The sequence below is a fragment of the Beta vulgaris genome, chromosome 2 (assembly GCF_026745355.1).
Source record: "Beta vulgaris subsp. vulgaris cultivar EL10 chromosome 2, EL10.2, whole genome shotgun sequence".
Lineage (NCBI taxonomy): Eukaryota > Viridiplantae > Streptophyta > Magnoliopsida > Caryophyllales > Amaranthaceae > Beta > Beta vulgaris.
Window position 1 is genome coordinate 23,356,943 of NC_079203.1, and position 72,089 is coordinate 23,429,031.

Here is a 72,089-nt window from a genome sequence, read left to right on the forward strand (position 1 = left end):
AAATGATTTCAGAAACGACAAAGTCACATATTTATAGTGGGGTGAAAGTGACCCCCTCATCCGGTAAAAGTAACCGTTGCTCTTGAGGGTTGACCTGTGGAGACCGGCAAAATGGCACCTCTTTTTTAAAAAAGAGAAGGGCAGTTACAGGTCGGTTAAAAGAAGAAATCAACCGTCTTGGCGCCTAAATGGTAACTTCCTCTTTTAAGGGGTAAATGTTGTAGCCTAAAAATCAAGGGCTACCAAGATGACACGTGGCTTCATCCTAGCCTTACATGTGGTGCAAGCTTATGAAGGTAAAGTACATGGGTCAGAAGATTATGTGGGCTAAAGTACACTATTATGAGGAAAAAGATGTACTAAAACCACTCTTATGGCCCAAACCTGTACTTAGGCCCAGCTAAAGCATCTTATATTACTGCATAAAGGTGAGGTGTGCTGGCCAATCAACACCTGCCACGTGTCACCATTTTATTGCTTAGCCAATCAAATGCTCTCAAATTAGGGTGACATCAAGGTACAACAGTCATTTCAAATAGTATAGATAGTCCTTGAAATTAGGGGAAAGGTACGTTTTTCAGAGCATAGTACTGTTATTCTGCCATAAATTCTCTCTCTCTCTACTTTCTCTCTGTAAAAGTGTCTTCATATCCCTGATATCTGATTTAAGTATCGGAGGGGGAAATACCACCCAAACCTCCAAGGGGTCCCTTTTTTGCAGGTGGCTAGTCGGAGCTCAGTATCGGGATTCGAGTCCAATCATTGTTGCACGAGTTTCCAAATTAAGAACCTGAAGTTGGGAGTTGTGGTATTAAATTACTAGTTTCATACTACGTAACAAGCCCGCATTGCCCAACCTTGATTTATAAATCATGTAAAGTGTCGCGATCCATTTGACTAGGGCCTTATTGATTATTTATGCCATGAGAAACGGGTTCAGGCCTTGATGCTGAAGTGGCGTGTTCTGGGCTTGAGGTTGGCCTAGTTCGCGGATTAGCACTTAATCCAAGGGCTGTACAAATTGAGCTATGGGCCCATTCTGATAACCCTAGGGTTTTAAAACACCCCCTTGTCCTCACTTGCCTTGTTTCATTTGTAACATCATTATTTGTTCGGTCTACGTGGGTTATTTGTCCCAAAGAGTTGGTCTGGTCCGGTGGTTGATTTAGGTCTAGTGTTTGAGTGGGCTAAGGTCTGGATATAGGAAGGAAGTAATGGTAGGAGTAGGGTCAACTGGTACTCCAAAATGATGACCAAGGAATGGGGGGTTGTGTACCTATCTCTGAATCTTTCTCTCAGTTGAGATGGAGTTAGGTGGCATATTGAATCATTTGAAAAGTTAGGGGGTGGGTTAGTATGATTTTTCATATGAGTACTATTGGTCATATAGGTCATGAGGGTTATGGAACTCTTCATCAGATTCGAAGAAATCCACATGGGAAGACTTGGTAAATTGACAAATGTTCGGGCGGAAAAGACGATAGTTTTTAGACGCAAATTGCATTATTTTTCAAGCGTAATACATATCAACATGTTAATAAAATATGAGTAGGCAACAATTGCAATCACACATAAATGCCAGATAACATAGTGTAGTATCCGATATTCTATTATCTTACTTAACGGTCTGAATTCCACAAAAGTCTTTCATTGGACTATGAGTTTCAGAAAACTTTGAAGTCGCCATCCTATTAATATCTGAATAGGGATAAATTTATTTAATAAATCATTTTAAAATCAATTTCAAGAATTATCATCTAAATCGATGATTACTTCATATGGATACGACTTTTTTGAAAAAAAAAATGGACTTTTATACCATGAGATAGGGTTCGGGGTTTAGGTTAAGAGGTGCGAACATGTGGAACTCGTCTCCTCTTCCGTTCTAAAGAACGAGCTCTTAATAAATGTGTTATTTTCCATTTTGAAGTAATCATGGTTATCCAAAAGAAAGAAAATCACATTGTTTGCACATATACACATCAACCATTTTCATTTTAGGACCAATATATTATTTCTACATGGTAGGTTTGAGCACCAAAGTTGCACTACGTACCAATCATTGCGAGGTTGGAATCCACTCATGGATCAAAACCATCATTGTTCGATCTGTCTTATCCTAAATGGCCAATTCCATTAGGGAAGAGAAGGAAATAAATTATGAATAACTCACCTTTAGAATTAAGCAAATCTATTGGAAAATGAGGTAATCACTCCAATTAGTGATTGAAATGAGATATAAATAATCACCTTAGTTAGTGATTAAAATGAAAGATGAAGATAATCACCTTAATTAGTGATTAAAGAAAGGAAAGATAATCACCTCAATTAGTGATCAAAAGGAAGGTTAGGAAATAATCAACCTAATTAGTGATTATTCAATATTTAAGATAATCACCATAATTAGTGATTAAACAAAGGAAAGATAATCACCTCCATTAGTTATCAAAACAAAGGTTATGAAATAATCACCCTAATTAGTGATTATTCAAGGTTTAAGATAATCACCCTAATTAGTGATTAAATAAATAAATATTAAGGTAATCACCCTAATTAGTGATTGAATGTTAGTATAAATAATCACCTTGATTAGTGATTAAACTTAGGATCATTTAAGAGAGGTCTTAAATAATAAGATTTGCTTCCTAATTGAAGGCTTGTAGATGGATGAAAAATAATCTCAAGTGATGATTATTAAGTCATTTTTAGAAAGATGATCAGTTCCAGATGAAATTTGAAGATTGTGTTTGGCTAATCGAAATTTATCCATTTAAAGCGAGACAAGTGAAACGGCCTAAAATCAATATGTTGATGTTGGTAGTGCTTCTCAAACTGTCGAGGACAGAGATTGTGGGGACCAACCCCGCCGGGCCTTATAAATATTCTATGTTGGAACTGTCGGGGTATGGGTAACCCTTGGACAGTTTGTCAACTCAGAAGATGGAATTCTTCTAATACCCCCGGATATGTTATTTGTTTCGGAAACAATGATTAAAAAAGAGATTGCTGAACAGGGTAAAGATCGGATTGATTTTTCCATATTTACCTCTCCACAACATAAAACCATTTACACACATAAACTTACCAAAAAAATTCAATCAAATCTCTATCAAACCCAATCAACTCATATAATTGTCAATCACATAAACTTGCCAATAAAAAATATTCAATCAAATTAAATTTATATCCAATCAACTAAAATAATTCGTAATCAACATCTTACCAAAAATTAATAACACAGACAATAAAAAAAATATGACATTCTCATTACAAAGACAATTCATATACAAAATTAATCACAAGTACATACTCCAAAAAGAATTCAGTTTCTTGATTACTTGGATACGCAATTTAATCTCTTATAGTTTCTTTCAAATGTTTTTAGATACTATTTGTAAGTGTTCAAATACTTCTTACTCACCAAATGAAGAAATATGTATATACGTACTTTATAATTTTATTTTTCAATTCTTTTAATACCGAGCAATAATTATGCCTAAAATGTCACCGCATGCATAGCTCACTACTACATAAATGAGTTATTGCAACCCTTAAAAACCGTTGCAATAGAGCCAAAAACCGTTGCAATAGAGCTATTGCAACGGTCAAACAACCGTTGCTGTTGCTGCCATTGCATTAGACCTAATGCAACGATATTTATGACTATTGCAACCGCTACCACAGAGCCGTTGCAATAGGTATAAATAGTTGTTGCATCAGCTAGATAACCTATTGCAACACCTATATATCTATTGCAACAACATAGGATAGCTATTGCAATGCCCCTAGCACTCATATTGTGTCCCATTTTGATATCTATTGCAACACCTCCATATACATTGCAACACAATTGTATATCTATTGCGACGCCTCTATTACTAATATCATGCTTCATTTTAGCACCTATTACTACGCCTTACGCCTCTAGCTAATGCAACTCTCTAATTTCATCATAGTCTAGTGGTAGTAATAGTAGATCAATGTATTAAAAAAACATGAAATTTTATAATTGATTCAAAAATTATGCATACAATATTCATGCCCATGGGCAAATTTACAAAGTAAATAATTACAAATCTATTAACTAATAAACTAAACAAAATCCATGAATTTTCAATTCTCTTCGAGCGAACGTCGACATTTAAAATGTTGCAATAAATCACTCTTACAATAGAGCATGCTATATAGTCACTACATATATATAAAATGCTCCAAAAGTCCTGCATCACTTGAGCATATATTGAATAGAGCACAATACGAGTCACTGTAGTTGCACATCATTATGAGCACCACCATGATGAAGATAAGACCTGCACATGTATGAAACGCTCATTATATACTTTAACATGATGGAAAGACTTCATCCTTTCCTGTGTAACCATTAAACTCAACAGACAGCATAAAGCTTTCCTAAAGAGAATGTACAGGCAATACTAAGTTCAGGATCATAAATTATACACCCAAATTATGTTTGAGTCATTCCACAAAAGTGTTACCATATCGACCATAAGCCATTTGGTGTAAACACAATGCTATCAAATAATGTAAAAGACTTAAATAAAAAAAAACTTGGAAGAACTATCAAATAATAATGCACAAGCAATAGTAAGTTAACAACCATAAATTATACACCCAAATTATGTTTGAGCCATTTCACAAAAGTATTACTATATCAAACATAAGGCATTTGGCCCAAGAGAACATATTTGATCAGATGGCAGCAAATCAATAAAAGAGAACATATTTGAAAGTAAAACTAAGGAGAGAATAAGTGAACATAAAAGGGAGCAAAACACAACAGAGAGCTTGTTTGCATCCAAGGCATGAGTTTAACTCATGGCATTTTTTCTATTTGATCTGTTTTATTTCCTTCAAGTTATTGCTTCCCTTAATTTGTTCAGATATGTGATTCAAGCTGTGTTTGGCGTGCGATTTAAGCAGCTTACAGCTAACCGACCACAGTTAAATGGACTTGACTGTCTAAACAACAATTGACTACATATATTCTCTTTTGGTAATAAATCTACAAATATGTGATCACATCCCATCAAGCATAATTTTAGTGTAGACAAAAGTTCCGTACACAATAGCTTCCTTAGCAAAGAAAATGTTGTAATGAGGTTGCTAACAACTTTGCTTTCCCTCCTATTATATCCAATTCAACAATATTCATCAAAGATGGACAAATCCTCATCAAGTCAAATTGATAACAGAAGATCATAAGTATATTAAACCAGAGAAGTGAAGAACACTCAAATCCTATGTAAGCCAACTTAAACAAATTATCAACTAGTTAAATTAAGTCTTTCACATAAGAAAGATTCAATTAGCCTGTCTTACCTAGCTAAGATGCATTATACTGAATCCAAACCCTAAGGAGATGGTTAAAGACATCACAACCCTGAGGATAGATCAAAATGTACCTGCAAAAAGCATATTACATTATACTTACAAACTATTTAAATCATTGAATCCAACCCCCATAACTAATACTCAGATATCATCGACTCTAAATTACATCACTAAACAAAAATTGTATATCAATCTACAAAGGGCTTCCATCAAAATTGCGACGGGATTTTAAATCTGTCATAGATTATTTGTCATAAATGTTTTGTTTTTGGTAGTGGTAACAATGCATAGAATAATTTCAAATTATCTCTTTTGAAATTCATATAGAGTAACAGTGGCACCCTTATAATGTATTTCACAAACTAAATAAAATAAATAACTTGAATTCATATAAAGTAACAATGGCACCATTCTACTGTATTTCACAAACTAAATAAAATAAAAAAAACTGAAATTCATATAGAGTAACAATAGCACCAACATCATCTAAGAAATTAAAGATACCTATAAATTTCCAGAATAAAGATCGAATTCTCATCATCATTACAATTCGGCATAAAAGTGAAGGATTACGAAAGGAAAAAAAAGCCATGAAAGAGAGGATCGAAAGAAGTTCGAACTCAATGTAAATATAGGAACAAATTAGTAAAATTCAACTGAAAATCAATGAATTGGAAGAGTAGAAGTTCGAACTAACCTAACTAAATGAACTGAATTAATCCAATTGAAGGAAATTTGAGAAAATCTTCGCCGCCTATCTTCACTCTGAAGTAGATAGTGTGACTGAATTTCTTAGCAGGACGAAGACGAGGACGAAAATCTGGTGTCGGCGAGGATGTGAAATGGCAGCGCCGGCGAGGATGAGAATTTCCGGCAGAGTGCGTGACTAGATGCTCGTGATATATTTGAGAACAAAGATTTAGGGTTTCAGAGAATTTGAGGAAAATAAGAATGAAAACCAAGAGGCAGCGTGTGGTATCTCTATTATACAAACTTTAATGCAATGCCAGGCGCAAACCGCTGTATAAATTTTTAATCGTTGCAATAGGTGTTGCGTTAGTACTACCCGTTGCAACAAACTGTTACTTTAGCGTGTGTCGTTGCAATATGGTGTTGCATTGTAGCAGACCGTTGCATTAGTTCGTTGCATTTGCTTCAAAATGTAGTAGTGGCGTGTAGAAAAAGCTAGTATTCTATGCTGGAACTGTCGGGGTATGGGTAACCCTTGGACAGTTCGTCAACTAAGAGGATGGAATTCTTCTAATACCCCCGACATGTTGTTTGTGTCGGAAATAATGATTAAAAAAGAGATTGCTGAACAGGCTAAAGATCGGATTGATTTTTCAAATGTTTTTGGTGTGTCGAGTGTGGGAAGACCTGGAGGGTTGTGTCTTTACTGGAAAAATGATGTGATAGATTTCTTGTTGTTATCGTTTTCCCAGCATCATATGTGGATATGTGGTTAGTAGGGGTGGTGTTAGGTGGCGTTTCTATGGAATTTATGGTTGGCCGGAGGAGTCCAATAAGCATCAGACATGGGAGCTTATCAGGAAATTGTGTTCTTAATTTGATGGTCCAACAGTATTTGGTGGTGATTTTAATGCGAAATCTTGACATATGAGGAGAAAGAAGGTGGTGCAGAGAGAGAAAGAAGGGATATAAGGGGATTTCAAGAGGCCTTGGACGATTGTGACTTGCAAGATCTGCGTTTTGTTGGTCAATGGTATACTTGGGAGAGAAGCGACAGTCCAGAAACGAGGATTAGAGAGAGACTACATCAATTCCTTGTCTCTTCATCATGGGTGCAATTTTTTTCGGAGTCTTATATTGAGCACCTTGTTAGATAAAAATCGGATCACATTGTGATTGTGCTGAGAAGTACGATGCCTAATCCCCCAAGTTATCGAGCAAGAGGTTTTCGATTTGAGACAAAATGGCTTCTTGAGGAAGGTTGTGAAGAGATTGTACAAGAGGCATGGGAGGGCTCGATGGGCGAGCCAATTCAAACTAGGTTAACGGCTATAGCTCGTGGTTTAGTGGGTTGGAACAAAGTCGGGGAATGAGATCTGGCTAAACGGATCGAAAAAGTTGAAAAAGAGCTTCATAATGCTCTAGAAAGAGGGGATATCAGAGAGTAATTGCAAGAAGTGTGGGGATCTTGAAGGAAAGCTTGATAGCTTGAATGCAAAATTGGAAGCACATTAGTATTTGAGATCGAGGGTGGTCGAAATAAAAGACGAGGACCGCAATACATTATATTTCCATCATAAGGCATCATAGAGGAAGAAACGAAATAAAATTCAGGGGCTTTATGACTCTCAAGGTACGTGGAGAATTGAAGAGGAGTAGATAGAAATCGAGGTTGAAAAATATTTTTGGAGTATTTTCTCGTCGACAGAACCATCTTGTGATAATATGGATGACGTCCTGCGGTACGTAAAAAGTTCGGTTACTGCAGATTATAAAGCGATGTTATTGAAGTCGTACTCTAAAGACGAGAGTTATGCTGCCTTGAGCCAGATGCATCCTTGTAAAGCCCCGGGACCTGATGGTATGCATGCAATTTTTTATCAGCAGTTTTGGCATATAATTGGCGGTGAGGTATTTCATTTTGTTAGTAATATGTTGCATAGGTATTACTGTCATGGTTCTATCAACTGTACTAATATTTCTCTCATTGCTAAAATCAAATCCCCTACTCTTGTATCTGAATCCAGACCTATCAGCTTATGTAATGTGTTATATAAAATTGCCTCTAAAGCTCTTGTACTTAGATTGAAACAATTTCTCCCTGAGATTGTAATGGAGAATCAAAGTACATTTGTTGGAAATTTTTCACTCTATGAAGAAAAGGAATAATAGCAGGAAAGGTCTGATCACTATGAAGCTGGATATAAGTAAGGCCTACAATCGAGTTGATTGGGGATTCTTCAGGAAGCTTTTATTGACGATGGGCTTTGATGGGTGTTGGGTGAATTTGGTGATGAGCTACGTTTCCTCTGTTTCCTACTCTTTTGTCATCAATGGAAGAGTATGTGGAGTTGTTAACCCTTCCCAAGGCCTGAGGCAAGGAGATCCTTTATCTCCTTTTCTCTTTATATTAGTAGCCGACACCTTCTCCCAGATGATTCAGCCACAAGTAGATGCAAGGGAAATTCATGGTGCAAAGGCTAGTAGAAATGGACCAGAAATATCTCATCTTTTGTTTGCAGATGACAGTTTATTGTTTACTAGGGCCACCCGATAGGAATGCTTGAAAGTATTTGATATTATCAACAAATACAAAGCGGCATTCGGGCAGAAAATTAATTATGAGAAGTCAGAGGTGTCTTTTAACAAAAGGAGTAAGTTGTTTGCAGAGAGAAAGTTTGACGGGTATTCTTCAGATGTGGCAAGTTGACAAGCACCGAAAGTATCTTGGCATTCCAACTATTAGTGGGAGATCAAAGAAGTTAGTGTTTAGAGATCTGTTAGACAGAATGTGGAAGAAACTAAGAGGGTGGAAAGAAAAGATGTTGTCTCGAGCGGGTAAGGAGGTGTTGATAAAAGCGGTCATTCAAGCGTTGCCTACGTATCTCATGGGTGTGTATAAGATTCCTGCAACAATTCATTCTGTAATGGCTCGATTTTGGTGGGGTGGTAAAGGTGCTGAAAGGAAGATGCATTGGCTCAGTTGGGAGAAAATGTGCAAGCCAAAGTGTATGGGAGGTATGGGGTTTAAAGATCTCTCAGTTCTTAACGATGCTCTCCTAGGTTGATAAGTGTGGCGCCTGTTGCATCTCAAGAACTCTCTATTGAATCGTGTGTTAAGTGCCAAATACTATTCTGACGGTGATGTGATGAACGCTCGGCTTTGTTACTCTAATAGTTTTTCATGGAGATGTATTTGGAGGGCGAAGAGCTTAGTGAAGGAGGGGCTTATATGGAGGGTGGGGAATGGGCGTGACATAAATATTTGGAGTGAGCCTTGGATTGGGATGCGAGCGGTAGATTCATTGAAAGCAGGAGAGTAAAGGGTTTGAATGTATCCACGATTTGATTGATGAAGAAACGAATGAATGGAACATTGATTCTATTGAGAGGCATTTCGGGGAACGAGATCAAAAATGTATCATGTCGATTCCATTAAGCTCCAGAGAAGTTAAGGATCAACTGACATGGGCTTTCTCGAAAGATGGGCTATATTCGGTAAAAACGACGTATATGCTTGGAAAAGGGGGAAATTTAGATGATTTTCGTTATGCTTGGTTGTTTTGTGGGGTCTTGAAGTGTCGCCTAAGGTGAGGCATTTTCTATGGAGTCATTGTACGAATTCGTTTCCAACTAGGGAAACGCTTCGTGCTCGCCACTTGATCAATGATGGAAGCTGCACGTGATGCCCTGCCATTGCAGAATCGCAGTACCATGCGCTCTTTAGGTGTCCGAGGATTAGTAGGTTGTGGGAGGATCATGGCTACAGAGGAATGGTGAGTAATGACGGGGAGGAGGGGGTTGCGAGATGGTGGAGTGATGGTCCAAGCTTGATCAAAAGATAGTTCAGCGAGGATGTTATTTAGCGTGGAATATTTGGTTTGAACGAAATCGATTTGTTTTTGATAATATCTGCTGCCCATTAATGGTACTAAACCAACGAGTATGTCGTCATGTATAGGAGTATAAGGAGTATAACAACCGGATTTACGGTCAGCCTTGTTGAGCAATACACGCTAGTTCTTGTCGATGGAGCGCTCCAACTCCGGGCTCCGTAAAGATCAATACCGATGCCTATCTTGGCATGGATGGTTGGGTGAGTATAGCGAATGTAGCACGGAATTCATCAGGCGAGGTTCTTTTTGTGAGTGTTCGAAGACAAAGGGCAAGGTGGCCTCCAGATGCTGCTGAGTGCAAGGCTATCTTGTTCGCGGTTGGAAGTGCTAGATCTCATGGACTATCGGATATTATAGTTGAATCAGATGCCCTCGTTGTTATTTCCAGGTTGTAAAAAGGGTCTTTATTTTTTTCAAATTTACATTCTATTTTAGGGGATGTTCTTTGTTTGAGTAAGAACTTGAAGTCTATATTCATTTTAGTCATGTCAAGAGGGATGGGAATGTTGTTGTCCATAACCTTGCTAGAGTTGTGCCTTTTGGTGTAGAGCATCGTTGGGAGAATCATTGTCCCAGGGAAGTTACTCCTTATGGATTGATGGACGTTTTGTCCCTTGATTACTGCACATCTCTTTCCCCTAAAAAAAAAAAAAGAGTTAAGCATAAATACAGGACTTCACATTTGGTATTTTTCACCTTTAAGGACCTCCCACTTTTTTTTCACCTTTAAGGACCTAGAGTTAAATCTAACTCACCTGACTTCAGCGGAAAAGTTGGAGTCCTTTTGAAAAAAAGTTAAGTCCTCATTGCAATAGTTACATCAAAAACTTAGGTCCTTGCGTGCATTTATATAACCAAAAATCGTTGTTTAACTGCTAAAACTCGATTTTTTTTTAATAATTTAAAAAAGTAGTCATTACATAATCTTTACAAAAGAAATCTTTTGCCTAGCCATCCCATTTCTCCAATTCTTTGCATTTGTTATCTGAAAATAATTTGCAGAAGATATGTATCATCAGTCAGTTATATTATGTGGGTGCAACCAGGTTGTGGTAAAAAGGGTTTCCAAAACAACTAAAAATCCTTTTAGAAGGCTCATCACATGCAAGAACTACAAGCAATCAAATAGATGCCACTTCTGAAAATGGATTGATGATGATCATGACTGGGAACTCAAACATGAGATGATCAAGTTGATAAAAAGAAATGAATTCATTGAGGAAGCAGAGGTGCAGAACAAGAAAATGACAGCGTTTGTCAAATTGGTTATATTGTCATTGCTTATGATAATTGTACTAATTTGTGCTTATAATTGAGTGGTGACAGTGGAAATGTAATTACCTTAATGTAGCTGGTTAGTTTGTGAGATTTGATTGAGGGGTAGAATATGTCTGACTTTGATTGATGAACTGCAAGTAAAATGCAAAACATGTATGAACATTTATGTATGAAATAAATTTGTGTGAATGAGAAAAGTAACTTACCATTGCTTTAGATGATGTGTGTTTTATTGGTCTAGTTGAGTCTCCAACTTGTGAGGACTTAGGCGGCCTTGATCCAGTAGGCTTTCCAGTAGTCAGAATGTCCTTTAGTGGCATAGGGCACTTCCTTTTGTTGTGACCAGGTTGTCCACAGTTTGTGCACTTGTGCACTTCACCTTTCTTAGACAACTTGCACCCTTCAACCTCACCAAGAGAAGGATTTCTCTCTGTAGTTGGTCTGTTTTGGAGCTTTTTGACCACTGGAGCATGTATTTGGGCAGAAGGAGATTCAGGCCACTCTTGGGGACCATTTAAAGGCTCAAAAGGAAACTCATATGCCTTTAAGTATGTTTCTTTGGTGAACCAGGTAGAAACATAGTGTTAAGGGTGCTCAACAGCCTTCCAAATTGCTGCTACAGCATGATTACAGGGAACTCCACTAAGCTACCAAGCATAGCAGGTACATGTTCTCTCCAACAAGCTGACAACAAACCTATTTTGAGTTCATAACAAAAATGGCCATCCCAAAATGCATTCCACCCTCTGGCATCTATCTTTGACTTCTCTAACTTATTCTTTATTCTCGGACATATGAGAATTTCCTTGTTGGCTATGAAGTCTCTTTTTTTATGAAGCCTCTCCATCAGGCTTTCTGTAATATCCTCAAGCATAGTTTGATAGGCTTGTGTCTGCTAGACAATATATAAGCATTGAAGACTTTATTCATGTTATTATTAATGCTATCACATTGAGATGTAGTTGTCAAATAAGCCCTTACCCACTTCTTATAATTTATATTCAACACATCTTGTCCTGCTACCACTGATAGTAGTGAAAATTGTTGCATATTTCTCTTAAAATCATTCTCTGTACTGCTCCTAGCAATGTTCCAGAACCCTCTCCTACACTGCAAGCAACCACCAAACTTCTATCTGAAGTTACAATATAAACGCCTTGTACACACTCTTGTCTCAGCACTAGGCCATATGTCAGCTACAGCTTTGAGAAGGCCTTTATGTTGGTCTGACATTATTGTATAGCCATGTCCATCAGTTGTGTCCAAGTCATCAGCAAGTAAGGTCAAGAACCATGTCCAAGTTTTTGGGTTCTCTATTTCTACACAACCCCAGGCAATTGGGAACATTTGGTTGGTCCCATCTCTGCCAACAGCTACTAGTAGCTGACCACTAAAAGGTCCCTTCAAAAAACAACCATCCAACCTAAAAAAAGGTCTACACCCAGCTAGAAACCCTTTCTTCATGGCAGAGAAACAGATGTACACCCTTTCAAATATGTTATTGTCGAGTTTGAATTTAACTGTGTTATTAGGGTTTGACCTGATGGTCTCTTGAGCATACCTGTGAAGTAGTGAATACTGCTCTCTGTAATCACCTAAGATTAAATTCTGACCCATCCTCCTAGCCTTAAGTGCCATCCACAAACTGATATTAATATACCACTCAGACCATATGGTGTCAACTATTTCCTGACACTTAAGGTATGGGTTAATCTTGAATTTACCATGGTATTTGCTAGCAATCCAGCTTGCCCTAATTCTTCTAACCTTTGCTAGTCTTCCATAGTTATGATTTGGAACATGTGTCTTCACAATCATAGTTCCATTTCCCCACTGAATTGAGGCCCACGTATACCAAGGACAACCCCTATCCATTGCCTTAGACTTAGCCGCAATTCTGGTTTTGTCATTTTTTATGTATTCTATGTCCATTCCTATGCTAACAGAGTAGGTAGTGATAGCATAGCTTAAGTCCCTAGCATCCTCAAATTGTTTTCCTAAAAAGAAAGGAGACTCATTCTCTGAACTTCCTGTCAAAAGTAGTGTGATTTTTTATTTTTTCACCACTTTCTTATTTTTCAAGGATTGAGGCAACAAATAGCCACAATCATTATCATCTTCAGAGCTATTAGGTGATTCATCAAAGTCTGATGAATCAGCACCATCATCATTATGAATGTCATTGTGATCTCCTAACCCACCAGCCACCCTATTCAATGATTGCATCTCATCCAAGAAATCAAACTCATTCTTTTTTGCCTCCTTCATTTTCTCCCTAGCATTTGTTGTTTCAACATCATCATTGTCACTACCCTCTTCATCATAATCAATATCATCATCTCCTAAACTCACTGCACCCTCTACAACAGGCACATAATCATCACCATACACAGCAAAAGGGTCATGAGTGAGTAACTCTATAGGTCTTTTAGAGGAAGAAGTTTGAGTTAAATGACTAGTAGTTCCTTCAATAGCCTGTATATTATCATCATGCTCAGTGAAAACATCAATGATGTTGTACTTAGTTAATAGACTAAGAAACTTTGCAAAGGTACAATCTTCATAACCTAAGAACCTCACCCCTGGCCTGATTGAATATTTTTTAAAGGATTACAATAGTGGAGCTTTATGACATTATCATATCCCAATGAATTAATCACAGATTTGAAGTATGAGGTATTGAAAGAAGTTGGCAAATCATTGACAATTTTCACTTGTCCACCAATGTAATTGAGATAAGGGGTAGATTCTCATTTACCCCCATGATGAAGCAAAATACATGGTGAGATATCCACCATCAAATCCATAATATCTACAATAAATGATGAACACAAATCAATGCAATAATACTTTGATACCAAGAATAACATGAACAATAGATTTTTAGGATCAACCAACTTCATATATAATGATCAGGATATGACATTGTGTTACAACTTTCAACTTCACAGTGTCAAAATTCAGTGACAAATAATCATGTTTTAAACATTCATGATCATCAAAAAATGAGTTCTTTAGATCAATAGGGCTCTTTAGTTACAATGCCATCCAAAAAAACTACCAAACCCCTAGCCCTAACTAACCCTAATCTTGATCAGTTTTATTCTTTACTAAACAACAGTGAGAACCCATCACAGTAAGCCCACCATTCCCCAGTAATGTGAGCCCAGAAATCAACCCCATCACCTTCAATTATGGACTTCATAGCCCACTTCTTGATGGAGGTACTGTTCAGGTTGTGCCTCAACCAAACCGACTCCTTTACCATCCACATCTTTCTCCATTCCTTGCAAACATTCTTCACAATAGTTGAACTCCAACCCTCAAATTTAGGAAACACATGCAAGCACATAATGTCGTCCATTCCTAACAGTTGGTGGGCATCTTCTAGACCATCGGGAAATCCTCCTCTACTCCCTGCATACAATTTCCACACACTCTCTGTCCCTTGGGTCTCTAAGTCGAGGGAAAACATGGAATCGCAAAATCTCATGCATGGAGAGGACTGGGTGAAGTTCATTAAGGGAAGCCATATTTTTCCTTCGAAAAAACACCAACAATCAGCATAAAACCAATTTCAAACCACCACTACACTACCCCCTGTTTTACTCTTATTTGATTTAACTCGTTGAGTTTCAGTTCATCAATTCACAGCATATGTACACGATATTACCTAGACAAATTTTCTCACAAAATCGTTTACTAACAACTCGTAACAATTCGATGAAAAAATCCAAATGATCATCACAAAACCCTAAATCCTATCATTACCTAGAAAAATTTTCTCATAAAATTGAAAAAAAACAAAACCAATAAGAGAATTATGAATGTACCTTGCTTAATTCACCAAAATCGCTTCCAAATCTCCTTGCTTTTTCCTTCAAGTAAGGTGGGTTCGTTTTGAAGTAGGGGAGAAGAAATGAAAGGGCGCCAATTTTTTAACGTGAAATGACGATAGTTTAGAACATCATGTGCGCTCCCCAAGACATGTAATTATTACTTTATGACATTTAACCATGGCTTAACCACACTTGGTTACTTTTATTTAATTATGGCCTACAAGTAAATGTTAGGTCCTTAAACGTGAAAAAAAATGTGGGAGATTCTTAAAGGTGAAAAAAACTAAATGTAAAATTTTATATTTATACTTAGGGTGAGTTTATCCCTGACCTAAACCCAACCTTCAGACTGTGCCACATCAGCTTTCCACTAATTTTTACCTACTTTTTATTCTTCAGACTCACTCCAGACTCATTTCAGTTTTACACTTTATCCCTCAAACTCACTCCAGACTCTCTACCAAAAGCTGAATATATTATTTTATATAACATTGATTTTATGTTTGCATTCAAGGAAGGCAAAAAAGAAGAGAAAAATAATTTGTGGGGTCCAACAGCAAGTCTGAGATTGAGTTTGGGAAACCAAAACTCAATCCCAGACTCACCTTTGCATTTCATAAGATTATCGCAAGTCTGGAGCGAAACTCTCCAAAGTCTGCGCTCAGACTTGCTGCTCCAGACCCGCGATATTCTTGCTCTTAACTAAAAAAAAAAAGTTACTTGATATAATTTATTTTTTTGCTCCGACCAATTACAAAAAAATCAAAGTAAAACACCCTATAGAATTTTTTTTTAAAAAAAAGCCTCAATTAGATATAACTTTGTTCAAAGGCCTCCCCCCTCTCACTTCAATCAACAAAACAATGGGTAGTGAAAAAAAATCAAAGGACGAAAGTAGGAAAAGAAGTGCTGACTCTCATTCTGAAGGTGTTTCCATCACAAAATTTAAGCTTCTATCATCTAAATTTTTTGTTTTCCTAAGTTTAGCAATCTCAAACTTTTATTGGTCTTCTCGCACCTCTGAAATTCCTACTGGGCTGTTGTAATTTCTTAACACTTTGCTCCTTTTGCAGATGAAGGTAAAACAAAAAGGCACAAAACTTCGGACGATTATGGAGAAGGTAGCAGGAAAAGAGACAAAAAAGAGAAATCTCATCACAGTAAATCTCACAAGTATTCCAAAAGTCATTCAGGAAAAGGTTAATTAGTTTTTTTTCTTTTTAGCTTTTTTTACATTAAATTTTATGTTTAATTTTGGGTTTCATGAACTACTGAAATTTTCTTTTAGGTTTATTATTAATGTTAGGTCTTCTCTGAGATGGGAAGAATCGACTTTTGATGATATTCATGAATAGCTCATCGAATTACTAGATTAGGTAAATAGAATAAAGTAAATTCAAATGCGGAGTTTTTGTGGCCATGTTAGATTGAGCATCAGTTGTAGTAAAAAAAGTACTCCATCCATCTCAAAAAGAGGTTCCCATTTGCAAACTTGGCACTATTCACGAGTAAAGATAATCTTCTAATTCTTTCCAATATATAAATAAAAAACATAGTCATGTGGGGTTTTGTTAATACATTACAAAAATCAATCTTCTATAATTCTTACTAATATGTAGTAAAAATATTAATGACCTAAATTGTGCATTGGCAAACGTAAAAAATAAGAAATGGGATCTTTTTGGAACGGAGGTAGTGATTACAGAATTGCTGGATGTAGAAAAAGAGAACAACATAATGCAGAATAGTCAATTGCTAAGTTACCACCATTTCCCATCAAGCCCAAAAATTTTTATCCAACATATTATACTAGGAGAGTTTCGTACTGGTGATGTTTTTGTTTCAGTATACAATATTTGTGATTCAACATACACTAAAAGAATAAGGTTTTGGAATTGGGTTGAGCTCCCCCCCCGAAGCTTTTTAGTATATATGCTATCATTTTCGTCTACTTCTAGTCGAAGTATTGTGGCATATAAGTCTTTCCTATTTGTCCGTGCTACATCTTTCAAATCCCTAGTGTTACTCAGCAGTTGCAGCATTCCCTTACATAATTTGCTTACATGTGCAACTTGTTATATCTCGACTCTCAGTTACCATTCCTTCATAAAAGTATTTATTTTGAAGCAGTAGGTTAATTAATTGCTATCAAAATCAAGGTTGCAGCTGATATCCTTCCTACTCTAATATGGCTGCTTAGATGCAATTCCCTCCCCTTTGCCTTTGTCTAGGTGGAAGCCTTAGCAGGAGCCCTGGAATAATGGTAAAGATGTATATCATATTGAAGAATAAATTGTAGTACTATATATTAGTATCTAGCTGTCCACTCTTCATTAGTTCATCCTAATCATTTTTCGTCTTTCCGCAACTATTTGCAACTTAGGTTCCTCCTTGAAGCTTAGATAATAATGGTAATCTTTTCTTGTCAAGATATTTAAAGAATGCCAGACTTGAACATGGTGGATCCAATATTAAGTTCTTTCAGCTCCCTAGCCTTACCTTTTTCATATCTTTACTTTACAATCTGTTAACTGAAGGTATGTCATGTTATTGTTAGAGACTTATTGATGAATTTTCAATTTTTTTTGAGTATATATGATATACTTTCTATTGGCAATTAGCTAGTGCTTACAGGCTACTTTGTTCAATGTTGGAGCTGTGTGTTATGTGAAATTTTATGAATCAATCTAATAAAAGGATAGTAAGCAATTTTAATATCTTGGGCTACTTAACGTAAGCAACCATGGAAACTGCTTTTCCGATATTTTATTAGCTCACAACTGGAGAGATGTTAGCACTTATAATACTATCTTGCTAATTAAATGAGGATGTTGACTGAATTGATCAACTGAAGGAATACAAGCTTTATCTATCTGCTGAGCTAGATGTAAGCACTTTTAATAGTATCAAAACAGTTGCTCTGTCTTATCATGGTAAAAACCCCAAATTTTGGATAGTGATAGACCTGTAGTTCTCTGGTAGTCAGAAAAGCGCAGTGCATCATTAGCCATTTGAGGTAGAACTTTACATCGATCTTCTTAGAAGTATACTATAAATAGGATGCTCTTTTTGGTAATCTTTTCCTCTGGAAATTGTCAAAAATTGCGTTTGTGAAAGGGGGATTAAAGTTTAAACTCTATTAGATGTGCGGTGGAAGTGAATTGCTCTTTCTGATTGGCCTTTTTCTCCATTACTGGTAAAAATTGCCTTTTACCATTGCTGGTGGACTTCTACCTCAAACTTTATATCCTTCATGCAATATAGGGAAAGGTATATAATATTCCAATTTAGTATCACAGAGACAAGCACAATGATCAGTTTATTGTTGGATCACCACAATATTGACTGTTTCCCCGTAAAACTAGGAAATTAATAAAGAATTGAAGTGAAACTGTAAAAGGTTTTTGCTGATATTCTATAGATTACTATAATGCTTAGTCCTAAACCCATTTAGCGTTGGAACTTATTCGGTTACTCCTGAGGAAGACAATCTATTCTAGTCATTTTCTTTAGCTTTCGAATCAATTTAAGTGAAACTGTGAAGGTTTTGCTGGCATATTCTGAGTTTTTACTTTTTAACCCTTTTGAAGTCCTGATCCTACTCAATACCAAGAGAAACACTCTCTTCTAGTCATTTTGGCTTTTGCGTTAACCCAATGCCAATGATACTAGTTGATTTGTCTTCTAATAGATCTTCTTTCTTAAAGTGGAAGAGTTTGGATTATATCGAACTGACCTTTGGACATTGTTGCAGAAAAGAAGTCAGAAAAGAAGCACAAAACTGAAAGTTCTAAACCTGGCCGACATCCAGTGAGTCTTTACCATAACTTAGTATTCTGTGTGGCATGTCACTTGCTAATTGAATGAGTTATGAGGTTATCTTTTATTAGTTACGAGTTTTCTCCTTTGTCAAAATTGATGTCAGGCCTTCCCTTGCAGATATCTGATTTCAAAGAATTGTCAAGTGATGACTACTTCGCCAAGAACAATGAATTTGCTACATGGCTAAAGGAGGAGAAACGGAAGTTCTTTTCAGATCTTTCCTCAGATTCTTCACGAGAATTGTTCTTGGACTTCGTAGAAGTCTGGAACTCCAAAAAGCTGGATTCCAAGTACTACAAGGGCATAGAATCAGCACCACGGTCATCTCATAAGTGGAAAATAAAAAAGTAGACATGGCCAACGACACTAGTGTTCACTTTGTAGATTTTCCTTTGTTCTTTTTTTCATGGCTCATTTCTAGACCTGGATTTTCTGGATGACATGCTTAGTTATTAGGTATAGATAAGAACTGAGTTGTTTAGAAGATGATGCAAAATTGGTTAGAATGTGTAGAAAACCTCACTAGACTGCAGTGTTATAGCATCTTAAATTCACATCTATAGGGCTCAAGTAGTTTGTTAGATGATCTAGTCTCTTGCATCAGATTGAGTTACTTTTGTTAGGTTTCTGGTGTTAATCGTAGCCCAAGAAGATAATGAAAGACCAACAGGATTTCTTACTGGTTCAATTCTGGGATCGTGTCAATTAGAGGCCTACGTTCAATTTATCAATATTGTTGTCTTGTTCAATATGTGCAGTCATCTTGATAAATTTTGCAATGTGTAATTTTGTAATGAAATCTCATTTCAATATAGTCCTCCACTAACTATGTGACATGTGTAAAGGTGAGGAAATCAATATACTACCATGCATAGCTGCATATCACATGTAAAATTACAACTTAGAGGGCATTTGGTATAATAAACCTAAATGGAATAGAAAGGATTTGGATAAAGAGGGGAAATGAAAATAATAACCGTTACCTTTAATAGTTGTTTGATATCCTAGTGGAATAGAAACAATTGAGAGGTTTATGATTGATGAAGGAAACGTGATTTGTTTCCACTAATTTGATAAGGGTAACAGATGGGGATTATGTTTTCCTTTGGAAACAGTATTTGTTACTTAACACTCATACCAAACAATTAGAAATGAAAACGCTTATTTGAATCCGTGTTTTACATCAAAAAATCTCATACGAAACACCCTCTTAACACTCATACCAAACAATTAGAAATGGAAACGCTTATTTGAATCCGTTTCCTACATCAAAGTTTTCTATACCAAACACCTTCTTACTTATTATTACACAAATTACAACTTAAACCATTATTGCACCTTAATTTATTATGTCATCGCAATACATTTATGGTCCATCTAAGAGTAACTTGCATTGTGATAACTGCTATACATAATCACAAGCACAAAACATAAGTGCATTCATCATTGTAAAGGGATCAATACACAAGTACACAACTCTTTCTCTCGCTCTTCATTGATAAAAAAATGTGGTATACGGATCTATTAATTGGGCAAGAATCTTTGGATAATCATTATATTGTAGTTTTATTGATTCTCAAAACTATGATTTTAACTTATCAACGCCCATAAATATTTAAATGTAAATAATTTCTCATCTTTTTTCAACAGTCTCAACTATTGAATAACCAAAATAGCCCCAGCTTCAGATCGTTTACTCAAAGCAATCTTGTATTTCTTATTATTTATAAAAAAAAGTATAAGAAAATCGCAAAAAACTTGTAATCCTTATTCTTAGTGTGGACTGTGGACCAGAAGCCACACACCTGTGAAGTGAAGAAGCATTATCTAACGCTCCAAATATTAACCTTTTTTTTCATATTGTGACCATTTTCAGCCTATAATTAGTCATCTTTTATACATGTTATTTTCTAATATAGTAATCCTTATTCTTAAATGTAGTCACCTTTTCTCACACTAAGGTATGTTCCCTTCGATATAAAACAACTAAAATGAACTGAATTGAATTGAACTAATTGCAACTGAATTAAACTGAAAATAAGTTGTGGAGAACATGGCCTAATTTACCATGTAAATTTTACCCTTTATGACATAGTAATATTTTTTTCCCTCATATAAACACTTTATACATCTTCATAACTACTCATTTATATCTATTATTTTCTAGATTAATAGTCCATTTATAAATTACTGTCTTGCCGGCGCTGTTGTTGATGTTGTTGTTGCGTCGCGCCCTTCATAACGGTGTTGAACCACCACTCGCCGCCACTTCTCTCGGTCTTCTTGTCGTCAGCTCTGTTCTGGTTTGTTGCTGCACTTCGAGCGTGTACTCGTCGTCATTGTTGCTGTATTGATTCGGTGATGTTGGGCGATTGGAATCACCACCGCGCTGCCCTGTCGGTACAAACTCCTTTCTACCTCTCTTTTGAAATTGGGTTTTGTTCTAATTGTGGTTTGTAATGTCATTACTATGTTGATTATGAATTTGTTTAGTGGTTCGTTGATTATATGAATAGTTATATTGAACCATTGCCTCTGTTTAAATTAGAAATCAAATGGTGTTGTTGATATGTTGTTATTATTGTGGCAGAAGTGGTGTTGTTGTTGTTGTTGTTGTTTTGTTGTTGTTGTTGTTGTTTTGTTGTTGTTGTTGTTGTTGTTGTGTTGTTGTTGCTGCTGCGTTGTTGTTGCTGTGTTGTGTGCGGAGAGGTTGTGTATTGGTGTTGGTGTTATTGTTGGTGGTGGAAGTGGTGTTGTTGCTTGTTGGTGTGGCTGTAGTATTATTGTTCGTGTTGGTGATATTGTTGTAGTTGTTTCTTGTTATGGTGGTTGATGTTCGGTGTTAGTGGTGTTGTATTGTTGTTCTAAATTTTAACAACACCTAAGTCTTTCTTTGATTCTTTGCAAAATAAATCCAGGTTATAGTTTAGTTCATGGGTTTTGAAAAGAAAATCAGATTAAGCTTTGTAATTTACTTTCTTGTTTATGGGTTAGTACTCAGCTTTGCTGATGTGTGTACGTTGTTTTGTCATTTCTGTGGCCTGTCACTTGGTGGGTGGCAGTATCTTATATTCTATATAATCGTTTTTTTAATGTGTAATTACTCTACTATTATATGTACTATTTTGTAACATAGCGACCCTTTTTTTTCTTCATATAGTCACCATTTTCCACTTATAGCTCGTGATAGTATTAGGTCTGCACTATATTTAGTATGGATCATGTTCATTTAAGTTTTTGTTAAGGGAGGGAAAGGAGTAAGGTTAAGTGACTAGTACCAAACAAGGGACTGAGAACGCTAAGATTGAAAACTGGGGTACATGTAACATGGTGATCTCTTGTATTCTTGGTTCCGTATCTAAATCCATGAAGAAGTCCATAATGTTTCAGTAGTGCCTTTCAGTTATGGAAAGAGCTTGAGCAAAACTATAATGTCACAAATGGGTCAACAAAATATTCCATGAACTGCAGACTTATCAAAAACACAAATCGCGTAGTTTGATGTCAAAAAAAACACAAATTGTGTAGGATGCAATTTTAGATCCGTACTGTGGGGCATATTTTCACTGACCAATGTGACTACAACTGAAAATTTGGAGCACATTCCATTGCTGTAGTGATAATTATTGCCTTCGCTAACCTCACCCTCTCTACGGCTTAAACTGGATACCACAAGCTCAAAAATTATTACAGCCACCACGATGGTTGTCACTGCTTGCTTGTTATGGGTCCTTGGTACTTCAAGAAATACACTCCAAAGTCCAAACAGCCAATGGGTTCGGATCACCAAGTATAAGTAAATCATTCGGCAAATGCCAGACTTCAAGATGATAAACAAAATGGATAAACATATAACAGTATCAATGAACGAAGCTCCCATCTCACATTATTTGAAGTTATACAACATATGTTGATAGGCTTGTCCTACTACCTGTACTTTCAACATAATGATACAATGATCTCATGTCTCAAACATTAGACTGTCCAGTAGTACTATAATAGGTCATGACTTCAAACTGAACCTTTCATTGGCGAAAAAGATAGCTATGCAATGTGCATGACCATTACGTCTATTTGCATTAATATGGCTTTCCCAATTCTTATATCAGGAAAAGAAGATTCAGCCTTTGTTTGTTACCTGCTGTTTCCTGTATGTCATTCTTGCTCTTATTCATCACTATCATATTGACACAGTGACAGAAGTCCATTGCTAGAAACAGTGTTCCCCTGCTCTACAATATCTTCCTTCTTCACAGGTTTTTCGTCGTCTAGTTTCTGAGCTGGTTTTCTTTTCACCATGAATTTTACTGCTGGAGGCTGCAAAGTGGGTCTTTTGCCATCAGAAGAATCTGCCAAACACAAACGAAAAACAGCTCAATGAACACCATCTCTAGCTTCAGCAATCTTTTCTCTCTGAATAAAGAGGCTCATGAACTGTTGCATTATGAAATTCAGACCTTTTGCAAGTATAGCTCCACTCTTTAATGCTGATTGTGGGTGTATGTTGCTTATGTGGTGGTAAAGAGGGATTGATACTGTGCATCTCACTAAGCTCATCACAGTTTCCATTTATGTATAATTATCCTCTCTCCTCTTCCCTCCTGGTTCCATGGGGTTATGGTCGTTAAGAGAAGAGAAAGGGGATCCTGGAGGCTGGAGGTGGTGGCTATAAGGTTATTTTAAGCAAAGGAGTCAAATTAAAGAATAAGCATTAATCTTTAAGCAAATCCTCTTATAAGTTCCAATAATAATAATGATAATAGTAGTAGTAACAATTAGTGGTTGGTAGTTAAAAGTAGCAATAGTACAAGATACTATTTATCAATTAAAAACACAATTGGTATATTACCAAAATCATGCAAAATTCATTATTGATTCAAGTATATTTTAATGTTAATTAACTATGTCTAGTATTAATAATAATTCTTAATTAAATATTGCATAATAGTTCCAGTAAAGTTCAAATAAGTTTTGATAAATTCAAATAAGCTAAATTTAATTGAAAAGAAAACACCCTAAGTTAGGTCAACAAATGATTGCTATAATCAGTCATCACACCAATGAAGTGCTCCCTCCGTTGCTTTTTTAGTTCCAACATCTTGACTTATGATACTATCAATATACTAACTTTACCGGATATCTCGACAAATATATATAAACAAATTTTGGTATGTAAGATGTTTTTATACTTGTCTCATGTATATAAGATGTACTTTGTAATTTTAATTAATTGATATTTAAAGATAATATTGCTACAAAGCTGTTAGTTGGCAAACGTCCTAGTCAAAATATTGCAACATAAGGGGAGGGAGTATGATGGTAGGGAGAGTATATACATTCTCGAAGACCTAGAATGTCAGTGAAGGGTTTAAAAATTGAGAATGATTCTGCTTTGCAAGAGCTTGAATCAAAGTATCCTGGCTAATAAAGTTTGTCCTTTTAAGTAACTAACACCTCAATGTACAAAAGATTGTATAGACTACAGACGTACTCCAAGACAGGAACCTAATTCTAGGTACATATCTTGTAAACTCAAAAAGGCATAACGTCGTAATCAAGCAGTGGGGCAGCACCTTAGAACGATAGGTAACTTGTCATGATTAGTGTCATAAGAACAAAGTCATTAGATGACAAACCTCTGTTGCTCGAGTCTTTAGTCGGATCATTCTTTGTCAAGACATCTGTTGGTTTACTTATATCTTCAGAAAGTTTGGGTTTCTGCGTCATAATACACAAAAAATCATGTCAGAGGCCTAACTCATAATCACAAGCATGGACGAAGAGTAAATAATTAGTTTGTAACAGGTTCAAGTCGTTCAACATCTGAATTTCAGAAAGCCCAGGCGCAAGGCAAGTCCAGGCAGTGACAAAATTGCCTCTAGAAACCTGGTAGCGGCTTGCAGCAAAGGACGAGAGGTGAGAACAGGCATGCACCTGTTGCTGCCTTTGGAAAGGCACAAGGAACACTGCCTCAGGGGTTTTGATATAAAGCGGTGTTTCTGGACATTTTCATTGTGAGCTTCTGTTTTTTTGTTGGCACGCGACTAACTTTTATTCTCTGTGGCCTGCGGGAGGGGACAACGGTCATATCTGGTTAAAGCAAGTGAGGTAGGAAGTAAAGTCCTTTCTGCTTAAAAAAATAAGCCGAGATTGATACTCCAAAGTTGCTAGATGGTTTTATGATGCAGTAATTGCATTTGACGCGGCTTCCAATGGAAGTGCTGGGGTGATGATTGAATCAAGTGACCGTGGCTTCTAACAGAAGTGCTCGGGTGATGATTGAATCAATTGACAATATTGTCCCGGATTTAAGCCACATAAATGAGCTAAGAGTTCCTCTTCTTGAAAAAAGGAGTGGACAAAAGTCATATGAAAACAGAAGATCACAAGAAAAAAGGGCAACAAAAGCTTCATCAGTTTTCCAATGAATGGAGCAACTCGGTGCCAAAAGGATGTTGTGAGTCTTGTGAACTTTCCTGCCAACTCTTCAAAGCTTCCATGTTCCAAGAAAAAAATTATGTTTTCAAAATTGTAAAAGACACCAACTCTTTGTTTCAGATGCTTGATGACATGGTTGAGGAGATCGGAGACCGAAATGTGATTCAAGTACTAACGGACAATGCATCTATGAGTTATGTTAAGGCAAGATAAAAAAAAATAGAGTGTTATTCGGTTTATTTAACAATATTTCATTCCTTAAGATATTATTTATAGATGATCCTCTAATAAATGTTTGTATTGTTTGATAATTATTTTTAGGAAGATCGCTTGAGGCCAAACGATCACATCTCTATCGGAGTAAGGCACATTGATTTGATCTCATATAGAAAGACATTTAAAATAAAAAATAAAAGTCAAGGATGCATTAAAGACGTGCATGTTCATATCATCAGCCATATCACACTTGCGAGCACATCAAGGAGATTCCAATGTCAAAGGAATTTCCATAGGCTAACAGTTATTAGATCTGCAACATCTTTCCTTCCTCCTAAACAATTCCATAAGCAAAGAAACAACTTGAGGAAGATGATTACTTCTCTAGAATGAAATACTTGTAAATGGTTGGAGGAAGCAAAAGGGTAAAACGGAGAAGAAAAAGTAGCATATTTTCTTTTGCAAGACCTTTTGAATGAATTTTGTCATGCTCTCAAATTGGCCAGGCCTCTTGTCAAGGTTTTTAAAAAGGTGGATGGAGAGAACAAGCTGCCTATGGAGTATATTTATGAAGTTATGGATGGGGGCAAAGGAGGCTACTTCTAGGAGTTTCTCATGGAAGGACAAACTCCATAGGAAACTCTTTTTGTACACTGATACAGTGTAGGATTGTCAACTTTATTGATCTTTGCATGCAACTTCTTTTTTTCTAAATCCAAAAATCTATGATAACCAGGGTGAAAAAAGTCAGTTATAGGTAAACGATGTATTTTACCTAGCTTACATCCAACACAGTCATCATGAAACTTAGAGATACATATAATATGTTTATTTGAATACAAAGTTCCTATAATGCTAGAAGGTGTATGACCCAGACGATCATGTCACACGTCACCAGACTCCTTAATGGCTAGGAAAGCAGGAACTGAAGGCTCAGGAGGGACAATGCTGGGCTGAAGAGGGTAGACACCTTGCTTACTGGTTCCCTGAAGCAGAACTTCCCCCAGAATTTTTATTAAAACTCACAACACAATCATTTTCATTACACAACTTGTTAACTGATAATAAATTATGTTTTAAATTAGAGAAATGACATACAGAAGATAAACTGAGGGGACGACTTGCAGTTTTTAAAGTTAGATTTCCAATACTTTTAATTGGGAGTAAGGTACCATTACCAACTACAACAAAACTAGACCCAGTATAAGAAGTTTTAATAGAGAACGTACCATCCTGAGGAGTCATGTGAGATGCAGCTCCCGAATCCGAGTACCAGACTGAGTCATTAACTTCACCACCAACAGACAGTGCAGCTAAGGCTTGAGTGACACTTTCTGAGGAGGAGGGAACAAAGCTAGTATTGAAACACTGGGGACAGTAGCAGCTTGGTGACCTGGAAACCAACACAAACCATATGTATCGGAAGTAAGGGTAGAGGTAACATTGTTACTATTTGATGAATTAATCCCTGCAGATGACAAATTATTAGCAATATAATCTATGAAGTTAGAAAATTTACTTATACCATTTGAGTGCCCCCGATTACCATTGTTGTTGTTTCCTCCAGAGCCACGATTATTATTGTTTCTACCATTCCTACCATTATTATTCCGAGCATTGTTGCCCGCACGATTATTATTACCATCTCTGTTTCTATTATTCCTTTCCCGATTTCTCCCTCCAGAATTATTCTGGGAGGAGGAATTTGAACCAGTTCAGTAGATTTAACGACAAGTAATGCATGATGGAATGAGGGTTCAGATGCATCCTTAGAATTGATCAATCTTTGTTCATACAGTAGCAACTTGGGACGCAAATCATCAAAACTATTTGGGAATGGATAATGTAGGAGGGTAGTAACGATATGATCGTAATCAGAATCACGATCTAATCCAAAAAGGGTATACTGCACTAAATCCTGATTCGACACAGGACATTGAATAGCAGCAAGAGAATCAGCAATCACCTTAATCTCACGTAAATATCCATCCATGGTCTGGGAAGCAGTCTTTTTAATACGAGTTAACCGACCCTTTCATTCCATTGATCTGGCCATACTAGCATGCATAAATCTAGATTGTAATCTAGTCCAAATATCCACAGAGGTATGCAAATCATTAACATCCACAAATACATCACGTGATAACGTAGCAAAAATCCATGATTTAACTTGTTGATCAATTCGCAGATATTCATAAAATTGAACGTTGGGAATAGTATTACCAGATTCATCAATAACATTGGCAGGAGGAATAATAGCACTACCATCAACAATACCAAGTAATTAATGTGAAAGTAACAGACAAGTTATTTGCGTTTTCCATTAAAAATAATCCTCAGGGGAAAATAAAGTAATCGTTACCAAATTCATGAGATTGGGTGCCGATAGATGAGGAAGAGTGAAGTAAGAGGCTGTGATTGACGTCCCCAACAGAGGAGACGTCGGTTGGGAATACGGCAAGACTGTAGAAAACGCCGGCATGGAGAAAGAGGCCCGCAGCTATCGGTTACTGCGGACTCCGCCGCCTCGCCTGCGCGCCATCCTGCCGCCGCGTCGCCAGGTCCCGCTGCCATGACTCATCTGCCTGCTGTGTCATATTTCTCGCAACCCCATGTCGCTGCTTCACCCTTTTCTTTCGGGTGCTCCTCAGCGCCGCTTCTCCATCCTCGGCCTCACGTGCTCAACCACGTTTCCCGCCAGGTTTTCCCGCGACTACAACCACCGTCCCTTCTGGTGCCTCTTTCTCCATGCCGGCGTTTTCTACAGTCTTGCCGTACTTCCAACCGACATCTCCTCGGACGTCCATCCCGACTTCTTCCTTCACTCTTCCTCATCTATCGGCACTCAATCTCACGAATTTGGTAATGATTACTTTATTTTCCCCTGAGGATTATTTATTATGGAAAACGCAAATAACTTGCCTGTTATTTTCACATCAATTACTTGGTATTGTTGATGGTAGTGTTATTATTCCCCCTGCCACTGTTATTGATGAATCTGGTAATACTATTCCCAACGTTCAATTTTATGAATATTTGCGAATTGATCAACAAGTTAAATCATGGATTTTTGCTACGTTATCACGTGATGTATTTGTGGATGTTAATGATTTGCATACCTATGTGGATATTTGGACTAGATTACAATCTAGATTTATACATGCTAGTATGGCCGGATCAATGGAATTAAAGGGTCGGTTAACTCGTATTAAAAAGACTACTTCCCAGACCATGGATGGATATTTACGTGAGATTAAGGTGATTGCTGATTCTCTTGCTGCTATTCAATGTCCTGTGTCGAACCAGGATTTAGTACAGTATACCATTTTTGGATTAGATCGTGATTCTGAGTACGATCATATCGTTACTACCCTCCTACATCATCCATTCCCAATTAGTTTTGATGATTTGCGTCCCAAGTTGCTACTGCATGAACAAAGATTGATCAATTCTAAGGATGCATCTGAACCCTCATCCCATCATGCATTACTTGTCGTTAAATCTACTGAACTGGTTCAAATTCCTCCTCCCAGAATAATCCTGGATGGAGAAATCGGGGAAGGAATAACAAAAACAGGGGTGGTAATAATAATCGTGCGGGCAACAATGCTCTAAATAATAATGGTGGGAATGGTGGAAACAATAATAATCGTGGCTCTGGAGGAAACAACAACAATGGTAATCGGGGACGCTCAAATGGTATAAGTAAATTTTCTAACTTGTCATCCTATAGTATGCCTTGCATAGATTATATTGTAATAATTTGTCGTCTGCAGGATAATTCATCAAATAGTAACAATGTTACCTCTACCCCTACTTCCGATACATGTGGTTTGTGTTGGTTTCCAGGTCACCAAGCTGCCTACTGTCCCCAGCGTTTCAATCAGCTTTGTTCCCTCCTCCTCAGAAAGTGTCACTCGAGCCTTAGCTGCACTGTCGTTGGTGGTGAAGCTAATGACTCAGTCTGGTACCCGGATTGGAGCTGCATCTCACATGACTCCTCAGGATGGTACGTTCTCTATTAAAACTCCTTATACTGGGTCTAGTTTGTTGTAGTTGGTAATGGTACCTTACTCCCAATTAAAAGTACTGGAAATTTAACTTTAAAAACTGCAAGTCGTCCCCTCCGTTTATCTTGTCTGTCATGTCCCAATTTAAAACATAATTTATTATCAGTTAACAAGTTGTGTCATGAAAATGATTGTGTTGTGAGTTTTGATAAAAATTCTGTTTATGTTAAGGACCAGATAACGGGGGAAGTTCTGCTTCAGGGAACCAGTAAGCAAGGTGTCTACCCTCTTCAGCCCAGCATTGTCCCTCCTGAGCCTTCAGTTCCTGCTTTCCTAGCCTTTAAGGAGTCTGGTGACGTGTGGCATGCTTGTTTGGGTCATACACCTTCTAGCATTATAGGAACTTTGTGTTCAAATAAACATATTATATGTATCTCTAAGTTTCATGATGACTGTGTTGGATGCAAACCAGGCAAAATACATCGTTTACCTTTTGATTCAGTTGAACATATTTCTTCACATCCATTATATAAAATTCATAGTGATCTTTGGCAATCTCCTGTTTTGTCAAATCAATTATTTCGCTATTATGTTGTGTTTGTTGATGATTTTTCGCGCTATTCCTAGATTTATCCTTTACGTCGAAAATCGGAAGCTTATTCCAGATTCCTTATTTTTCAAAAGATGGTTGAAAATCTTTTTAATTGCAAAATTAAAATATTTCAAAGTGATGGAGGAAGAGAATTAGACAATTCTCCTCTTCCTGAACATTTTTCTGACATTGGTATTATTTTTCAAAAATCATGTCCCTACACTCCAGCTCAAAACGGTGTTGCAGAACGCAAACATCGTCATATCATTGAAATGGCTCGTACTATGATTATTCATTCTGACTTTCCTGCGGAATTTTGGGTTGATGCCTCATATACTGCCACTTACACTATCAATAGATTACCCAGCTCGATTTTAGGGGGTGCTTCTCCTTTTGAAAAATTATTTCATCGTCCTCCTTCCTATCACTTTATGAAAACATTTGGATGTGAATGTTTTCCCTTGTTCCTACACTCTAAAAATCACAAACTACAACCTAAATCTACAATTTGTGTTTTTATTGGATATGCATTGGAATATAAAGGGTATCGATGTCTTGATCCTCTTACCAAGAAAGTCTACCACTAGTCGTCATGTTCTTTTCCATGAGCATAAGTTTCCTTATCGTGCTCTTGTCAGTGCTCAACCCACTATGCCTTATACCTCGCCTCAGGACTTAGCAGCGTTAGATTGGTCTCCCACTAATGTTGTGTCGAGTGTGTCCCCCTTGGGTTCCTCGTGTCCACCTGCTGCCTCACCCGTGCCTACAGGTCAGTCCCCCCCTCCCTCATGTCTCGTCGGATGGGCGCGCTGCCACCTCAGCCCTCACTGGAAGCCGCGCAGTTCTCTCGCCCACCTCGTCTGGACACGCTGCCTCACCCTCGGCCGCTGGCCTCGTCCCCAGCACCTCGCCCGTCTTCACCTCACCCTCAGCCGCTGGCCTCGTTCCCAGCTGCGACGCGGAATGCTCCCCAGCACACGCTGGCCCGCCTACCGCATCTGCTGTCCGTGAGTCTCCTTTACCTCCCTCGCCTTTTATTTGAATGCATTGCAAGGTTGGACTGGAAGTCCAAGACCAGACCACAGGAGTTAGATGTACACAAAAATGCCGCCTCTTTTTGGCTTACCCATGGCCATAAGGTAAAGGAAGACAAAAGGTCCATGTAAAAAATTACTCATTTCGTCCCATACTAATACACTTTCACTAACAGAGAGTTTTAAGAGTTTTATTTGATTTCTTACTTTATTGTTGTAGTTGGTAGTAGGGCAATTTTTTATTGTAATTAGTTGATAGTGGAGCCTGAACTTTTTGAAGGATGAGTGTGGGAGCTTATTTATTTACATCGTTGGTGGCTGGTGCCCCTCATAAAGAAAGAAAGATAATACAAAATTTGAGAAACCTTACCATTTTAAGTGTATCAATTAATGTAGGACAGATGAATATAAAAAGAGTATCGATTTATACGGGACGGGGGGAAGTACATTCCATTTTGTACCAATATTTTATATTTTTGTAATAGTGGTTGTATCTTTGCTTTGGAACTTTCACGAAATCTTCTATAGAGATTCTTAGCCTCACATGTAATGCTACAGGTTATGAGAGGAGATGTAATGTTTTCCAACTTGTAAGAGGCTTTATTTCTAATGTTTTCACCGGTATAACATACTACACCCTCTGTATCATAATGATCTCCTTACTTTTTGTTTAAGTTTGTTTCCAAAAGATCTTCCTACTTTTACTTTATTTTCTATTTGTTTTTGTTCCCTTTTTAAACTACCTTATCCCATTTGTTGAACTCGCATAATTTTACACTATGTCACAACTATATTCTCTCTCATATTTTAAAAAAAAAAACAAACAAAAAGGACCCACTTTCACGCTCTTTCTCCTTTGCGTTAGTATATATAGCTACAATAAATAGGATGATCTTTAAGAAACGGGTGGGAGAGGTAACATTTAATTGGATGAAATAACCGGTATGGTTTTACTTACAAAAGAGTAACATAGTGGCACAAAGTCTATTAAATGACATGGCATTTTGTGAAGACAATCGTGCTTTGCAATGTTGATATAATAGGAAAGGCACAATCAATGGAGGAGATTGACGAAAGTAATGAGTGGCTACTGCGGAGAATGAATGAAAACTCTTGTGAAAATGATGATAACCATTTGGTGTTCGATGGTGATAATTTGCCATGGGAAGCTGTTGGAACCTATGTCACTAGATCGACAAGGATAAATAATAATGGTGACCCTCTTATAGAGCTCATCTAGAGTGGATAAAGAGAAAGGTCATGCTACTAATTTTGCTCCCAAAGTATCTCACATAGTCATGGTGTTGGATGATAAGAAGGTAGATGATGAAAATGGTATGGAAGAGGACATTGGTGAAGATTAGATGGAGATTATGTATGTAGGAGATGAGGATGAGTTTGATGTTGATGTTGGATGTTTTAGTGGGCTATCTTGAAAACCTATGTTTATTTTCAATTATTTCTACCTTCTTTCTATCTTCAGTTAGTATTTTTGACTTTTTGAGGTAACCTAGTAACGGACAATGCTTAATCATGTCATTTTATTTATCTACAATATTAATATTATGATGGTGTTTTGAGTACAAAATATGTTACAAAATTGATTTATGATGTCTTTGCCACCAAAGGTCTGGCCTACACGATGTGCATGCCTTCGCCTTAGCCTAGACTTGGCAGGCGCTATCACCCTATGTGGCTTGCACCTTTAGAACTAAGTACAGCATACATTAGCAGTGGAACCCTATCACAGCCCCTCATAAAGATAAGGGGTTTGGTAAATATTGGAAGAGTAAATTCTCTTAGCACAAATTTCCTTCCTCTGCAATTCTTCTCTAAATTGCAGCAATTCACTAAACTCCCCCTCGCCTAAATGCACCTCGGGCACACTTTTTAAATTCAGAGTAGACCATTAACAACTTAAAGGTATTATAAACGCAAATTGTGCTCCTTTCATCCCTCAAAGCACTCCTTATTTCTTTTAGGTACATAGTTTTTAGAAAAAGTACTATAATATTGAGAAAATCAAAAGTAGATGTAACGGGAGATAGTGGATAATATTATTTTAAGAAAAGGGTAAGTTGAAATAGTGGACGCAGTCGCAGTGCAAAGGAAAGGAAAAGGAAAATCCAATTGGGACAGACTAAATTGGAGAAATGGGTACTCCTTGAAGGAGCGAAGGGAGCATATAGTAGCAACTAAAGATAACCTACTAAGCATCACCATCACAAAGAGCCACCAGAATGGTTTTGTTTATAGTCTAATTGAAAGCATTGGCACCATACCTTCACTGTGTCATTTGCTATGTCATCATTGTCATCATCCCAATCTTCCTCATCAATCCTTCGCACATACTCTTTGGGCCTCTACAAAAAAAAGTTTCACCAGAGGAAGGATGAGAAAATGATTTCCAAAAGAGAAAAAAGGAAACATTAAATACCAAAAGAAGAGGCATAACATAAAAAGCTGCAAAATCCAATATAAGCTAGATTGATATTGTACTAACATGAAATATTGTTTTAATCAGTTCCTCATCCTCTTCATCCAGCTTCTTCTCCTGTACAATAGTTCATGGACTTGGTCAGTAAATACTTGCTCAACCCACTCCTAACAAACAAGCAAAATAAAGAAAGTGTGGTAATGAAAAAGTTCCAACCATCACCCCCAGATTCGAAGAACTCAATGCAGTTTGAGCATCAAAACATAGAATAACAAGCTCTAACTCAACATGTTGACGCACATGCGCCGTCATTCTTAATACGTTTACACCTGCAAGCTAGTCATCTAATAGTATGAGGTTACAAAAAAAAAAAAAGGTAAAAAAACGTATTTATGGCTTTATTTCTCAAGCTCCATGGTGTATAAAAGCAAGCATGAGGTCTTTAGTTAGTCCTCCTGATTGGAAGTACAACAATTAACATCTATTCAGACAAACAACACCACTGCCATGATATAAAGAGATCAAGAAATTTGCAAACCTACTCTACACTAATCCGTATTAGCAAGGAGGACATCAGTCCTTTGTCAAAATATACTTTTGCGAATTAGGAATATACTTTTGGGGAATGAATACCAAACAATTAGTCGATTACAGCTCCACCATTTATATTTGGAAAAATTTGACAGGAACAATCCCAACTATAGGTGTTCCACCATGTTCCGTCCCAACTAAAGATTATTTATGATCAGTCCCAACTATGCATCATTTTTTACAAAATTGGTCCCAGGTGACCTGCCAACAGGTAAAACGAATTTACTTTTTTTTTTCCACACCTCTCAATTTCTCTATCCTCTGTTGGCCATAATTTCTCCTCACCCTTGTGGTTGCCGTGCAGTGTTGTGGGATCACCCACCCCTCCCCTCCCCTTCCAAACCCTCGAAACTAGAAATACATGTTCTGAGATAATCAGAGAAAAGTTATTCATGAATCTAGGAAATAGATTTCAGTCTTCTATGTGATGGCTTGAGTCAGTCATAGCTGTACTAAATTCATATGCAGAAACAATTGGGCAGCACTGATACCTCAGCTTAGCACCCATGGCCTCATGCTTGTTGTGCAGATATAATTCAAAGGCTTAGGCACATTAAAGTACCCATCAAAACTAGCAGCTTGGAAGCTTTAGGTTAATTTTGCAACTTCAAATCTTTGACTAGTTTAATAAGCACGTCAAGTATTTGCTCTAAGACTTAAGAGGGGGAAAAAATATAAGCTCCTATCAATATTAACTGCACAGAAAACATTAAAAAAAAGGCATAGAGACATATGGTTCACAAATTAACAACATACTACTGCTTACAAACATTATAATATTCTGCAAATTTTCTATTAACAGAGTAGATATCCTCTTTTAAAGCTTCTTCCTCCCTGTCAATCTATTCATTCATAATCTCCACCCTGGTAAACAGTATATGCAGTTACAGAGGAGATTTTGCAGTCTTTCATGCCATCAGACGTTCAAAAAATCTGCATAATGCATATGCCAATCTAAAGAAAATGCTAAAATAGATTGAGAGGCTACAAACCTTTCTGGAAGTCGTGAGAAATAGAGTCATAAGATAAGAGAGGAAATGCTAAAAATCTGCAAAATCTGTCGTTGGCCACAATTTCTCCCCCACCCTTGTGGCTGCTGCGCTGTGGGCTCGCCCACTCACTCATTGAGGGATTCCACAAGGACAAATCACAATCAATCAAAAACCCATCATGAAGACCCATATAAACAAGAACAAAGACAACGCCATTAGTGAAGTTGGAGGTCATGAGTTCGACTCTTGTGGGTCACAGAAATTCAGTGTGGGAGGTGGGTTGTTGGGGGACTTTGAGGAGAATAAGTCAAGGAAGAAGTCAGAAGAGGGAGAAAAGTGAATTGTGGTGAGAGAAGAAGGGAAAAGAGAGTGTGGGAAAGGGTGTTTGCGGAGGGTGGCACGAGAGGAAGAATGATGGCAAGCGCCAAGGGGAAGGGAGGTAAGGGAGGGGGAGGCAGGGGAGAGAGGAGGAAGAGGAAAATCCGTTAATAAAAAAATTTTCACCTTTTGAATAGGTAACCTGTAATCCTTAGTTGGGACTGAAAATGGCAAGACGCCCCTAGTTGGGACTGTCCTGTCAATTTTTCCTTTATATTTACTAGGGTATAACATAACATTACATCACTGATTGGCTGTAAAGCGTTAAAAAGGAGACATAATATTCAGTTAGATCCCACCTTCTAGACAGTCTACCACATACACACATACAACAGCAAGAACACAACAGCTAAATATTAGAACTAGATAAAAATATTGTACATTGTGTTTCAATCAACTGATTGAAAATTGAATTTTATGTAGTAGAATTAGTGTTATTATTTTAAAATACAATCAGGACAACATTTTCTCAACATTGAAATTTTTTTGAGATGATGCTACAAATTTATCTTAACTTCATCTCCCACATTTTATTTGCAATAGGCATGGAGTATCTCTCTAGGTGTATGAAGCATCTTGGTCAAAATTCAAAATATGACTTCCCCCCCAAATGCAAAAGATTAGGGATCACTCGCCTACTGTTTGCAGATGACATATTGATGTCATTAAGTGACACTCAGTCTATTCAGTTGATGTTCCAAGCTTTTTTTAATTTATCTCGAGCCTCAGGGTTGAATGCTAATAGAGAAAAGAGCAATATCATCATTGGGGGTGTCTTTGGTGAGAATAAGGCTAGTCTGCTTGAGACTGTTCATGTCCCTGAAGGGTCCTTCCCGTTTGGGGTGCATTTATCCACTAAGGAACTGGGCCTTTGATTGAAAAAGTCCTTGCAAGGGTTAATTTTTGGAGTGCAAGGCAATTGAGTTACGCAGGAAGGGTACAACTGGTTAAATCTGTTCTTTTTGGTATGCAAACATACTGATGCCAAATCCTCATGATGCCAAAGAAGGTTTTGAGAAAGAATACTCTTCTTTTAGACCGTACTTGGACAGGGGACATCAATAGATTTTTTTAAAAAAATCCAGTAGCTTGGGACTAACTTTATTGGCCTAATCTGCTGGGGGTTACAACTTAAACCTGAAATTTTGTTTCCGCAGAATAAAAAGCCGCCCATCCTGAAGCTGTATGGTCTTTTGCTCGCAAAAAAGGACAATATCTGGGTCAGATGGGTTCACAGCTACTATGTTAAAAGGGTTAATAGTAGCACTATTCCTGTACCTAGTATTTGCTCCTGGAACCTGAACAAGATCCTGAGTTGCAGAGAAGTCAACCAGCAGTTAGGGGGTTGGAGTAGCTTTAATACAAGTAATTTCAAAATCACTGCTGCATACAAGAAACTCTGTTCTTTTCCTGAAATGGTGTGTAAAAAACTGGTGTGGAATAATCCTGCAAGTCCTAATGGCATTTTCATCACCTGGCTCGTTTAGTTGAATAGATTGCCTACTACTGACAGGTTGCAAACCTGGCAGATTGGTTGTGAGTTGTGACCCTGTATGCTGTTCGTGTGCAGCTCAGAGTGAATCTTTTGAGCATCTCTTTCTTCAGTGTTCCTTTGTGGCAGAGATATGGCAGCAATTTTTTCATATCCTAAAGATTCCTAGAGTATTAGCAAGGTTTCATATTGAAGTTCAGCACGCAGTTCAGATGGCAAAATAAAACCAGTGATCTTGATGTTCTTTGCTTTACTGGAATTGGGCCAGCCTGCGAGGAACTGTAAGATTTCCCAGCAAATGCAGGTGTGCAGACTGCAGAGTTCCTTTTCCAGACCTTCCTAGAGGGGGGGGGGGGGGTTCTTGAAATACTGATGGAGGTAAACGAGGAATTCTTACTGATGTTTGGTTGATTTCTTTCATGAAATATAAGGTTTTTAAACTGCCAAAATAAGAACAGTATTAACAACCTCACATAGTACCTTATGATATTCAAACGGGCACCACATGGGTTTGAAAGCTAGTGCTTAATATTTCATAGTTCAATCATTCATAGCAAGTACATAAATCATCAAACACAATGTTTTTTGGATATTTCAACAGCATCTTACACAAGCTCTAAGAGAAGACAAGAATAGCAAAACTGTAGATGGCACTTTAAAAAAAAAAACACGAGACATGAATTGTTAACCTCCAAAATCAAGCAAATTGTTTATGACATGTACTTCCTGCTTATGAAAATTAATAGAAAAAACAAAGAGTATGTAAACTAGTACATGAGTTATACCTGGTTTTCACCCGTGCGCTGCAAGGCCTCTAGCATTGCATCTACACTAACTGTTGCATGCCTTGACTGAAAAGAACATGGAACGCATTAGTATGGAAAAACTTGAAGCAAATTCCCCACACGAAAATACACTAAATACAACATTATTAGGCGACCGGAAACATATAACCTATGTTACTTGAGAGTCGAGACTCTTCATTGTACCTAAGTATCCATGTCGGAACTTCAATACTCCGACATGGGTATGGTATACGAACACTTTAACACTTCATAATTGGCCAAAACCATGAAAATTTTTCATAAAATAGCCAAGCTAAACACTTGGATAATGTGATGTCTGAGACGATTACCGAGTTCAAGTGACATAGCATAGAGCATAATCACATTCTCAATTCTGATTTGGGCAGTAATCTCATACTCTCTTTATCCTCTTAGATACTTGGCCACATTTCTATTTAGAGCCATCCCAAAATAATAAGTCACTTTCTTTATATAAGTAAAAGAATTCGATTTTTTGTATATTACCTTTAATGATACTACTATCCACTAAGAAGTACAAGGAAAGATAACACTGCGGTAAGGTGGAGATGCAAAATTTAAATAGGAACTCATAGTAACTTTAACTTAAGTAATATTTCATCATCAATTTCACCAATTCGATGGGAAAGAAACTTAATTAGTTCATATATACTAAAAAGAGTACCTTCATGGACTTCATTTCATCAAGGGCTGCCATGATATCCATTTCCCGTTTAGAGTCTAAGGTTCTATTCTCCAGAGATTTCATTGCATCTCCCATTTCTTCAGCATCTCGTTTCCTCTTCTCCTTATCAACTTCCTGGAGACAAGAAATATAATATATTAATTTGCGCAAGCACAGAGACACACACAAAAAAAAAAAAAAAAAAAAAAAAATCAGTATCCTAAGACACATTTTGGGAAAAATCAGAGTTCAATGTTCACTCAAAAAAAAGAAAAGATGTGAAACAATGAAAATTTAGCACAATCTGACCTCATCTTGATCCCGCCAAGGTTCAAAATTCCGTGTTGCGCCTGCCTCAACTACATAATCTGAGTTCTGTGGGTCTGTCTTCATTGCCAGCTCCGCAGAACATTTTGTGCATTTGAAATAGAATCTGAATATTTGGATGCCCAAGTATGTCTGAATGGTTTTAGAGAACGAAAAAACGAAAAACATGTTAGAAAAGCACATCTTCTACTCAATCGCAACACATACAACTTCAACAAATGGAAACACATCATCAAGTACCCAAACAATAATGAAAATAATGATCCAATTTAGCTAGCAACAAATTGCCAGTGCCAGGGTATCATTGTGAAAAATCCTCAACAGCAATTAGAGTTGATGTCTCAGCTAAAATTTCCTAAACCTAGAAGGTTAATGAGGTGTTTGCATTGGCGCGTCCAAATCTTTCAAATTATCCTCCTCTCCAACCTTAATATTTCCAAAGGTAAATCGCCGAATTCTTGTCATTGACATCTACTTTGATGACTGCATCAGTAGTGGAGGAGAGAAAATGATTTTAGATCAAAAAATATTGTACCAAGCATTGATGATTCCAACGGTGGCTCGTGTAGAGTAGCAAAGTTCTCTCTTTCTCTCCAGAAATATCAAGTTCAGAAGTAGCAGTATCCGATGAACAGAAAAATTCAATAAAAAAGATAATAATGAGTTTGAAAGCGCAAACGAGTTATAAATCATCATTGCCACCACCCAGTATGTTTCTGGCGGCCGTTGGCCAGCTCTTGGGAATTTCTAAGCCAGACTAATTCAGAGATGACACAAGTGCTTCATAACTAGATACAAGATAATCAATAATGGCAATAACATTGTAACAACACCATTCAGCCTATCACCTAACCCCTATAGATAAGTGGGGAAAAAGCAAAAGTACAGTAAAGTGGTCTATAAAAAAAATCAGAGAAATCAAGAATTCCCCAAGAAAAGGAAAAAGGGAAAAAAGAATTCCTACCTAAGTGATGACCTTATTAATATGACCGAGACACATAAGACCAATGGATAAGACTATAAGCACACAAACTGCAGCGTTTACGAAGACATTACATCACTTACATCAGCCAAACCCATCAAATATAATGACGCATATAATCTTCTTAACTCTTCTCAGTTTTCATTTTTGGTTTAGAAAAATCACACATAAATTCCTCGTACAAATTTTTTTACTTTCCCAAGTACTTGCATTCAATAATATTTCTTTACTCCCTTCTAATCACACTCATGCATTAAATAGCATAAGAGTCATATTTTTCAATTATATTTGTTAGCAAAATTTCATTCTAACAATTCAACCTTTTGCTGGTTCACTAAATATAATCCCACCTATTGATTATTTTTTAATAATCCCAACTTTTGCGGTAGCTTCTCAAAATAATCCAGAATTCCATTTTTCACGTCATCACTAATCTGTTTGGGGTCTACTGTTTGCAAGAAACATAAAAGTTTGGATTAGTTTGAAAAGATATCCCCCAAAGTCGGGATTATTCTAGAATAATCAAAAGCTGGGATCTAAATTCAGCGAACCGTCCAAAGATTTTGGCTTCTCTGGTTTTCAAGAAAACTCACTCTATTCAGCACCTCTAAATTTCCGAGTCTCCATCTCTTAATTTAGTTGATTATTTGAACTCAAACCACTGTATTTTTGTTTCATGAATTAGTTATTTCCCTTGAGCTACACACTTCAGTCTTCATGCATTATAATTTGTCTTCTCGCAAGTCATCCGTGCCACCATCAACTCTCTATTTTATTCTCTAATACCATTGGTATCATTGATCACAACCTCAGAAAAAGCTCCAAGCCTAAAAATATAAACTTATATGAACTTCAAAAATCAATTTATTAAAAAATAGTTAATCTCACAAACCCGAAGAAACTAGTTCAACTTCAATAAAAACCCAAAAAGTAGATTTCAACTAAACACCAAAAAAAAAAACCAAATTGGCTCCAATCATAAAAACATGCTCTCAAATGAACTTAATAAATCAATTTATCGAAAAGTATTTAATCCTACAAACCTAATACAAACCCAACAAACGAGTTCTACAGTATCCGAGATAAACCCAAAGTAAGGTAGAATGAAGTACTAAGACAGCCATAACAAGTTCCAATTATCAAAAAAATGCAATTTTACATACTCATGAACTTCAATATCATTATCGAACAATGGTTAAACCTATACATGATACAACCGTGCTTATAATAGTCATACTATACCAAAAAGTCAATTTTGAAATCTGACAAGTTCAAATTATCAAATAGTATAGCCGTACATCACAATTATTTGATAAAAACATAGCAAAAAAGTTAATACCTCGCCAATAACGTCTTCTTTCCTAGAATTGAATTTGGTTCCTTTATAGATGTAATTTCCGCAAGTATTGCAGCGGATACTCATTGGCAACATCATACGAACTTTGATTTGCTGATTCTTGGGCTGCCTTCGCCTAGGGATTTTAGCTGGATCAAAATCTGGTGGGTAGTATTTGTTCAACACTTTTCTTTCTCCCATCTTTCTGCTTCTCTCTCTTCAAATCTGCGAGCTTTTGTGTTCACCTTTTCTCTCTCTTTCTTTGCTTCTCGCAATGAGGGATTGCTGAGGCCTGAGGGCTAAGGGTGTTTAGGGAGGACCGGAGGGGTGCGTCTATTTGTTTCTTTTTTTCCCTTTGGAGAGATTGATGTTAACACTACTTGTTTTTTTTGACAGGATAACACTACTTGTTAATTGTGGTCATTTTTTTTTTTTTTTGACGAGGTGGTCATTTTTAATCTCATGGTTAAACCTAAATCGTTAAGAAATAAGTTAATTATTAAGTCATACGCTAAAAATAAGTCAACTCTTTAATTATTATTGAATAAGTTAATTTTTGATATCAATCTATTTTTAATAAGTCGTTGCCTTTTATAACTTACTATTAGGACCCGTGCATAATGCACGGATGAATTTATTGCTTTATAACATAACTAGTTTTGAAGTCCGTGCGTTGCACGAGTTGTTTTTTATATTTTTCTTTTTGTAATTTTTTGTTAACATTATTGATTTTGTGTTACTGTAAAATGAGATTTTTCAACACGATTTTATTTACATACTTCATCTGCTCCTTTTCCATTACAATAATCACCACTTTGGGTAGTTTGAATTATCTATTTGGACCAATCAACTTTTAGTAAGAAAAAACTACTATAATTGTCAATATTACCTTTAATTTATGTTAATTAAATCATCATTAATTATTCATCAAATTGCCGCATAAAGTTGCGCTTATTTTATTAAGGATTTACTTATCCCCTACACTTGTTAATTAAAGGAGTACATCTATGCTAAATTACACTTTTTTTTTCATTTTCTTAAAAATTATGTCCAAACCCATTATTATAGTAGAAAAAGAATTGATAAAATATTTTTCATTATACCCTTATCTTTAGATTATCTTTAGTATCTTTAATTATCTATTTATAAAGTTTATAAAAAATTGATATAAAGTTAGTATTGCAATGGTAATTTCCATCTCTAATAAGTGAAGGCATGTTGACCGGTATTGTCAACTAACATATCAGTATGTCACTACTCCCTCCGTCCCATAATATAGTGCTTGTTTCCTTTTTACACAGTCTTCAAGACGTAACTTTGACCTTTTATATCTTCAATTTTGCATTAATAAAAAATATAAATATTTGATATTATGAACTACACATTGAGACGAATCTAACAAGATCCCACATGAATATGTTTTTTTATATATACAAATGAGAACATACGGTCAAAAATTTTAAAGTTTAACCCACCAACAATGAAGTAGGCACTATATTATGGCACGGAGGGAGTATAATAAAGTAGATATCTCATGTCCAAAAAGTTTAAAAATAAAGTAGATATTGAGTGGCCACAAATGCAAAGTAAGCTGTCATTGAAAATATTGGCTACTTTAGTAGATTTGCAGCAGTTCATTAGATGTTATCGTATGGTTTAGGCAAATATCAAGAATTAGGTTTTTTTTATTTTGTGATTTTATATTTTCATTTTGACCGTGAATTCCTTATTTTGTTGTTTTTGTTTTAGCGATCAAATCCATCACCCAATAAGTTCTTCATCTCTCTCAGATTGAGATGTGGTCATGAAATCTGGGACTCGAGACTCAGATGGCAAAGAAAGGTAATGTTCATAATTTTGTTTGATTTGTTTATGTATTTTTTTGGTACCATTTCTTGAATTTGTTGTGGATGATGTTCTTCCGTAGAAATTACCAGTGATTACTTTTTCGTCGCAAGGATTTGTAGAAATTCCATAGCGGGTTTTCTACATCTGTTTATTCCAACAAATTTTATTGATTAAGGACCTTTTAGCATTTCAATTAAGTCGTACAACTTTAAACACATAAGTCATAATTTCACTTAATCATCTGATAGTTCTCTATAGTATCCTATTTACAATTCAGGCAAGTTTGAGAATACTTCTTTATAGACAATATTTTTGATGTGTCTTTTGTACTTCTGGTTGGAATCATGGATGAAGAATTTCAAGCCCTCTGGTGATGTTGTTCGTGATGCTGCTATGTACAGTTGTCCATGGCTAAAAACAGGATCTAGCAAGTAAACACCTAGATGTTTGAGTGATTGTCCTTGACTCTTGTTTATCGTCGTAGCGTAGCATGTCTTGAGTGGATATTGCCTTCGTTTTAGTACAAATGGTATCTTGTTGTCTGTTGATGTCATTACGATCCTTGGTATCAATACTTTGTTCCCCCTTTTCAAACCCGTAATGATTTTTGCTTCAATTATAAATTTTCCAAGGTGTGTAATAATTAGCCGGGTTCCATTACATAGTCCTTGTGAAGGATTGATATTTCTCAGAAGCATCATTGGGGCTCCTTCTTTCAGTTTGAGCTCGTGAGGTTGCAAACCTTGTAGATTCAAAGTATTGAGATACTTTGTAGTATAGTTGGTGACCTGATCATTGGTGTCTTTTGAGGACGAACAAATTTTGTCAGAACTCTTGTACTCCCTTTCATATCCAAGAATTAAGCTTAACATGTAGTTGTTTATGCAGTCGGCTATTTCATTTAATGGAGTAAGTATTGCTCTTTTTCTTAAGTAATTCTCATCACAATACTTGAAGTCGGATTGTGGATATATCTCTTTGGTTGCAATTTCAATGTTAATAACTCCACTGTAGGTTATTAGTTCATCTGGTATTCTTATCCAAATGTCTTCAACCTCACTATCTTAGCTTTTCCCCTCCAATCTCCCATCACCCATGGCTAAAAGCCAGTCATTGAATTTTTTGTTCCTCTGACTCTTATTTGAATGTTCACCTCCTTCTAGAACCCTCATGCTTGTTTTGAGGATGAAGACATTACATTGATTCCATATATAGGATTTGTTTATTGAAGCTTGGACGATATCCTGTCTACGTCCCTTAGGTACTATCGGCAACACTTGTCAAAGATCTCCTTCAAGTAAGACGACCTTTCCTCCGAACAACTTTGATGATGCTTCTGGATCATGATATCCCATTATGTCCTTCATTGTACGGTCTAGTGCTTCAAATGCAAACTTGTGGTCCATTGGAGCTTCATCCCATATTATTAGTGACGTGTTACGAAGTAGTTTCGCAAGCTTGGTATTTTGTATAATGTTGCAAGTTGATGTATCATTAAGGTCGATTGGTATCTCAAATCGACTGTGAGTTGTCCTTCCTCCGGATAATAGCAATGCTGCAATTCTTGTAATATGTTTCAAAGGTGAAAAGAGTAGTGGAATTTCATAAATAATAACTCTGAAATGCAATAAAAATGAATATTTTTATTTAATTTAAATGGTACTTAGTTGGATTTTTTTTTGGGAAAAAATATATTTGTTGATTCTTTCTTTATTACCTGATGATGCTACATTTAGTACAATCTTTCGTTCTGCCCGAAGCTTTGTTGAGATGGTGCTATAAAGAAACGTTTTACCTGTTCCTCCATGTCCGTAAACGAAAAATATATCCCTTGTATTGTTTTCGTTTTCAACAGCTTCAACCACCCTTTTGTATACAGTTAATTGGCCATCGTTGAGTTGATTCATTTTTCTTGTTCACTCATCAAACATTATCTTTGGATCATAATTGAGCTCTTCTTGCATAAGTCTGTATTCCACAAAGTCTACGTCTATGAAGTTTGGTTGTGGCATGGCTTTAATATCGATTAATGACTTCCCATACTTCATTAGGATTTTATCAATCTCAAGAAGAGTGTATGTCCTCACCTGCTCCTCAGTTAAGATTAGCTCTGGATTTCTGAACAACTTCCTTTTCTTTCTTTGTATGTCATCTGATAGGTCATTGTAGGAAGCTTCCCAGAACCTAGCTATGTCTGTTACCTCACAAAATAACAATATTATGACAAATAGCTCCCTTAATTTGGACGGCATAACCCACTGGCTTGTTTCTTTTATTGCGTCATGCCACTCCTTGTCATTGCTCAAAAGGCCAAGCACGTAGCACGCCTCTTTGTATGATGGATATAGACAGCCATTTGCAGTTCTTATTTCTTCGAAACTTGTTGGTCCCTTAACAATGTTCAATAGTAGACGTAGATAATACTTGTCTCCAGAAGTACGGTGAACGTATGTTATCCTTCCAATGGTTCGTCCTTTCTTCCTCTTCTGCCATCCCTTGTCCCACACGTATTCCATTGGGAATTGTGCGTATGTCAAGTTCCTTGCTTTGGGATATATTTTATTAGTATTCATCCATGCTGTAAGCATTGTCTCATGAACATGGTCTGTGTTAACAACTAAATTCAAGTAGTCATTGTCCCTCAAAACAACAGCTTATTCTTTTTCCAAAAGCACAGGAAGCCGCATGACAGATGGATTCCGTTCTTGAATCTCGAACTCATATATTCTCCATGCTGCCTCACATGACGATACATATCTACAGTCCAGGTACGATTTGATCTCATCTTTGTTGTCATCTTTAATAACCATGGTTATCCTGTCTGGTCCTTTTGAAATATACTTGAATAACTACTTAATTGCCCGCGATGTGTTACACCATTCAACATTGATATGGGCATCAAACATCAACAACAATCCAGGATTATAAGGGAAGACCCATTTGTTGTCTAATAGTTGCTCGCCTTTCTTGACAAACCTGGTTTAACAAAAGAATGAGCAACGCAGTTAGAATAGAGTGTGATTACATATATGTAATAGGTTATTTGGAACTTGGTTTAGTATACAATTCTTCTTTATCTATTTATTGGTACCTGCCATTATCCATTCTTCCGTAGATTGGGTATCCATTATTGTCAAAAGTAGTCACCTCATTGAATGATTTTGGGAACTTCTTGCTGCATTTATCATCAACCATGCATGGGCATTTTGGATTTGCATTTCCGTATGGTCCATGGACATTGAATTTTGAGACAACATTGTATAGTTTTGGATTTGTTGTCTTATCTGGGATCTCATTATGAATTATATTGTCGATGTATTTCTTAGAAAGTTGCATTGCATCTGCGTGGAGCCATAGGATTATGTGTGCATGAGGTAAGCCCCTCTTTTGGAATTCTATAGTGTAGACATCTTCGCAATAGTAAAGTTTAAAATCTTGAAAATGTCATTATGGAAGGAAGATTTTAATTAAAAAAGTTTGTTACTATACCTTCGACAACGGTACCAAAGTACCTCTTCTCTTTAAGACATCTAATCAATTGTTTCAATTTCAGTCTGAAAACTCTTGCTACAACATTTGGTCGATCTTCTGCTCTTTGTCCTTCCATTTGTTCTAACATTTTCACAATTTCCGGCAACCTTGGGTTGGCTGTGAATGTTATGAAGAGATGTGGGTTTCCGTACCATCTGCAAATTGCCATAGCGCCTGGATAATTTTGTTACATGTATCTTGGACCTCCAGTAAAGGAATCCGGTAAAATGATCCTTTTTCCTACCGAGGCACCGGTCAAATCTCCTTTTTGAATTGCGTCACATAGGTTGTTGTGAATGTCGCATCTTAATGTAGATTGGTTGTGTCTAATGTACGATAACCTTTCTGTGTCTAATGTACGATAACCTTTCTGCTTCCATTGGACAGTAGGAGTCAACTATAAATTGTAGCAGTAGGCGACCACCTCTTAGTAGTGTTTGGAATCCATGCTCTCTTTGTTGCAACCTGTATCCGTAATATTCTCTCATAGTTATACATTGTCTTTTCCCTTTCTTCCTTCCATCTATGGTTTGATATATATGGAATGCCGATATAATAGTTGTCTTCATCATATGGGAAAAGGAGTGGGTACTTTAATGTCATTAAACTTGGGTGTAGTTCACTTATTTGCTTTAGTCCCAGTTTCTTATGTTCTATTATTATGTCTCTTCCAAGGTCATTCCAATATCTCCTACTATGAGTGCAGCAATCTCTGATGAAGTTGGGCTATTGTATTGGTTGGTTGTAATTTGTCTTGTTGCGATTAACCTGATTGACAATCTGATGTCTTTATCTTGTTTTATTCTTTCTTGTGCCATACAGAATGCTTTTGTGAGAGGGTTGACTGTGTCAAGCATGTCCTTGAGCTATGAGAGTATGTTGTTGTCCAAATTGGACTGTCCTTATTATTTCGTACTGCTTTTTCTCTCATCTCGATCTATGAAGAGGTATCATGTATATAAAGTTGTGCAAATGTTGGGTCTTTTCCTTCTGTGGGCAATAGTGAGCCTATTCGGTGATGGTTTTTGCATACTGATTCTTAAGACATATGGTCCATTGGTCATGTTTAGTGTCTTATCTTTTTTGGCTCCCATAGAAGTAAACGCATAGCATGAATTGTAGAGTCGGATAAGTTGTCTGAATGTGGTCCTAGTCATTCCTAGTATAATCCAGCAATGTTCGTAATAGTTCTGGTGGGTCTTTTAATTTTGGCAATAAAACCTTTTCCTCTAAACAGCACATGTTGAATTTAACTTTGTTTTTGGAACTTCTACTCTTCACTCTTTCTTTGTACCACATAATCACCCCACAATATTCACATTTGTATTCAGGATCTCCCAATGTAAGATATTCTGACTCAATTTGGACCTCTGCATGCAAATATAACTATAAAGTTAGATGGATTATTGGCTATGAAATTGTATAAGAGATTCTGATTTGCGTAGTTGTATCATAAAGCTAGTAAAATTCATACCATTATAGGTATGAAAGAGTATAACCTTGAATAAATTATGGGTTGGATCCTTCTAATTGTCTTCTTTGTCTTCTATCAAAAATTATCGTTCAACGTCTTTTTCTTGCTTCTCGTGATAAATTTGGATCAATATTGGTGAGCCATTGTTGTAAGTTGTATTGTTGTAAGTATATGGAAATCAACCTAATATACTTGGATAGTTTAATCCTACTTGAAGTAGATTAAATATAATTTAAAGAAGTTTACTCCTTTTGGAGTAGATTAATTAAATAGACCTTGAATAAATTCTGGGTTGGATCCTTCTAATTGTCTTCTTTGTCTCCTTTCAAAAATTATCGTTCGACGTCTTTTTCTTGCTTCTGGTGATAAGTTTGGATCAGAATATTGGTGAGCCACTGTTGTAAGTTGTATTGTTGTAAGTATATGAAAATCAACCTAATATACTTGGATAAAGTTTAATCCTACTTGAAGTAGATTAAATATAATTTAAAGAAGTTTACTCCTACTTGGAGTAGATTAATTAAATAGGTAGTTGTTCACCAGATGGCTTCTGATGTGCCACCAGTGCTCTGGTTACACTTATTGTGCTGGGTGGATTCATTATATCTTGTCGTATGTTTACACAGTTATTAATTAATTGTAGAATGACTTTTATTTACTAAAAGTACTATTTTTTTTTCGTAGAAGTGCTTAATTTTTTATAATCTGAACAAAAAATAATTTAGATAATTTATTTGGGATATGACCATGAGATCTTTTTGATGAGGTTTCCTTTGATTTTTTTTTTTTCCAGTTGAAACAAATGATAATTCGATTCTCAACATTTGAATTTATTGTTGTAGTAGATATCTCTTAGCAATTGTAACGCAAACAGAAAAAAATTATTGAAATAATATGAAAATATATGTTTTATATTTCTAATAAAAAATAAAAAATATTGAAATTAATTACATATCCATTGAATTGAAACTCTTTCTGAATTCTAAACAGTAACAACTAATCAAAGTAAAAAAATTTATGAAAAATAAAGTTGTATGTTGTTTCTCCTCTTCGATCCTCCTTGAAAGTTACTGCAATGTAATAATATTATATAAGTCAAGATAGATAAGTTTTTCGTTCGAATCAATCAATATATATTTAAATAAGTATTTTGTTTACTTATACCTTTTTCTTTTTTGATATTTGTTTATCAATTGATTCTTTTGATCACCATTTTCACTTTCATGATCTTCAATAAAAGTTGTATGAAGATGTTTTTTATCCTTTTTTGATGTGGTAGTGTCTTTTGACCCTTCAGGCTGCAAATAACATGTATAAAAATTATAAATTTGATAAATTTATTTGGAATTACAATAATGAACAAAATTAGAAAGAAGTACCAAAGGTTCAAGTATAATTTTATCAAGAATCTTCATTACAGTAAATGTTTGTCTTCGAACCATACGATTGTAAACAAAAATCCTTTGTCGTTAAAAGTATTCAGAACTAATGATGGAATGTTGAGTTCATAATCTTCGTCATTATTCTACATGATGTTGTAATGATGTTAGTTGATTTAAATCTTTTCTATTATGAATTTATTTAAATCACAAGAAAATTTTAGTTTAATAAGTCACTAACTCAATACAATGCAAATGTAATTAAATTTTTATATGAAGATAAATAGGTACCTTATCACTTATATGGCTATCATGAAGGCTATTTGCATCTTGTCCAATGAGTCTTTTAGCTTCTTCAAAAACAACGAAAATAGTTGGTCCGCCATCATCTATGACATTAAGCTCCAAACGGTACCTGATTACCAAATATTTTCACTATCGTGTTATTAAAGTAACATTATTTTAGAGCCACCTTCATATATACCTAAAATTATAGTAGTACTAACCTATGAATTGGTTTCATTAGTGATCTTTCACAACTGTGGCACCAAAAATCTGTCATTCTTGAAGTTGCCTTTTTCTTACAATCTGGACATGATGTGTACATCCAATAATTCTCCTCAACAACATTATGCACTTTTGCTTCACAATAGAAGATAAGATGATCCTACCAACATAATCAAGAAAAAGAAATATGTTCACTTTGTAAGAAAAAAATATATGGATTTATGATTTACATGAAATATAAAAAATCTAGAGGAAAAAAAAAACTTGTCATATGATTCTTTTGTACATTGAAGAATATCTACAATATTTTTCTTTTTGGATAATATCTCATCATTGTCTAAGTTGTTTTATTGTAGCTCAACTCTTTTAGTAGGAATTATATCTTGCTTTTGGCTGACAAAAATTAAACAAAATCAATATATGTAATGAAATCTAAACATATATAATAGTATTGTATTTAGCAATTTCATATTGTACCTCCATAATGTTCGCAAATCATTGACTTCATCATTATCCACATTTAGAAACATTTGAGTTGATGGTGAAAAAGATAGAATAGTAGAACCTATGAGACGAACATTGATGAAAATATGTAATACTCCTTATTTTTATTAAGTTATTAGTTATAATTTTTTAAAAGGTTTTATATACTAAAAGGCTTTTTATTAATTATAAAGGTTTAAATAGGCTTGTATATTAAATTATGGGTTTTTCAAATAGACTCTAGCCCAAAGTTAAGTATTGGGCCTAAGTTCACAAATCGAATCCAAGTAATTGGTTAATAAAAATATTTTAAAAGGGAAAAATTCAAAAAGGATTTACAAAAGATTTATAAAAAGAAAAAAAAAATTTCAAAGTTGACTTCGGCAACTCATCACCGCCAGGGAGCTAAATTATATGAGCAAAAGTTGGTTACTTTGTTTTATCTTTTGATTAATTAGCATCTAGACTATTTATCTTATGGAATATTCCTCTATTCTAGCTATATGATCATAAAGAGATAGTGTATCCTAGCTAAAATTAATTATCTTTTCTCAAAAATTTATCTTTTAGTTTTTTATTCCTATTCTTATCCTACTTATCCAACTAGTATAAATAGGGTTCTCCACCCATCATATATTCTTCACCAAATTTGAGAATAAATCTTTTTTCTCAAGTTTAAACTCTCTCTCCCTCTTAGCCTACCTTTTCTCTTCTCCTTAGTAGTTATTATTATTCAAGGTGCGTGTATATGTAGATCTTTAAATATTATTCTGCATACGTAGTATCATGTTTCAAGTTATTATTTTAGATTGAAATACATGTTTATGAGTCTTGTTACAAACTTTATGAGTTTTACTATAATTATTACGAGTTACATGAGTGTGTTAAAATTTATGACTTACTATGAACATGCTAGTAGTTTATAGTTAATTGTAGGTTCGATCGTTAAACGTTGATCGAAATAATATGCTCGCATTAAGTTACGTGCGTGAATTAGTACTATGAATAAATCCATGAAACCCTTAGTCACTATTATTATGTCATGATCATACATGTCAGTAAACTAAATTGCTAGTATACTAATATCATGTGCCAATATACATGTTAGATAGGATTTGCATGACTTGTACTAGTTACTAGTACCTTACGTTACCAAATAGTATTAATATAGTTCTTCCTCTATAATTAGGAGTTCAAGATTATGTCAGGATTAAGTTATTAATTTTATGCCTTTATATGGCTAAGTTTAAGAAACTTATTATTCTTTATAAAGGAAGATTATTTCCGAAAGATTTTTATCAGATATATTATCTTTTATGATCACAATTATAAAGAGGTCACGGCTTGTTATTTATTAGCAAGAACGGTAGCGATTATATTTCACCCATGTACTTTTTATATAAGTCATGTGGACAAGGTAGTTCCCCTCATAATAGACTCATTAAGGAATACTAAACTTGGGGGGTGTGCACACTTTAGGAAAGGTACCTAGGCAAGGAAAAAGACTATTATTAAAGTTATATACTTTATATTATACAAGTTATTACAAGTATCCAAGGAAGGTTTATATAAATACTTTGAATGTTTAACAAGGTATTTAAATTTCCGCATATACATGTACTCTATATTTTTACTGACACGCATTTTGTTCTGTTTGTTTTATGGCTTTGTCCCTGTGATCACCCTTTTGGTGAGCAGGATTTACAGGTTGATTGATGCATACTTCGTATGGGGATGCTAGTGAGGAGTAATACATAGCTTAATTTAGTAGTTATTATTTTTATATTTCCCTTTATCATAGTAGAAACAATAATTTTTATTTATCAATAAAGAGAAGTTATTATTATTAATTCCGCTGCATTATTAAATTAGTAGTTAGTAGTTTTAGCCTTTAACGTTATCACGTGGTGGTAATACTCTCAAGTTTCTCAAGTGTTTTATATTAAATTATAATCTTCAAAAAGAGAGAAATTTGGGGGTGTTACAAAGTGGTATCAGAGCCTTTAGGTTTATTAATGAGAGTTTGGGTAGATTTAGGAAGGACATATAAGTTAGAGTTTCGCATTCTTGTGCATAAATTTTTGCATTTTATTGCAATTTATTTGCATAATTTTTTTTTCTTTCCTGCTCAAAAAGTTATATTTCCAAGTATAAATATTTTCCAATTTATATATTTTGAAGAAAGGAATAAGTGTGTGGCTTTATTTTTCTGAGAAAAGTTCTAGCTAAGGAAAGACTTGGTACTTAAGTTGGCCGCTTGTGCCGCACCTCTCTTTCCTGGGAACTCCCTCGATTAATTTTTTTCCATACACGAAAAACCTAGTATTCGAAAAAAAAACTTATTATATACATATATATATATATATACTTAAATTTTTTTTTAGAAAACACAAATAGTTTGAAATTTTTTCTTTGTTTCTTTATTTACAATCAGATTATTGTTCTTATGAATAGTTGTATGGCATTCTGTCTAGCAAAGTATGAAAATATTATTAATTTTCATAAGGAAGGAGATTTAATTGTCTTTATGACAATATACGTATGGTACTTACTATTTGTAATTTTTTTTACCACAGATTTGTTATGGCAAGTCATAGTCCATTTTTTGTATGTATTATAGTAAAAAGAGATGCAAAAACCGTGACTGATTATGTGCGTGCTATTATGAAGTACGCAAACTTTTTGATGGAGCAAGGATACCAACAATTTCGTTATCATGGACTAACAATTGCTCTACTTCTAGAACACTTACCCTACATTGAACCCTACCATTGGCTATAAAATAAGTATCACAATGTGATGAATTTATTAGATGGGATGCCCAACATGAGGGATCATTACCAAGAAGGAATCTAGCTAGCTACCGTACCTTATTTCATATTTGACCTCCGATATGCGGAATTGTGAAAAGAGCAACAAGAAGCCCAAGATATGAGTAATGCATATCAAACTCCGAGCCATCCTTACCATGAACCTACTACTAGTCCTGAACCCTCCAATATTCAGAGCAACCTGCCAAGCACAGAGGGTAGTCATTCATCATCTCCGGAATTTCACCCTATGTCTGATGATGAATGGTTTAGACACCAAACCAATGATGAAGCAAAAGATCAAGATCCATCTTATTTTATTTACTAATAAATAATTTTTTTTAGGAAAATGTTAGATTAGTAGTTTTTAGTAGCTTTAATAATTAGTAGATCTGTAATTAGACTACTACTCATAAATTTTATCATTCCTTTTCAAGGATTAATAAATAAAATTCTAGTTTGTTCTTTTTATGTTATGTGCAATTTGTCAATCATATTATGAATCATGATTGTTGTATGAATTACAAATTTAGTAGGATAACTTAATAAGTAGTTTGTTTCTTACCCAGGAAGAAATGGCCAGTAGACCCGGAAGTAGATCCAAAACTCGAGCAAATCTTAAGGAGTTGACCTCTCTGACCAAGAATTTGGCTAAGACTATGACTTCTCAGCTGAACCATCAATAAGAACCTGACTTAGCTGCGAGGTGTTTAAGAAAGTAACCTCTAGAAATCCACCTGTCTATGATGGAAAAGAGGACCCACCCAGTCTTGAGAACTGGATTAGGGAGTTTGATAAAGTGTTTACTGCTGGTAGGTGTGATGATGAGTTAAAGATAAACAATGCTACATACTACCTAAGAGAGGAAGCTGATTTATGGTGGTCCCAAAGGAAGAGTCTTTGGCGACTCAAGAGGATTTTGGGTGGGAGCAATTTAAGGAAGCCTTGAGAACCAAGTTTTACCCACCTCACTTAAGGAAAAAGAAGTGTCTAGAGTTTACCAACCTTAGGATGGGGACCATGACTGTCAATGAATACTACTCTAAGTTCATAGAGTTAATGAGGTTTGCACCTGAAATGGTTCCAACTGAAGTTTTGAAGGCTCAACGATTTGAGCAAGGGTTGACCTTGTTCATTCAAGGGGATTTGGGAGGGGATAACTTTGGTAGCCTTGATGAAGTGTATGGGAGAGCTGCCCATCTATTCGGGATCAAAGGAAGAGAGCTAGAAGTGAATCCTGGAGATAAAAGGAAGGGGTCTATAATGGGTTTCAAGGTGGAGATAAGCGTCAAAAGACTAATGGGGGATTCAAGCAAGGAAAGGATGATAAAGGTAATGGGAATAACAACAATTGTAGTAAATCTGAAAATGGAAAGTCTAAGAGAGTCTACTACTGCAAAAGATGTCCAAGAAACCACCCAGGGAAGGACTGTGAAGGAAATCTGTTAACTTGTAGGATCTGTAGCAAGTTAGGCCATACAGAATATGAGTGCTTCCAGAAAGACTCAACATCAGCAAATCCTAAGCCAACTCAGAATCTGGGAGGTAATGGGAGCAAAGGACTCCAACAACAATCAGTGACCCATAATCGTGTTCCTCCTAAGAATGGGAACGGAGGAGACAATCAGGCTAAGGCAAATCATCAAGGTCGAGTGTTTGTCATGAGCAATCGTGAGGCTGAAACGACTGCAGGCGTATTAACTGGTACTTTCTTCATCTCTTCTATTCGAGTTAAGATTTTATTTGATTCAGGAGCTTCTCACTCTTTTATTTCCAAAACCTTAGTGGAAAAACTTTAGTTGGGAAAATTCGAACTTATAAGCATGGATATAGTCATACCTTTTGGAGATGTCATTAGTGTTTCTAAATTATATAGAGATGTTTTAGTGACTATAGCAGGGGTAGAATTTCCTTCAGACTTAATTGAATTCGAATTAGATGACCTAGATGTTGTTATGGGAATGGATTGGTTGAGGAAAATTCAAAGCCCAAATAGACTGCAGATCCCAAAAAGTGACCTTGAAAGGCCCAAAAGTAGTCAAAGTAACCTATAGAAAAATCAGCCAGAAGCCCGGTCCAAGAATGATTTCTGTTATGCAACTCAAGAATTGTATGAGAAAGGGGTATCCATTATATTTGTGTAGTATACGAAAGTTGGGAGTAGAAGGAGAGAAGATGGATATATTCCTGTAATTAATGTATTTCAGGATGTCTTTCCGGAAGAAATCCCTGGAATGCCTCCAATAAGGGAAGTGGAGTTCGCCATAGACTTAGTGCCTGGAACTGGCCCAGTATCTAAAGCACCATATCGTATGGCTCCAGCTGAAATGAATGAGCTTAAAACCCAATTAGAAGAGTTATTAGAAAAGGGCTACGTAAGGCCTAGTGTATCCCCATGGGGTGCACCTGTTTTGTTTGTAAAGAAGAAGGATGGTAGTCTAAGGTTGTGCATTGACTACCGTGAGTTAAACCAAGTGACGGTTAAGAATAAGTATACTCTCCCAAGGATCAATGATTTGTTTGACCAATTGAAAGGAGCTGGAATTTTCACTAAGATTGACTTAAGGTCAGGGTATCATCAGTTTATGGTCATCATGAGTTTACAGTAATGCCTTTGGATTGACTAATGCGCCAGCAATATTTATGGATCTCATGCACCAAATTTTCAAGCCATACTTAGACCAATTTATCGTAGTATTTATAGATGATATATTGGTTTACTCTAAGAATAAAGAAGAGCATGAGAAACACCTCCGAATAATCTTGTCAGCCCTTCAACAGAAGCAATTGTATGCAAAGTTTTTGAAGTGTGAGTTTTGGTTGGAAAAAGTGGCATTTCTGGGCCACGTCATTTCTAAGGAGGGTGTTGCCGTTGATCCAGCAAAGATTGAAGCTGTTAGTGAATGGCCTGCTCCAAAGAATGTGACTGATATAAGAAGTTTTTTAGGTCTGGCAGGTTATTACAGACGTTTTGTTAAGGATTTCTCGAAAATAGCCCGACCAATGACCAACCTTATGAAGAAAGAGTACAAGTTTATTTGGAGCCCAGAATGTGAGAAAGCCTTCACCATCCTAAAGGAAAGACTAACCACAGCCCCTGTGTTATCCTTACCTGATGGGACTGATACTTATGAAGTATATAGTGATGCATCTAAACATGGTCTAGGGTGCGTCCTAATGCAAAATAGGAGAGTTATTGCTTATGCGTCAAGGCAACTGAAGCTATATGAAGTCAACTACCCTACTCATGACCTAGAGTTGGCCGCAATAGTCTTTGCTTTAAAAAAATTTGGCGTCATTATTTGTATGGGGTGACATGTAAGATATATACAGATCACAAGAGTTTGAAATACATTTCACCCAAAAGGATTTGAATATGAAGCAAAGGATATGGTTAGAATTCATAGAAGACTACGATTTGGTCTGAGAAAGAGCTTCTAGTTGTGGTTTATGCATTGGACAAGTTTTGGACATATTTGCTACGGTCCAAGGTAATTGTTTATATCGACCATGTTGCATTAAAGTACCTCCTATCCAAAAAGGAGGCAAAGCCTAGACTCATTCGATGATTTTGCTGCTCCAAGAATTCGACTTAGAAATTAGAGATAAAAAGGGAGCAGAGAATGTAGTAGCTGATCACTTGTCTAGATTGCAATATCAGGATATAGAGGAGGGTCTACCCATTAATGACTCTTTTCCTTATGATAAACTCCTAGTAGTCACTTCAGCCACCCCATCGTACAGACTTCGCCAACTTATGTGTGAGTGGACAGACTCCCTTAGAGCTTGGTTACCAGCAGAGGAAGAAGTTCCTCCATGAGGCTAAAAAGTACTTTTGGGATGACCTTCTACTTTACAAGCTTTGTGCTGACACACTCTATAAGCTTTGTATCCTAGAATGGGAGGTGCATGACATTCTGAAGCTCTCCCACTCCCTTCCATGTGGAGGCATTGTTGGGCCCTCCAAAACATTTGCTAAGGTGAAAAGTTCTAAGTTAAGGGCTAGTGCTTAAAGTTGTACCATACAGGAGCTCCTGTTGGGTCCGTGGAGGAATTATACCTCCAACCCCCTTCCTATTCTGCTTGAGAGTTAAGACACTATGGAGGAGGGTCTACACATATGGCCTTTTCTGGTTGAGCGCTGATCGGGAGGCAACCCGGTTTCCCTTTTCCTTTTCTTTTTATTATCATTGTTAGTCTTGCTAATTTTTGTAGATTTGGTGAGAGAGTGGGAGAGTACTAATCATCATTCTGAGGCTATATGTATGCAGGAATTTCAGCATGACAGATTGGGTTGTTATTCCATTGACAAGATTGCAAAAATCGAGGCAAATAACCTGTTTGCGAAGCTACCTGATCTCGTTGGGCAGGGTAGCCCGATCAGGCCTGCAATAGAATTTTGCTGGCCAGGGAGAAAAAAAACACGCCCGATTTCATCTGGCCATTACACCCGATCGAGCTAGTACTCCGTCAAATTCTAAAACAACAAAGTTGGAAGACTGATTCCATCAGGCTAGCATGCCCGATCAGGCCCCTGAAATAAACTGGCCGATAAAAGCAGAGAAAAAAAAATCACCCCCGATTGCATGGGGTCCAATTCGCCTAATCGGGTCGTCGCACAGTGCGGTTATTTCACCCATTTTCTCACTTTCTTTCACTCATTTACTCTCTTAATCCCCTCTTTCTCTCTCTCTCTCATTCAAACCCTAACCCACAATTCTCATGTTCTTCCCCAAATCACCTTCCACCATTTAAGACTTTCTTTGAAGTTACTTCAATCTTCACAAAAACACTTCTCTCATCATCTCCTCCAATTTTCCTACTACGTCCTCTTCACTTTCCTTCACTCCATCTCTCACAATTATCTTTTTCCTCCTTCCTTCCATCATCGACCATTAAAGTGAGTGAGAAATAAACCTTGAATTTTCACATTCTGACTTCCACCATGAATTTGAGGAGGCGTGCTCGCGAACATAGCACTAGGTCTCCACCACCACCACCGGCCATCCCGTGGGATGATACCTTCCTGGATGTCATCTTCAAATCTAAAGAACACAACGCGAAAATTTTCAGCGCCTAAAAAGGCGCAAGGAAACTCCTACCCATTTTCTTCATATTGAATTTCTAAATAAGTTGGGTATAGCATTTGAATTTAAAGACTTCGAGAAAATCATAGGGATGGAATCGTTCTTTAATGTGCATGTTAATACTTATCCCGTGCTTGTTTACAAGTTTTACAATAGTCTAGAGATCAGTAAACCCCAAACTTGACCCGTCTCCTATGTGTCCTTTAGACTACTTAATCAGGATTTTTGCCTATCCCTCCCAGAATTTGCAAGAATCCTTCGAGTCCAAAGCCGGGGGGAGATTGGGCATCTTCCTAACTACCACCACCGTGAGACTTACTTTTCCATCACAATGATGATAACCCTTTCACCCTACAATACTGTAACGCGAAACTCATTCATCAACCCATCTGTAAAGTTTGGGTACGGTTTATGTCTCCGACACTATTTAGGCGGGTGGAAGGGCAATTGATCGGGGGGGGGGGGATGAATTGTACTTGATAGGAAGTTATATGCTCAAAGGGACACGTAACCATTGTTAATACAATATCACTTATCATGTTGCGCCCATATGGAGCGTATTACTACCACATTCTTTAAGAGGCGAGTCGACAGTTCCTTTTCCTCTCGTGCTATTGTGAATGGGGGGTCGGTGACTCTTTTTCCTCGGAAAGTCCCAGGTTTTGGTCAGACTTGTTACCAGCCGGCCATACGACCTACACTCATGGACTATGCATATCTAGATCGCCTTCACTGCTTAGAGAGGGATGCAGACAAATATCAGTTACGCATAAACAATTCGCGCTCTATTGAGTTGTTTAGCCCCTTAGTCAAAATCAGTCTCGAGCAACCACACTACCACCTCTCCATTACCGGCTTTGATTTTACCACCCCTATCCCTGAGATACCCCAACGCACCTTCCACCGCCTCCCACCCCATTCTGATGATATTGGTGCCTCTAATTCTGATGCTCCCCTTCCCCCATATTCAGCAACCCATCCTTTTGATTTTCAGGAAATGATGAGCATGCTCCAGCGGATGGAGTATGGCATTACTGCCAACTCTATAGCCATCCAAAGCATTAGCCAGCGTGTTGATACATTTGCCACCGATCAACATCTGGCTATGTTTTCCATGTACGATAATTACAGCAAAATTCATCGGATTGCTGAGACAGATCCACACCCATCTTGGTCACTTGAAACCCGAGTTACAGCCAGCCGGGATCTAGTAGTGGGGGTGGCATGAGCAAGGATGATGAGGAAGATGGTGGCAGAAGTCAGGATGATGAGGAGTAGGATAGTGATGGAGGTGAGGATGATGATGATGATGACACTTACATGGATGACTGATATTCATGCCTTTCCTTTCCCTAGTTCCAATGAGGCCGTTGCCAAATTCAGCTTGGGGGAGGATTTCTGTAAGTACTTCTCTATCTTTTATTGCTTTTTAGGTTAGTTATGTTAGTTTAATTACTTTCAAAAAATGAAAAATCACAAAAATGAAATATTGCTGAAAAAACACAAAAAATACGAGTTGAATATGAATGGATTGATTGCTTCCCTGTGCCCCGAACCGTGCTTTGCAAAAAGATATAATTCATTACACTGGATAGTTGAGCATTTGTGATTGGGATGTTGTGATGTGATCTCTGATTGCCTTGATCTTGAGTGGATTTTGATGATAAAGCGCCTACTTTGACTACATGCTTGAACTGGTTAGATGGTGAGGATTCATTCTAGCCTTTGGATTTATATCTATATCCAGCCATTCTTGTGTGTTAGTTCCTCGTAGTGTTCTTATCTTGATTTTGGCATTGTACTCATTGATTTATGATGACTTTGGACATGTGATGTGATATAGGCGTTCATTTTTTTTAATTTTTAAGCCTAAGAGTTGTTAAATGAATTATTTTCCCCCTACCCTCGCTGAGCCTAATGACTTTTGTCTCTATATTAAGTCACATTACACACCTTGAGCCTTTACAATGATTATTGTCCCAAACCTAACTTAGGAGAGCATTTGTTAGGTTGATATTATGATGTGTGGTTGATTTCGTGGGTTGGTTAGAAATAATATTATGTTGGAACAAAAAAAAAAGAGCAAAAGTAGAGTGAAAAAGAAAAAAAAATCATACATGAAAAGTCTCCATGATCTTCACTCATTAAGTTTCAAAAAAAAAAGTGGCTCCTGAAAAATTATTGAAAATTATACTGAAGGAACAACTATTGGTTGGTTTGTCAAATTTCGAAATTGGTTATTATTCTGGTCATGTTGTTGAAGTCGTGGGAGTTGTTTCGACCACTTCTAGTTTTTACTAGTATTTTTGCTCTCCTTTTCTTGGCTTTTCCACCACATTTCCTAAATAATTTCTCTACCTTTGCCCGAGCCCCATTTTAACCCTGAGAAAGACCTCTTGAGCACGTGTTTGATTGTTTATGGGAATAATACTGTGTCAGTTTGCAAAAATTTAAGATTAAGTTTACTATTTAAGTTCTGAGCCAATATGCTATATGGCTGCAGAGGAACAATCAAGTGTTTAACCATACTTTAGTGAGTCCAAACAAAGTTGTAAAGGACATTATCATATATAAGGTGGCATGTAGGTGTAGTACTCATGATAGAGCAAGTTTGATTAAGTAAGTTGTAGCTTGTTTTTGCTTGGAGGTGGTTGTTGAGTCAGGCAGCTTGTTGCCTAAGTGGAATATTTGTACTTGTTTTTTTTGGTTATCAATAACTACTTTGAATTGCCAAAAAAAAAAAAATCGACCTGATTAGAATGAGCGATATTATACTTTTCTAAACACATCAGAGTGTGAGCGGGAAGGGATATTATGGTTGGGTTGATGAGCGATCGGGGACATATTTTGCTCGCCACAGAATTGAGAGGAGTGACACCTCGGTGAGCACCTTTTAAAGATTTGCATGTTATGTAGGGCAATTGAATTTGATGGTTTGCTTAGGTGATTGGTGGTCAGGGTGATCTGAACACATGAACTTGAAATTTGCTTGCTTGATGCAGTTTGAGCCTGAATTTCTTACATGAGGGTTGAAGCAATTTTATTCATGTTCATGCTCTGCTTTTCTTGGGGACAAACAAAGGTTTAACTTAGGGGAGTTTCATATCATGGTTTTATATAGAGTTTCCCCCTACTTATAAGCTAAAAAGAATGTCAATGGTGCTCTTAGGAGCCATTTTATGCTAACTTTCTCCATCTAGTTGTGATTTTCTGGTTTGTGTCGAATTGCAGGTTTTAAGTAATTATTTCCCTATTTTCTACTACTATATGATAACTACACTGGATTGGAGAGGTTTGATGCTGAGTGCAAGGTCCCTGAGGACACTTTCTGGGACCCTTTCTAAAAGAAGAGTTGATAACTTGGCGCTTGAAGCTAAGAGCGAAGAAACAGCGCAATGGACCCAATCCTATCGGACGGCCAAACCCGATCCTATTGGGCGGCCAAGCCCGATCAGGCACCCACAAATGACATTCGGAAGTCCTTCTCCCGCTCGTAATTCGTAGTTGAAGCTCGATCGGGCGTGCATATGTGTGCAGCTGTCTACATTGCTGATGAAACCTAGGCAGCCCGATTGCATTGGGCGTTGGTCCATTTGGTGCTGAAGAGTAGATTGTTAACTCTGATTTCATCGGGCACGCTTGGCCCGATCGGGCGGTTAACCTAACAGACTAATTTGATATTTTCCAAGCTATTTTTGTAATACTTTTCCTATTCGTTTTAGGTTTAGTATAAATAGCCAAATCAGAATATTATTATTTACCTTTTGTTTAGCTTTTTGTTTTCGTAGTTCTTTCTCTCGAGAGTGATTCATAAACCTTTGTTTATTGCTTTTCTCTTTGGATTCAAGATAAAATCTTTGGATAATTTGCAATTTCAATAATGTTCTTAAATTTGGTAATATTCTTTATTGCTTTCTCTATTATTGATTTGATTCATCTCTTAGTTTTTTGCAAACATTCCAAGTATGAATTATTATATTGATTTTGTTATTGTTTTCATAAACATGAGCGAGTATGTAGTTTTATTTCTAGGATAGTGGGAATCTATTTATGCAATGAGGGATTGATAGAGTCGTCTAATTACCTTCTATTTCAATTGTTTCCTGTGGTTGAATCGTTCATGCTAGATTTATAAATTAGGCCTGATTTGAATTTTTACTATCGCAATACTGAATCTGGTTCGAGAGGAGAGATATCGTATAAGCTTTCAATCATTAGGCAGAGTGATCCTTGACCATGCGAGAGCGGCTTGGTCATCTTTGAGGGAGGTAATGTTCGAGAGAATTTACATGTGCCCTAGATAAATTGACTTTTGGTAGTTATCTTTCGTCCCTGATTTCCCGAATTGTATGCATAGTGATCCATGATTATAGTTATCTATTAATTGATTCATTCCCTCATATTTAATTATGTTATTTGCTTAGTTCAATAAAACAACTATTTCCATCTGATTTAGTTAGTATAATTTTAGAATTCAGATACAATAATATAACTTTCTCCCTGTGGATTCGATCCCGACTTCCTTGACTATTAGTTTGTGGACCTTAGTTTATTTTTGATTAGGTGATACGACTTTAGCCTGTCAGTAGGGTCAATGGGTACGAGTACATTTTGCTGGCTATACTAATGAGGAAGCAAGTTTCTATATTATTTGATGAATGTGAAAAAGCTTTTTAAGTTTTGAAGGAGATTCTCACTATTGCTCCAGTTCCTACTTTACATCTGAAGTGGTTGAGTACGAGATGTATAGTGATGCTTCCAAGAATGGGTTGGGTTGGGTTGTGTTCTGATGCAGCAAAGTAAGGTAGTTGCTTATGCTTCAAGGCAGTTGAAAGTTCATGAAAGGACTATTCGACTCATGATCTTGAGTTAGCAGTGGTGTATTTGCACTTAAGATTTGGCGACACTATTTGTATGGTGTTCCATGTAAGGTGTATACTGACTACAAGAGTTTGAAGTACATCTTCACTCGGTGTGATCTAAATCTGATGCAGCGAAGATGGTTGGAGCTTAAGGATTATGAGTTGACTCAGGAATATCATGAGGGTAAGCCTGATAAAGTGGCCGATGCTTTAAGTCGAAACTCAGCTCACTCTTTGGATGCTGCTATGATTTTTCCTAAAGATTTGTTCGATGAGTTCTGAAAGCTTAATATTGAGGTGGTGACTTAAGGTTTTGTAGCTGCTTTGTTGGGTTATATGAGTGTTGAGCGTGAGTTTTCCCATGAGTTGAGAAGCAACTTGGTTGATCCGAAGCTCGAGAAGATTCGCGAAGCAAAGTTGCAAGGTCGAGCTGAGAATTGCAAGATATGTGCTCATGGTGGTATGAGATTTATGGGGTGATGATGTGTGCCTAATGATGTTGAGCTTAAGGGAAATATTCTTGAAGAGCCTCACATCACACCTTATTCTGTTCATCCTGGTAATGATAAGCTTTATAAAGATCTAAGGGTGAATTTCCGGCAGGGGGGACCTTATATGGGTCCTAGGTGGCTCGGGCCACCAAAAAATATAGTTTCCTTCTAACCTCATCAGACTATAAACCAAAAGATATATCCGTTCTTTTTATAGTTGATGCAACTTTCAATGGTGAACTCTCTAACAACAACTAAATTGTATGTTGGTATTCTTCAACGCGGGTTCGAATATGTTTAGCAATTTTATTCCAGCTTTTCTTCTTTGTTTTCTTCAATCTTTTTCTTTTTGTCTTTTTTCGTTTTTTACATCTTGCTCTTTATGTTTTGTATTTCAACACTTTCCTTTTCTATTTTGGATCTTCAATTCATTATTTTACATAGTTCTATCTCTCTTAATTTTACCTCTAATTTTTTTTTTTTTTTGTGATATAATGGTTTTGTCTCTATTTACATTTACAAAATTTATATGAACATCTTATGAACTTTACTAACACTTAATTCAAGATATTAAAGGTCAAAATTGTAATTGTTAATGAATGTACTTGTCAATCTATATTAAAGATAAAAATAATATTGAATTATTAATGTAAGGAAGTAACTGCTAATAAATGACTAGAATATCATAACGTTTGGTTTTGTAATCATTAAAATTCGGCTTCTCCTTTGTGTATTATGATCATTGTTTATTTGGTTGGTTTAGTTAGGACCCCCCAAATCTAAAATTCTAGATTCGCCTATAATTTCAGGTGGCCTTGTATAGAGAGAGATTGTCGAATTTGTATCTAGGTGTTTAGTCTGCCAGAAGGTGAAGATTGAGCATCAAAGGTCTGGTGCTTCGATGTTGCCATTGCATATTCCTGCGTGAAAGTTTGATTCGATCTCGATGGATTTTGTGATGGGTTTACCAAGAGCTGAAAGTGGTAAGAATGTGGTGTGGGTAATTGTGGATTGTTTGACCATTGTTGTTCTTTTCATTGCGACGAAAAATACCTGGTCTATGGAGGAGTTAGATGAAGCTTATGTTAATGAGATCATCCGTCTACATTATGTCCCTAAGGACATTGTCTCTAACCGTGATCTGAGAAACCTGTCTCATTTCTTGGTTACTTTGCAAGAGGATTTTGATTTGAAATTGAAGTTGAGCACTGCATTTCATGCTACGGCAGATGTCATACTGGGAGAATTACTTAAACTCTAGAGGATATGCTTCGTGCTTGTGCCCTAGAATTTCAGCAGTCATGGGTCAAGTCACTTAGTCTGGTGGAGTTCTCATATAACAACATTTATGAGGTTAGTATTCAAATGTTTGCGTATGAGGCTTTGTATGGAAGAAAGTGTCGTAAACCTACTTGTTGGAGCGACATTAGTGATTCTTTGATTTTGGGGCTAGAGTTGATTCAGGATACTGTTGAGCAAGTGAAAGTGACTCAAGCTAAGATGAAGGCTGCTCAAAATAGGCATATCATATGCTGATTTGCATCGGAAGCCTATTTCCTTTGAAGTTGGGGGTAAGGTTTTGTTGAAGGTTTCTCCTATGAAAGGGGTGATGCGATTTGCTCATAGGGGCAAGCTGAGTCCGAAGTATGTTGGTCCCTAGTGAGATTGTTGAGAGGATTGGGGAAGTTACGTATCGACTAGCTTTGTCGCCTAAGTTGTCAAAGGTTCGTGATGTCTTTCATGTATCGCAGTTGAGTAGATATCGTAGCGATCCTTCTGATGTGAGTCGAGTCGAGTCAGTTTCAGTTGACTCGATTCAGACATATGAGTAACGACTAGTTCATATTATGGAAAATCAGAACCTTGCTTTGAGGACGAAGGTGATTCCTTTCGTTAAAGTGCTTTGGAGGAGTCAAAAGTATGAGGGAGCCACCTAGGAGATCGAAGAGTCTATGACACTTAAATATCCCAAGTTGTTCATCTCAGGTATTTGAGTTATTTGCAGGTTTCTAGGATGAAACTTTAACACCTTGTGTCTTTGCTCCTGATTTTTTGCAATTAATTATACTAAGTTAGTATATTTCAATAAAAAATTAAATATTTTATTACTAAAATATTCTTACGCATGTGAATATGTTATATATATACATTTATATATTGTGTTCTATTTTTATACTTCATCCGTTCTGTTTTGAATGAATCGTATGACCTTGGCATGGGGATTTATGAGAGGAGAGAGATAGAGAGAAAGAAAAATAAGGACCCATGTGATGAGCAGTAAGATCTAGAGAAGTAAAATGTTTCATTTATTTGGAAACAACCTAAAATGACAAGTGTTTCATTTATTTTAGAATGAAGGAAGTATATATTCATTTAAAAATAATTAGTTAATTATTTTAAGGATTTTTTAACTACAATAATACAAACTTTTGTCCTTCTCTCGCAATAATACATACTTTTGATTATTTTTTAATAATACAAACTTTACATCAATATTCCTCCAATAGGTCAAGTTGACTTGTAACCGATAAAACTGGTCAAAAGAAAATTACAAAATGATCTTTCTTTATTCTCCCTCCTCCCCCAATCCCCTACCCACGTGAACCAACTCAGCTTGCTACCTCCTGCAACAAGTTAGTATTGCCCTACTAGAGAAATTTTAATCAAAAGTTTGTATTATTGTGAGAGAATGGGTCCAAAAGTTTGTATTATTCTTGTTAAAAAATCCTTATTTTAAATATTATATTAGTTTCATTATTCCTTTAGGCGTTTAGGATACGGTTTTGTCGCATAGCATTTTATATAATGTTGATGGACCGACTTGAGTGATGAAATGGTGCAACACGTGTGGTGTGCTATGCTGGCCGAATTTCAACAAGTTTGAAGAGGGAGTGAAGAGTTGTAATGATCATTGGGTGTCTCCTTGAACTCCTTTATAATCTCCACTAAATCACCACATTAATCCCTCCTTAAACATGTCATTTTTCCCTTAAAATATCTAATTTTATATCATAAATTTCAAGCACCATTCTTTTCATTCTTCACGCCATCTTGGAAGCAAGAGTAAGGAGATTTTTTTTCTTTCATCAACGTTTAACACGTTATGCTTAAACCTTGTCAATTCTATCATCCTAAAACCTTTACTAATCTAAGTTTTGTTGCTTTAGGAGACAATTCGGAGGACGATACCCTACACACGTGGAGTGCACCTAGTGTCTTGTTGCTACAATATTTTCCCGACGTTCTAGGTAACTAGTCATTATCTTAGAACGCTAGAGAATCGCGATAGTGTTAGGGAAAAGATTAAATTGTTAGGATTATGTTTAGACTTGTTTGATTTATGTTTTAATCTTGGGAATTTGATGAACATATTGTGTAAGTTTGCATGTATGTGCCGTGTACTTTTATTGTTGTGGACAATAGTTTTCATTGCTGTCACTTGTTTGTTTGGTAGAATCTAAATCATGTTATTAGAATTGTTGTTAATGATTTCCTATGATTAGTTTATGTTAGGATGTTATTTCTTGTGATTTTATGATTGTTCCTATGACTTCTCTGTGAATTAAGCTTTACAACTTTGCTCAGGACAATTAGTGTGGTTGTGAAAATGATTTTTAGCGTTCGTTCCTTGGAATACGATTTTTGTTAATTTTTGATTTAATATGGGAATTTTCGTCTAGATGCGTCAGACACGACACATGTGCCCTCTAGGTTAGATGCAAAGAGCTGCCCTCAGCGCACGCATGGTCAAGGCAGGCCTGATGGTATGTTTTCTTGCTGCATAAATTATCGTATAATTTCCTTTAGGTTTTCGAATACTTTCATGTCATATTTGGACAAGTTAGTGGTAGTTAAGTAAGTTAACATAGTTTGGAATTGTTCCGTTTGTGATATTAGATATTGTTCATGGTCCCTTGACAAACTGAACACGGAGACTAAACCTGAAGAAGAGATCCTTCTCACGACGAGAAACCACAGCAAAAGAGAGATACTTAAATTATTGACACCTGTGTTCCAAATATTCTCGGAAAAAAAAGTTTATTTAAGACCTGCACTAACTCCTCTACAGGCAAGAAAAACCCAGTTTTTCATAAACTTCGGGCAAAAGACCAGGCAGCAAGAGAAGATTATACTTAAGCATCATCAAGGGCAAGAACACCGGGCAACGGTTTGCCTTCCAAAAGTTCTAAGCTTGCACCGCCTCCAGTAGAGATGTGGCTCATCTTGTCAGCAAGACCAACCTTCTCCACAGCAGCAACAGAATCACCTCCACCGATGATTGTGGTCACACCCTTTCCACTAAGCTCGGCCAACTTCCTGGCTACGGCCTGAACAGAAATTAAAGTGTAATAGATCAGAACAGACAATTCTACCAATGTCGCAAATCTTTAATAAATGAATGATATTTGCAACCTTGTTTTTTAATGGATTAACCAACCAACCAATACAACAGGAAGTAGTTATGGTTGAATTGGATAATAGATGGAAACATCTTATTTTAACAATTACCTCAGTTCCTGCAGCGAATTTGTCAAATTCAAAAACACCCATCGGTCCATTCCATATGATGGTTTGGGTTTTATCCAAAGCCTCGTTGAAAGTCTTGATAGAATCTGGTCCAATGTCCAATCCCATCCAACCATCTGGGATTGCAGAGGCTGGTACAGTCTACAGAAAAGTACACTATAATGAGACCACATCCATCGTGATAATACTCATCGACATTCGATCATATGAAGACCGGATAAATACAAATAAATTTGCACACTAGCACTTTGAATACTCATGGACATTCAGTCATATGGAGACCACATATATAAAATTGCACCAAAAAAGTCTCCAATACAAACCTTGCTTTCAGCATCAGCAGCAAACTTATCAGCGATTAGAACGTCAGTAGGAAGCATCAAAGAAAAGTACACTATAACGACACCATATCAATCGTGATAATACTCATCGACATTCGATCATATGAAGACGACATAAATACAAATTTGCACACTAGCACTTTGAATACTCATCGACATTCAGTCATATGAAGACCACATAAATAAAATTGGCACCAATAAAATCTCCAATACAGACCTTGCTTTCAGCATCAGCGGCAAACTTATCAGCAATTACAACGTCAGTAGGAAGCATCAAAGATACTCCTTTAGCCTTTGCCTTCTCGATGAGAGAAGTTGCAAGCTCAAGCTTGTCTTCCTCCACAAGAGAGGATCCAACTGAGATTCCTTGGGCTTTGTAAAAAGTGAATATCATACCTCCTCCAAGTATAAGATAGTCCACCTTAGCTAACAAGGACTCAATCACACCAATCTTTGATGACACTTTGGAGCCACCAACAATAGCAGCAAAAGGTTTCTTGGGGTTTGCCACAGCTCCGACTAGGTAGTCGAGCTCCTGCAATAGAGTAAATAAGCCATCTATCAACAAAAACATTACCTTACAACCAATGATTCAGCATACTCGATTAATTAACAAAGCAGTTATAATCTTAAAAAGAAGTAACCAAACAGAACAGTTTTTTTTTAAAAAAGGAACATTAGGGAAGTATCAAACAGAACATAAAGGCCTTGTTTGGAAGAGAGGTTTGGGGTAAAAAATTAGAAGTTTGAGCTCATATTAGAGGATTTGACTAGTCAATCCCCTAATTTGAGTGTTTGGTAAAAAGAGGTTTCAATTAGCATTTTCAGCCCAAAAAGCTCTTTTTGAAAAAGTTGGATGGAGGAGCTTTTTGACATTAGAGGTTTGGGAATGAGTGGGCCGATACATTTATGTCCTAAAGTTGTTAAAAATTACATTAATGAATAATAAAATATACAACAATAAATTATTATGCACATGTCCTTATTGGTCATGTTGCACAATAATGTAACAATCAGCTATCAACTACTTACCAAACACCTTTATACAAACAGCTAATACAATCAACTAGTTAAATCATCTAATACAATCAGCTAACGGCTATCAGCTAATACAATAGCTAACAACTATCCACTAATTGCCAAACAAGGCCAAGATGTGGCCAGACACTTTCAAGCCATCACTTAAAGTCATCTCAACAGAAGTATGATTGGGTGCAATAAAACTACCACATTCAGTGAGTGGACTCAAAAGGCGAATTGGATAGCGAATCAGGTAACATTGGTTACCCTACACATGTTAAGATGGAATAGTAATTACAGAATTCGGAAGTTAAAGATCAAAATAGAATTTAAACACTAAATGTTAAATATTAATTAAAAAGTAAAGAACTCCAGTATCAATGTCCCTAGATAGAACAGGAATACTGCACTTATAAATCAAGTACCTTCTGCATCAAGTAGCCAGCAACAGAGGGCTTCAAATAATTGGCAACACCCTCAGTGGAAGCATGAGCTCTGTGGGCAGTCCCAAATGCATCATTCACATACACATCTGCTAGAGAAGCCAATTTCTTTGCAAATTCAGGGTCATTCTTCTCTTCCTCTTTGTAGAATCTCACATTCTCAAGAAGCACAACACCTCCTTCAGGCAACTCAGCTACCATTTTCTCAACTTCCTCACCAATGGAATCTTTTGCCATTTTAACCTGTACCAAATTACAGATACAACAAGAAAGTGTTAGTCATATAAATCATTCTTTTGTTTCACAATTCTTTTTTTTTTTAATGTAAGAGGAGGTTTATTCACAACAGACACCAAAACACAGAGACCAATGGGGGATCAGACCTCACATCCAAGAAGCTCAGAAAGCCTTGGTACAAGGGGCTTCAAGCTGAATTTGGGAGTGACACCTTTTGGACGTCCCTGGAAGCAAATAGGAAACCAAGATTATCATCAAGAAGATAGCGCCATAACAAGAAAAACAAAGTTCCAATAGAAATCGAAAAACCTAGATCACACATGCACATTCAGTAAATTGTGGAAGCAAATAACCTCTTGAAAACCATATCAAGTACCCTCTTACCTAGAAGTACAGAAGATAAGTTGTAGAGCACAAGGCCAAAAGTGAGAAGGGAAAACCATAAAACAGGAGAAACCACACCTTTCCAACACATAGCAAAGTCGTTTTAGTGAATGCAAGTACAAGGGCAATTTCATATTTCATACTACCAGAAAATGAAGGCAAGCAGAGGTAACGCCAGCATAAAGTGGTATCACAATTTTCAAAAACTTGAATTAAAAAAAAAAGAAAATATCACAAAATCTTACATCTTTAAGTATAACTCAAATATCACTCGACCAAGATTAACTCAATTCAGATCAGTTTTAAAAATCTACAATGCCATGCAAAAGAGCGCCAAAACCACAACCATATCTAAAATCCAGTTTAGATCACCTCGATTCCTAGAAAATAAATTCTTCTTCTCTTTATATAGATCACGAAGAAACTACAAAGACACATATATACTATACTGTCAACAAATCTGCTATTTTCACTCACCTAACTTACAAAAGCAAGAGCCCAAAATATACATCATAGATATACATCCGATAAACTGAAAGCTGTTACTTGAGCAAAAAGCCTGAAAGTCTTTCTCATGTCTAAGAAGTGAAACAGATACTGCACTAAATGCACCTGATAAGCTTCAGTAGCCCAAAAGAATCAATTTTTTGCAATCAATTGAGAGATAACTACCCATTAACCCGTTTAACATAACATATCTCATGCCACCAATTCAACAGAAACCCAGATACAGAACAATATAAACCACCAAACCCATTTCACAAAAGTTCATCCGATAGGAAAAGAGACACACTCCCTGCATTCAATACTATAGTTCGCGTCTTTTTTAGTGTCCCAAAAATTGCTCCCCTTTCAGATATTTCAACTTTTAATGGTTTAGGCTGGAATCCATGAAATGTTAGGGCAATAATGGTTAGAAATATGTAATGGTAATCCTAATAGTTAATTTTGGTTTCAATGTAGTTCTGGTTATATTTGGCCATATGATTTTTTTACTATTAAAATAAAAAAAAAAATCTAGCTTAACAGTACAAGTACATCATTGAAATGATAATATTCTTCAGTCTACTCGATTCTCATGAAAAATGAGAAACAGGCGTTATATCATGAGAGAATGGAGTATGTTATTGTTTCAAACAACCCAGAAAATTATATACATCATGCAACAAATTCAACAAAAATCCAAACCCAGAATAACATAAAACACCGAACCCGTCTCACACAAGTTTCACCCCGTCAAGTATAACATTGTTGCAAACAAACTCAGATTTATATTTCTATTAAAATCCAAAACAAAAAACACTACATTCAGTAAACTACATCGATTAACACGAAATCTGAGCTACAAATTCAACATAATTTACCAATCAACAAAGGCTTAGCAAAACAAATCAAATCATAAAACTCAAAGAAACACAAATTAAAAAAAGCATGAGTATTGATTTTACCAGATGACTGCAGAGGATGACTTTAGC

The 72,089-nt window shown here is 36.4% G+C and overlaps 4 protein-coding genes across 8 annotated transcripts in view; 1 reads left to right on the top strand and 3 right to left on the bottom strand.

Annotated features, from left to right (window-relative positions):
• The first annotated feature begins 15,833 nt into the window (after nucleotides 1–15,833).
• Nucleotides 15,834–19,565, top strand: LOC104887099 (style cell-cycle inhibitor 1-A). Its single transcript, XM_010671686.3, has 4 exons — nucleotides 15,834–15,982; nucleotides 16,129–16,254; nucleotides 18,810–18,865; nucleotides 18,995–19,565. The coding sequence occupies exons 1-4, from the start codon at nucleotides 15,919–15,921 to the stop codon at nucleotides 19,226–19,228; spliced, it is 480 nt and encodes a 159-aa protein (XP_010669988.1). The 5' UTR covers nucleotides 15,834–15,918; the 3' UTR covers nucleotides 19,229–19,565.
• A 3,140-nt stretch (nucleotides 19,566–22,705) lies between these two features.
• On the bottom strand, nucleotides 22,706–41,580 carry LOC104887098 (uncharacterized). Of its 5 annotated transcripts, XR_789298.4 has the most exons (9): nucleotides 41,194–41,574; nucleotides 38,855–39,004; nucleotides 38,546–38,680; nucleotides 37,843–37,908; nucleotides 33,671–33,721; nucleotides 33,450–33,530; nucleotides 24,514–24,595; nucleotides 23,335–23,543; nucleotides 23,042–23,226 (listed from the first exon to the last, which is right to left on the bottom strand). XR_789298.4 is itself a non-coding variant. In XM_010671684.4 (8 exons), exons 1-8 carry the CDS (start codon nucleotides 41,389–41,391, stop codon nucleotides 23,045–23,047), a joined length of 945 nt encoding a protein of 314 aa, XP_010669986.1. In that variant the 5' UTR covers nucleotides 41,392–41,568; the 3' UTR covers nucleotides 22,706–23,044. The 5 variants fall into 5 exon arrangements, 4 of the variants coding, with proteins under 4 accessions (XP_010669986.1, XP_048494844.1, XP_048494843.1 ...); XM_010671684.4 differs by lacking the exon at nucleotides 23,335–23,543 and having other exon boundaries at nucleotides 22,706–23,226; nucleotides 41,194–41,568; XM_048638886.2 differs by lacking the exon at nucleotides 23,042–23,226 and having other exon boundaries at nucleotides 23,419–23,530; nucleotides 41,194–41,573.
• A 4,307-nt stretch (nucleotides 41,581–45,887) lies between these two features.
• Nucleotides 45,888–49,984, bottom strand: LOC125494763 (uncharacterized). Its single transcript, XM_048638554.1, has 6 exons — nucleotides 49,929–49,984; nucleotides 49,714–49,837; nucleotides 49,208–49,341; nucleotides 46,528–46,724; nucleotides 46,130–46,379; nucleotides 45,888–46,014 (listed from the first exon to the last, which is right to left on the bottom strand). The coding sequence occupies exons 1-6, from the start codon at nucleotides 49,982–49,984 to the stop codon at nucleotides 45,888–45,890; spliced, it is 888 nt and encodes a 295-aa protein (XP_048494511.1).
• Nucleotides 49,985–67,632: 17,648 nt separating this feature from the next.
• The window catches only part of LOC104887096 (phosphoglycerate kinase 3, cytosolic), a 4,896-nt gene continuing 439 nt past the window's right edge, over nucleotides 67,633–72,089 (bottom strand). The window contains exons 2-7 of the mRNA XM_010671683.4: nucleotides 72,063–72,089; nucleotides 70,377–70,454; nucleotides 69,976–70,236; nucleotides 68,748–69,065; nucleotides 68,172–68,330; nucleotides 67,633–67,990 (exon numbers count right to left, since the gene is read on the bottom strand). The exon at nucleotides 72,063–72,089 is cut by the window's right edge and continues 180 nt beyond it. Of these exons, the coding sequence (XP_010669985.1) occupies nucleotides 67,796–67,990; nucleotides 68,172–68,330; nucleotides 68,748–69,065; nucleotides 69,976–70,236; nucleotides 70,377–70,454; nucleotides 72,063–72,089 (1,038 nt within the window). The 3' untranslated portion in view covers nucleotides 67,633–67,795. The remainder of the gene's footprint in view (nucleotides 67,991–68,171; nucleotides 68,331–68,747; nucleotides 69,066–69,975; nucleotides 70,237–70,376; nucleotides 70,455–72,062) is intronic.

Bases quoted from the DNA above. Each gene is read 5' to 3' on its own strand.
- LOC104887099 (XM_010671686.3), top strand. From the start codon at position 15,919: ATGGGTAGTGAAAAAAAATCAAAGGACGAAAGTAGGAAAAGAAGTGCT. The intron at 15,983-16,128 runs GTGTTTCCATCA...CTCCTTTTGCAG, and splicing joins TGCTGACTCTCATTCTGAAG to ATGAAGGTAAAACAAAAAGG. The intron at 16,255-18,809 runs GTTAATTAGTTT...ACATTGTTGCAG, and splicing joins CAAAAGTCATTCAGGAAAAG to AAAAGAAGTCAGAAAAGAAG.
- LOC104887098 (XM_010671684.4), bottom strand. From the start codon at position 41,391: ATGGGAGAAAGAAAAGTGTTGAACAAATACTACCCACCAGATTTTGAT. The intron at 33,722-37,842 runs GTATAACTCATG...ACTATTGTACAG, and splicing joins AGCGCACGGGTGAAAACCAG to GAGAAGAAGCTGGATGAAGA. The intron at 24,596-33,449 runs GTATGGTGCCAA...ATTATGACGCAG, and splicing joins TAGCAAATGACACAGTGAAG to AAACCCAAACTTTCTGAAGA.
- LOC125494763 (XM_048638554.1), bottom strand. From the start codon at position 49,984: ATGACAGATTTTTGGTGCCACAGTTGTGAAAGATCACTAATGAAACCA. The intron at 49,342-49,713 runs GTACCTATTTAT...TGTTATTTGCAG, and splicing joins ATAGCCATATAAGTGATAAG to CCTGAAGGGTCAAAAGACAC. The intron at 46,380-46,527 runs GTATAGTAACAA...GGCTCCACGCAG, and splicing joins CTTTGGTACCGTTGTCGAAG to ATGCAATGCAACTTTCTAAG.